At 41.0% G+C, this 71,852-nt stretch overlaps 3 protein-coding genes across 4 annotated transcripts; 1 reads left to right on the plus strand and 2 right to left on the minus strand.

Annotated features, from left to right (window-relative positions):
* Positions 1-18,854: 18,854 nt before the first annotated feature.
* Positions 18,855-29,432, minus strand: LOC127234081 (tyrosyl-DNA phosphodiesterase 2). Its single transcript, XM_051200809.1, has 7 exons — positions 29,223-29,432; positions 29,057-29,142; positions 27,538-27,708; positions 26,819-26,910; positions 23,423-23,541; positions 21,416-21,586; positions 18,855-19,906 (listed from the first exon to the last, which is right to left on the minus strand). Exons 1-7 carry the CDS (start codon positions 29,415-29,417, stop codon positions 19,631-19,633), a joined length of 1,110 nt encoding a protein of 369 aa, XP_051056766.1. The 5' UTR covers positions 29,418-29,432; the 3' UTR covers positions 18,855-19,630.
* A 243-nt stretch (positions 29,433-29,675) lies between these two features.
* Positions 29,676-40,987, plus strand: LOC127234090 (acyl-coenzyme A thioesterase 13). Its single transcript, XM_051200819.1, has 3 exons — positions 29,676-29,902; positions 38,774-38,958; positions 40,698-40,987. Exons 1-3 carry the CDS (start codon positions 29,822-29,824, stop codon positions 40,852-40,854), a joined length of 423 nt encoding a protein of 140 aa, XP_051056776.1. The 5' UTR covers positions 29,676-29,821; the 3' UTR covers positions 40,855-40,987.
* A 2,815-nt stretch (positions 40,988-43,802) lies between these two features.
* Positions 43,803-54,267, minus strand: LOC127234097 (uncharacterized protein C6orf62 homolog). 2 transcript variants are annotated; one of them, XM_051200838.1, is made up of 5 exons: positions 54,116-54,267; positions 51,335-51,511; positions 50,515-50,637; positions 46,595-46,729; positions 43,803-45,179 (listed from the first exon to the last, which is right to left on the minus strand). In XM_051200838.1, the coding sequence occupies exons 1-5, from the start codon at positions 54,155-54,157 to the stop codon at positions 45,054-45,056; spliced, it is 603 nt and encodes a 200-aa protein (XP_051056795.1). In that variant the 5' UTR covers positions 54,158-54,267; the 3' UTR covers positions 43,803-45,053. The 2 variants fall into 2 exon arrangements, with proteins under 2 accessions (XP_051056795.1, XP_051056788.1); XM_051200831.1 differs by lacking the exon at positions 54,116-54,267 and adding an exon at positions 52,790-54,098.
* Positions 54,268-71,852: the final 17,585 nt, after the last annotated feature.

Raw genomic sequence — 71,852 nt, forward strand, 5'->3', positions numbered from 1 at the left:
GTGGATAGTAGTTATGTAAGTACCCATGTAGCAGCATGGGATAAGAGCACTTCCTATTCTCCCAGAGGACCCGGGTTCTACTCCCAGCACCCACACGGTGACTCGCAACCACCAGTAACTTCAGTTCCCTCCCTCCCCTCTTCCCTTTCTTTCTTCATTTCTTCTTTCCTTCTCTCTATTCCTCTCCTCCTCCTTCTCCCAATCCCTTTTTCCTTATTATGTTATTGTTGCTGCCTGTTTATGGGTTGTCAAGTGTTTGGGTTTGCATATAATCATAGTAGACATAGAGTGAATAGTAGTTATTTTATTGAAATTTTAAATATGTTAAACCTTTTTGGCCATCCACTAGTTAATTTTTTTTTTTCTTTTTTGGTTTTTCAAGACAGAGTTTCTCTGTGGCGTTGGACCCTGTCCTGGAACTAGCTCTGTAGCCCAGGCTGGCCTCGAACTCACAAAGATCTGCCTGCCTCTGCCTCCTGAGTGCTGAGACTAAAGGCATGCACCACCAACGCCTGGCTCCACTAGTTAATTTTTTAAAGTGGCAGACACAGTCTGTATCCTGAAATCATCCATTTGATCACTACCATATGCTCCCTTACAAAATGAAATGTTAATCACAGCCCTCAAGAGACAGAAGCAGAATGATCACAAGTTCAAGACCAGCCTAGGCTACAAGAAACTGCTTCAAAAGAGACAAAGCACAAGGGCTGGAGAGATGGCTCAGGTGATCACTACAGGATCTGCTGATGGGAGATGGGAGCTGAGGGCAAATTCCAGGAGACTCAGCAAACGGAAAGAACAGAATTGCCATTCCTCAAAAGTGAAAAATAGTGCAAGAGAAATGTACCAGAGCGGCTGTGCAGGACACTGTGGGGAGCCAGATCAACCCAATACTTTTTTCAGAGACCTGGATGAAAGGACAAAGGGAAATTTAGTTCTGTGTCCCTGTCCAGAACAGGCTTGGTAAGGATGACTGAGGCTGGAGCCAGTGCCTCTGAGGTGTCAAGGTTGGAGCTGCTGGAGATCTGACTCTTCCCCTGGGCTGTGGTTATCAGTCCTAAGGCAGATGGGACCAAGGTATCCTGTGTTCTTTTTGCCCAGCATTGCCTGATTTAGCTCTCTGCTGACACTGGCCATTTTCCTCCTGCTAACAGTATATAAAAGACTGTACTTCTTAATAAACTTGCTTGGCAGAAGACATAGCCTCCCGACCCAGGTTTTATATTCTCTATCTTCTGTCCTCTCCCTCTCTCTCATCTCTCATCTCCTGGCACTTCCCCATCAGGTCACTGAAGAATGACCTGCCAGTCTGGGTCAGGGCACAGAGAGAGGCTGGAAATACAAACTATATGCATCCTCAGAGAGGTGGAATTCAAAATGGCAAGCCTGATGAACACCGTGAGGAAAGAGAGGGAAAGGTGCCTGAACAGTGAACTTAAGGAGGAGAGGGGATGTATGATCTATCTTCAAAACAGCATGACTTTGCTTGAATAGCATCTGTGACACCCCTGAATTCAATTTCCAGCCTCCCCCACCCCAACACACACACAACCTTCTCATTGGTGGCAATACTTTTGTTTCTTTGGGTTTGTTTTTTCTGTCTTTGAGACAGGGTCCTATTGTATATCTGTAGCTGGTCTGGAACTCACTTTGTAGATCAGGCTGGCATTGAACTTACAAAGCTCCACCTGCCGTTGCCTCCTGAGAGCTGGGATTAAATGGGAGCACTACCATGTCCAGCTACTGATGCTTGATCATGATAGTTAACTTACTGGGATTTGGAATCCTCTAAAAGACACTTAGGGCATATCTGTGAGTATGTTTCCAGAGGTTTCTCCAAGGAGGCAAGACTTACCCTGAATTCAGTTGCCGTCATCCCATTGGCAGGGGTCCTAGCCTGACTAAGAGCTGAGCATCAGGAACCATCTCTTTCTGGTCCCTAACCTCAAGCAAAATATGATCACACTCCCAAACAGAATGCCACTCCATCATGATGGACTATTCCTCTAGCTGTGAGACAAATCCATCTTCCCCTAAGTTGCTTTTTGTCATATTTTTGGTCATAGTGATAAGAAAGGTAACTGTGATAAAATACCACGATCAAAAGCAACTTGAGGAGGAGAATGGTTGTGCTGGCTAGTTTTATGTCAATGTGACACAAGCTAGAGTCCTTTTAGAAAAGGAGCCCTAAGTGAGAAAATGCCCTGGTTGACCTGTGGGGGAATCTAGTAGTGAATTTTTTTTTTGACTAATGATGTGGGAAGGCCCAGCCCACCGTGGGTGGTACCACTCCTGACTAGGTGGTCCTGAGTGCTGAGAGTGCAGGCTGAGCAAGCCAGTAAGCAGCAACCCTCTGTAGCTTCTGCATCAGTTGGTGTCTCCCAGTTGGTGAAGTCAGTCTGAACTGAGTTTTCATTCTCATTCTAAGGTTTGCTTCCCTGCCTGTGTGACCACCAGCAGGGTCCCTCTCATACCAGCAGCTCTGGGAAGAAAGGGTTCTTTTCAGGTTATAATTCTCAGGTTACTTCATTGCTAAGGGAAGTCAGGACAGGAGCTCAAGCAGAGCAGGATCCTGGAGACACCAACTGATGCCAGGTGCTTTATTGTCAGCATATTTCAAACAGTACAATTTAGGGAAACGTTTCCTGGTGTAATACAATCCCCAGTGCATGGGGAAGCGTAATTACATCGAAACTCAGTTTAAGGTAAATGCCATTTCTTCCAAGAAGATGTGTTGTAGATATATGCTAGCTGTACTAGCTTAAGGGCCAAGGAAGGGTCTGGCCTGGTCTCAATCATACAGAAAGCATAGAAGTCATTTGGACTATTAACCACCTCAGGTCCTGGTTGTGGGAGCTCGGGGTATCCTCTGGTCATCTAGACTATTAAGTATCTCCAGTACTGATTGTGGGAACTTGGGAAGCCCCTGGCTATTAGGGTCATTTAGATTATTAAGGGATTCCCAGTTCTATTTGTAGGAGCTGGGGATAGTCTGGCTCAACAGACAACACAGATCACTGGCCTATTGATCACTCCCAGTTCCCAGCTTTCTGGATGGAAGAACAGGTTTTTCACCCTTCCCATTGAAAAGATAATCCTTCATGCTTAACATTCCTGGTCTCTTTGGAGATCTATGGGCACAAGGAACTTTGTGCTGTGTTGATGGTGCTTTATCATAGCAATAGAAATTATAAGTAAAACAGCTTTATTTTATCTTACAGCTTGTAGTCTACCATCCAGGGATGTCAGGACAGGAAGTCATGGCACTCAGGAACCTGGAGACAGGAACTGAAGCAGAGGCCGTGGAAAAATGCTGCTTACTGGATTGCTCACTCATAAATTGCTCAGTCTGCCTCCTTATACATCTCAGGACCACCTGTGCACCACCCACGGTGAGCTGGACCCTGCAACACTGATCAGCAACTAAATAAATATCCTACTGGGGAAAGACAGCAGGCCTTACAATTGCAGCTTGAGCTATTAGAATGGTTTATATTTCATCTCACACCAGCCTCTTCGGTGTCTAACTCAAATAAACTGAAAAAAAAAAAAAAAATGTAAATGGTGTCTGTAATATCACTTGAAAAAAAAAAAAGAGTAAAAGAAAATGCCCTACAGACTTGCTTACAGGCCTGTCCTGTGGAAGTATTTTCTCAGTTAAGATTCTTTCTTCCCCCACCTCTTCCCCCATGGAGGGATAATCCCTTAGCCTAGAGACAAGGGAAGGGCCTAGGCGCTACCCCAAATGACTTGACAGATTTTGATGATCCCTCATGGAAGGTCTCACCCTCCCTGTGAAGTGGGTGGGGGATGGGAGATAGAAGGGGCCATCTGTGGGGGGCATGGGAGGATGGGAGGGAGAGGGAACTGGGATTGATATGTAAAATAAGAAAAAAATATTAAATAAAAAAATGTCTAAAAAAAAAAAAAAAAAGATTCTACGATTCTTTCTTCCCAGATGGCCCTGGCTTGTATCAAGTAGACACAAAAACTTCACGCACAGTGACTGATGCACTTGCATGGTCAGAAGGACCTGCAAGAAATTATTGATGCTTAAGGGGGAAAAAATAAAATGTGAAGTGTCTTCTGATCACAAAAGTGTCCCACTTTGCTGGCAGCAGGGGTGTACATCACAGGCAGCAAGAGCCAACCAGAGACAGCTCCGGTCTGACTGAACTCACACAAAGCTGCAGCCACAGGCTTTCCCACTGCTCTCAAGTGACATTTCCCAGAGCTGCCAGCACCATGAGCCTAAAATTCTGCTCTGCGCTTCCTTGGCCAATAACATAACGAGGAGAAGGTTGGCAATTGACTCCCAACACATGTTACCATTTGACTGAGAACAGGGAGCCCAGAATCTTGAGCCCGATATTCAGACAGGCACAACTACCTACAGCTACTTTAAAAGGCCACCTGTCACCTGGGCAGGTGGTCTCTCAGCTAGGACGACCCCTGGCCCTGTACACTGACCGACTGCAACAACACTTGTAGTTTCATTCTCTCTTCAACTGTTTCCTAAAGACAATTACCAAAACAGATTGGGAGGCGTAGCCCTAGCTTCTTAAACTAGGTCTCAACCACATGTGACAGTCACAAAATGTATAGTGATAGCCAAAGGTTCCTGAATACTTAATGACCAGACTACTAATTCAAGATCAAACACCTGATTCCAAGATGTCCCTGACAACGATATCTACATCCTATGGTGTGGATCCACTGAAGCCTTCATTTTGCATACACAACATGCAACTTGGTACTGCACCTGCCATCATACCACACAACCTCAGTGGATGCTACCTGAAACACCGTGGCTCACATTAGAGGCTACTGTGTGCTATGAATCACAGTGCTCTCACTGAACAAAATTCTCTGCTCTTATAGAAACAGATGGCTTGGTCACAGAAAACAAAAGCTTTTAGTATTTTCCTACTGTCATTCTTCTACACTAAGTATTAAATTAGTGCTTCTTGGGGCTGGGATATGATTCTGTGGTTAAAGCACTTGTTTTTTTGTTTGTTTTGTTTTGTTTTTTGGCCTTTTGAGACAGGGTTTCTCTGTGTTGGAGCCTGTCCTGGCACTTGCTCTGTAGACAAGGCTGGCCTCGAACTCAGAGATCCCCTAGCCTTTGCCTCAAGAGTTCTGTGGTTAAAGGCGTGTGCCACCACTGCCCAGTGGGTAAAGCACTTGTTGAGCAAGCTTGAGAACAAGTTTGAACCTGTGGAACCCACAGAAAATCTTGGTAAGGTGGTACAAGCCTAAAACTTCAGCACTGCGGTGGGGAGGCAGGGAGGAGCTCACCAGCCAGGTACAGTGAGATCCTGCTCAAGAAAGTAAGGTGTGCGGGAGCTGGAGAGATTTAGAGCACATGCTGCTCTATCAGAGAACTAGAACTCGAATTCTAATTGGGTGGCTCACAAATGCCTGTTAAGTCCAGCTCCAAGGGATTCAATACCACCTTCTGTTCTCCAGTGGTACTCATGCACATACACACAGAGGCATAGAAGCACACCCACTCACATTCAATTTATTAAAAGTTAAGGTGAAAAGATAGAAGACACTTAAAAATATATGGCTTCTAGAAATGCATGCACAATAACACACACACATACAACTAATACACCTTTGGATTATAGTGTGTTATAGTTCTTGACTTTAAAAATTACTTTCTGAGGGCTGAGGAGATGGCTCACAGGTTAAGATCACTGACTGCTCTTCCAAAGGTCCTGAGTTCAATTCCCTCCCCACCCCACCCCCCAACCACATGGTGGTTCACAACCATCTATAATGAGATCTGGTTTTACATAAAGGATTAAATTGTAAATCCTTTATGTAAAGGATTACAATTTCTTGTGGCTTGCAGGCACACATGCAGGCAGAACACTATATACATAATAAATTACATAATAAATAACCATTTGCAAAAATCACTGTTTGAATTGCTGACTTGCTAAAGTCAGGACATTCAAGTAATTTTGGCTGAGGATTAAGAAAAAAATTCTAACAATTTCTGAAATGATCCTAAATGTAGCTCTCCCATTTTATACTATGTATTATGTAAAATAGTGTTTTCAGCAATGACAATAATAAAAAAATCAATCAACTAGGAAAAATATTGAAAATATTCTAGGTCTAGTAAGTAGCATATCTTGAGTCAATTTAATCCTTTATGTAAAATGATCATATCCATCTCATTACTATGAAAATTTGCCTTCGTCTTTAATAAGTGGTAAAATTACATTTATACCAAAGAATTGTTGTAAATTAAACTTTTTTTTTGATTTTGTTTTGGAGACAGGGTCTCACTACATAGTCCTGGCTGGAGTGGAACTCTCAATGTAGATCAGGCTGACCTTGAAATCACAGACATCAGCCTGCTTCTGCCTCCTAAGTGCTGGGATTAAAGGTGTGTTCCACAGTGACTGGTAAATTAAATTTATAATCTACTATCAGCAAATATTTGCTTTTTCTGCCTAATAGACCTATATCTTCAGAGTCACATAACCTTTTTCAAGTGAAAAGAAATTTTATGAGTAGGAAAAATTTCAGAAGTGCTGGCCTAAACAACAGAGTTTACTGTTCTTCTTTCATTTGTTTGCTCACTTAGTATTTTTTATTCATGTGAACTTGAGGTATTGGAAGTTGTGTTGAGCTTGGTTTCTGTAGGTCATTTTGTTCTCGATTTTCCTTTTCTTAGAGCACACTTGTTATTCACTGTTTTGTATATAGTTTTGTATTAAGCCTAAATCTTTTCTTTAGACTAAAAGGGGAATTGTAGTGAGATAGTCCTTCTGTAGCACCTCCCCCCCACTTCCTTCCACAGGTCACTTCCGCCCATCGCTCCACCCCCAATGGGCGTGGTCAGTGCCACAGAAGGACTATCTCACTACAGGTTTCGGCTGTCAAAAGCTTGTTCCAGGGCCGAGAGGAAAGCCATGTAACCCTCCCAACTGTCAACTGCTCTGAGCTTTCTGGGTTCCTCCAGGGGTTCTGAATGAGCTTGGGTCTTTTTGTGCTTCACTAGTCTTCTTGCCTCATAGCTGGGGAGAAGTAAGCATCTGCCTGTCAGAAGGATGCAGCTCCTTCCATTCATTGGTGAGGCTGGTCCAATTCATGACAGCTGTCTCCTGCTCTCTCATGCGGGAAGCTGGGAGATTTGCACTTGCTATTGGGAAAGTTCAGTGACCTTTAAACCCAGATTCTCAGGCCTGCCTGCTGTTGTGTGCTAGGGCCACCATTGGGTGTTCCTCCCACTCATACTATTTGTCGATCTGGTGAGCTCCCAGGGACGGATAGTGTGATAAGCTGATGGTGGCTGTTTGCATGATGTGGCTGTTCGCGTGATGAGCTCACACGGTTTCTCTTCATGTAGTCCCCTCACAGTAGTAGTTTATGTGGCACCGACACAGTGGCTGTGCTTGTGTTCGGCTCACAGTGCTTGTTAATATGAGGGCCTTCAGAACAGAGGGTGTGGCAGTTCCCAAGACCAGATCAGAGTCTCTGAATAGCTGCTATTATGTTAAGTCTCCTTAGGGTATCTATCTGTCACCAAACAAAGTCTACTAGAGTGGCTGAGACACAGCTGTCACGATGACAACTCACCAAATTGCTAAAGAAGACATGCCTGATTGCCTTCTCCTGGCCTGTCTGTGAAATCTGAGAGCTGAAATAGGGGTTTACCGTTCTGATGAGAGGTCAGGAGCTACAGGGGCCCTTGATCCAGTTTCAGTCTCTGAAGTGGTTGTAGCTACAGACAGGTGCAGGGCAAAGATTTGATAGCTGCCAATCAAGTGGTAAAGCCGTTTACTCTGACATAGTACTAACAGCTTGGGTCACTTAAAGGGATGGCAAAATGACAAAAGAGTTCAGGGGTAAAGGTGCTTCATGTGTTAGCCTGGGGATAGTTCCCCAGGGAGTAAATGTGCCGCATGCATTAGCCTGGAGGTCCGAGTTCTATCCTGGAACCCACATAAAGGTGGAAGAAGAGAACTGATTCCACAGAGTTGTCTGCTGCCTCCGTAAGCATTCTGTGACACATGTGCTCACAAACATACACTACACATGTACACAATAAATACATTCTATTTAAAAAAAATAAAGACAAAAGCAAGATGCAACAAGATGTTCTATAGAACACTTGCTCTCTTTATTAGTCAGTGTTCACTAGAGGAACAGAAACTAGGTGTGTGTGTGTGTGTGTGTGTGTGTGTGTGTGTGTGTGTGTAAAGGGTACTTATTAGAATGGCTTACACCAACACAAGATCCAAGAATCCAGTAGTTTTTCTGTCTGTGAGGCTGGATGTCTGAGCTGGTCTTCAGCTCTAGAGCCAGTGAACAAATGGACTTGCCAGTGGGAGCAAAAGCAAGCAGACCAAGAAAGGAAGCTTCCTTCTTCCCTGTCCTTCATACAGGCTGCCAGCAGAAGGGGAGTCCCTGCCCAAAAGGTGTAGATTAAAGGTCTATCTTCTAACTCCAAAAGTTCCAGATTAAAAATGGGTCTTCCCACTTCAAAGTATTTAATTACCAATAAATAAATAAATAATCCCTCACTGCTGTACCCAGCCACTTAGATTTGAATTACAGATATAGTCAAGTTGACAATCAAGAATACTCATCACACTTTCTCCAGCCAAATCCTCTCTCTCTCTCACACACACATACATGTATGTGAAAATATATATGTATGCATATATATACACATACATGTGTATCTGTGTGTGTATTTCATCTTGAGGAAGGTCAAGTGTCCTATAATCTTTATTTCCCCACAAGAAATTTCATCTTCCTTAATCTTTTCTAACTTTTAAATTTTTATTTATTGTTACTGCCAGGGAGTAGTGATGGTTAGTTTTTTGTCAATGTGACATAAGCTAGAGTAATCTAGGAAGAAGGAACCTCAATTACTTGGCCTGTAAACAAGTATATAGGAGCATTATTATTATTATTATTGTTGTTGTTGTTGTTGATTGGTATAGGAGGGCTCAGTAGAGCAAGCCAATAGGTGGCATTCCTCCATGTTCTCTGCATCATTTCCTGCCTCCTGCTTGAGTTCTTGCTCTGGCTTCCTTCAAAAATAGGCTACCATGGAAATGTGAGATAAAATAGGCCTTTCCCACAGCTGCTTTTGGTCAGTGTTTTATCACAGAAATAGAAAACAAACTAGAATAAAGAGTGGCAAGTTCGGTCAGAATGACTTTCAAGGGGCCAATTCTTTCCTTCTTCTGTAGGATCTGAATTGAACTCAGGTCATCAGACTTTCAGGGCAAACAGCTCTACCCACTGAGCCATCTCGCCAGTTTTTATGCTCCTTAGTATAATGCAATCTGTCTTCTGTAATTTCTTCTTGTAACTAAAAGTATTTACTTTTCATACAGATGTGAACATCTCCTGATTGGTTTAATAGATTGCTAGGGTCCAAACTCTTTTCCCTGGAGACACCATTGGAATCATCATCATCATCACCACCAGCATCATCATCACCAATATTATCATCACCTTAGCATGAAACTTCTGTGTCCTGAAAGACACAAACTTTACCAAGAGATTAAAAATACAGGGTTAAAAACTTAACAGAAGTGCAGTTTCTACTTGGAGGGGAAGAGCAGAAGCCATGTTAAATGTGAGGGATCATCCTTAGTTGCAGTATAGACAATGGAGGCAGAGTTTACCCTGTGAACTGGGGCACTCCCTCTAACGTGTATATATCTCTTTGGCACTGAATTTGACCTGGCTTATAGTGTTCATATAGATGCAACAGAATGTGTTAGTTGATTTTGTTTTTATGTTGGAAACAGAATCTCTCAATGTGGTTAATAATGGTCTGGAACTTTCTATGTAGCCCAGACTGGGCTGAAAACCCACAACCATCTTGCTTTAGCCTTCCAAGTGCAGGGTTATAGACATGTGCTGCCATGTCTGACTCAGAAGGCATCGGTTATTGCATGAACATCTCCTTATTTTACCAAGAGATGATTAAGAGCTAAGTGGTTGTCAAGGATTAACTTAGCTGGGGAATTAGGGACTTTAAAAAAGGTGACAGTCCCAAGAGGATTCATCTCATCTGTGTTAAAAGGCAGCAGATCTGATTAGTGGAGTTTTAAAGAATCATTTCATGAGAGACAAAACTGGCTCATGGGCCAACCTTGCTGAGATCATTCCTAAGGCTCTGTGCATGGTGTGGGGTAGTGACCTGAATCAGAACTGCTGAGAAGATAGACTCCACCCCTTTATTACTAGAATTGCATTAAGTACTCTCCTAAAACACTGCCAAAATATTATGTTGTTTCTGGGTCCATCTCTGCATAATGGAAATGCCAAATGACATTTTAAAGTCCAATTACAAGGGACGATCAACTTAAAGGACTGAATGGGCCCATTAGGGAGCAATATGGTAACTAGTAAAAGACTGAATGGGTCCATCAGGGAACAATATGGTAACCGGTTATATTACCACTGGTTATAAACCTAATTCATATGTAAGTTTAGGTTATGGACTTAGATTTGGAATGTTAGGTCCAAGAAGTAGATCTTTAACCAGTTGTGGATTCTGGTCACACATCTACTTACTGCTGGATCAAGATGAACCTTCTAGGACAACTCTACATATATTAAGCACCAAGTTTTCAGGCCACTGGTACCAGCTTCGGAGCCAAAACAAAGATAGAATAAATCCAGGAAAATCTGGTTATTTCACAATTTAGTGGGTCTTACAGCCTATGTATGGTATATATTTGTTAAGGGAAAAAACTAATTGATTTTATCACGCACAAAAATAGACAAGTATATGGGGTGATGGACAGATTAGATAGACTGAGAAATCACAATGTATGTGTGTGTGTGAGTGTGTGTGTGTGTGTGTGTGTGTGTGTGTGTGTATATATATATATATATATATATATATATATATATTATACCACATGGTAAGTATTTTGTTTTTAACATTTTCATTTATTTATGTGTGTGGTGTGTATGTATATGTGGGTGGGTTTATGCATGCCACAGCACATGTGTTAAAGAATAGCTTATGGGAACCAGTTCTCATTCAACCCTATGGGTCCCAGGGATCAGATTCAAGTTGTCAAGTTTGGTGGGAGGTACCTTTACCTATTAAGCCATCTCTGACCCTGGTGGTAAGGTTTTGTTGCTGGGTCATTTGCTGTTTTTGGTTTTGTGGATTTCTTTTTGGAGAGGGTATCAGGCAGCCCAGATGAATTTCGAATTTACTATGTAGTCAAGGATGACCTTGAATTTCAGATACTCCTGTCTCCCTCTTCCAAATGTTAGAATTACAGATATATGTATTAATCATTCTCAGCTCAATTTTTATTAGTCAGCTATACTTCACAAAGCTGACGGAAAAAAAAAAAAATGTAATACAAGGGTCAAAAACTTCGGAGAATTGGCAAAAAATATGATTTCCCAGGCTAAGATATTCAAAGCATGTGCTAATTGTGAATTTGGATCCTTCCAAAATGCATTCGGAACTTAACTCATTTTAAGAAATGTGATAAAGGCAGTGCTCTAATGGATGTGATTTGTGTTATGTGGTTTTTGACACAGGGTCTGTGTCAAAATGGATTTACAAAAGAAATAGAACAATAACCTCCCAGTTATTTTATGCCTGTTGAATAAAATCCCCTTCCATGGAGTATTAAATGTAATTAACTCAGTATTAAATTGGCATGCATTTAGATTATCTGTTATAGTTATTGTTTTTATAAAGCTATTACAAGAAAAGATGTATGGATTTCTGATGTTTCTAATGAAAATTGACTTTATACATCAGAAAAACTTTTGGCCACACTGAAATAATTCTTTTAGTGCCACATTATTTTAAAGAGATAAATGTTTTCCTGAACACTTTTTATTTCAAAAATAACTTTTATTGGACTGGAATGGTGGTTCGCTCAGTGGCTAAGGGGACTTACTGCTCTTCCAGAGAACTCACACTAGGCAGCTCACAACCACCTGGAACTCCAACTCCAAAGGATCCAGCACTCTCTTTTGGCCTCTTTAGGTACCCAGACACATACAGTATACATACAGTCACATAAAACATTCAAGTCTTTTTAAAAATATAACTTTTATTTATTTAGCTTTGTTGTTTCTTTTGAGACAGGATCTCAAATAGACCAAATAGATCATCCCACCTCAACGCAGAGATTAAAGAGGTTGTGGTGTGGTGGCATGCTTCAGGGCTTTAACCCAGCACTCAGAGCAGGTGGATCTGAGTCTCAGGTCAGCCTGATCTACAGAACGAGTTCCAGGACAGACAGGGTTACACAGATAAAGCCTGTCTCAAAAACAAACAAACAAAACAACCAGGGGTGGGGGGGACTTAACCAAAAAGCTTTTGTGTACATATTATTTTATTAATTTTTTTTAAAGATTTATTTATTATGTATACAGGAGGGCACTTGATCTCATTATGGATGGTTGTGAGCCACCATGCAGGTTCTGGGAATTGAACTCAGCACCTCTGGGAGAGGTGCTATTAACCACTGAGCCATCTCTCTAGCCCTTTCATTAATCTTTTAAATCTTTTAAATGGACCTCTAACTTCAGATCCCAGCCCCAATGTCAGGAAGCTCACAATACCTGGGACCCTAGATCTAGAGGTTCAAGTTCTGTATGAGGCAGACACACACACACACAAAGAAAATAAAAATGTTGACTAAAAACAACAACAACAAAACCAATGTCATCCCTGTTTGTTTCCAAGCTAACCTCCAACACTTGGGTTTGAGCACTTACAGCTCAGCATGTGGGAGTTACATTTTAGTTATTTTAGTTCTTATTGAAATTCTGCTGAGTAGGTCTTACTATTTTCTATGTTTTACAGATGAAGAAACTGAGGCTTGGAGGTTATAGTTTCCCCAGTGTCAGGTTGCCACTAACAGTTGAGCCACAACTCTAAGCAGGCTACCTTTCTCACCAGGCTATCTCAGTCACTCAACTCTAGACCCCCAAACAGACATCCCTACTTCACAGACTTATTTACAAAGAATGATTCTCTGTTTGGCTGGTGGGGATCAGATAGGGTAGTGGGGTGCTGTTGGTAGTGATGTTGAGTCAAGAAAAGAAACTTAAACATATGTATTCTTTTAGAACTTACTGGTTCTCTCCTTTAGTTTTCTAAATTGTGAGGGTATTAGATGAATTATTTGTATTTTTCTGAAAGGAAATGCGTGCCCTGCTTTGACATTTTATATAGCAAAGATGTGAAGGGTGTTCCTGTTACCTGTGGTTCTAAAAATTGGTGCAACATGTTTTTGTTTTTAAATATCTTTTTCAAGTTGTAGAGAATTTAGATTTCTCCATGAATTCTAAGTTTAGAACTGAATTGATATCTCCATTTTGCCACATCTGCATTAGAAATAAGTGGAATCATGAGTTCAAAATACAAATTTACATGTGGCATAACTTCAATCGTCTCGCTGAAGAATTTTCACAGGCACTGTGAATTTCAGGAATAAAGTAATATACATATCCACTTCAAAAATTCTTGTTTTTTTTAAGGAAATATGACATAATTTTTTCCATTATTAACAAAAAAAAAATCATTCAACTTTTCTGTTCAAGCAGTAGAAAAATATCAACGTTTAACCCAGCAACAAAAATGTTCAGGAAAACCAGCAATACACATGAACACGAATATAATCAAACTGCTTTCTCCCTTCATACAACCATGAGAACAAATGGTGTTGAGAATGATAGCTAACGACTCCAGTTTCGTGCTCCTGAAATGTCTGTGCATTCCTTGGAGGGAATTCAAAGAGCAGAACACCTTTAAACACCAGTAAGCTTCAGGTGACAGTAAGGAAAGGGAGATAAATGGATGCATTTGGCAAATGGTAGCAAGGACACATCCCTAGGCAGAGGTAATGCAGAACCCCAACTAGAAAGCAGGGGACCTGGAGCCCAAATAGAAAGCCTCTGATTACTGCCCAGAGCAGATATGAAACGTATTTAGCACTGAATGAACTTTTAAAGAAACTGATTCTTGGGTTTGAGGTTTGTTAAATACCCAAGTCTCCCTGACTCCACCCTGCTGAGAATCCATCAATCAAAACAAGACCCGCGGCACGGGGAGTGCGGCTCTTACCTCCATCCCCACCAGTCTCCAGGCTCCGCAGTGCTCCCCACCACCCAGGAGCTAGTGTCCAGTCTGGACACCTGCAAGGCACACCTGCAGGTAACACCTGCCTGCCCCTGCGGCTGCACTGACGCTGGTGATTCAGCGCCTTTCCGCCTCCCGGGTTACCAGGGCGACGCATACGCACGCGCACACACGCCCCTAGGGATGGCCCATGCTGCAGTCTGCACTATTCCAAGCAGAGGGATCTCTTGTTTTCCTGCTATGGTCCCCCTCGCCCACCTCTTCCCCACCGTGGTTCCAAAATGTTGAGGAGAATGGACAAGTCTTTCAGAAAAATGCTCTGCCCGGGCAGCACGTAACTGCCTGGCTCAGAACCAAAGTCAACTCACCAGGCTATTCAAGTATTGTTTTCAGCCAATCCTTTTGCGATCCCAAACGAGCCACAATATAACTTACCTTCTTGGTTTTGAGTGCTGCTTTTCCGATCAAGGATGGAAAACCTGAGCCTATGTCTTCGACACAGATCAACTCTGTACTTTGCAAGATTAAATGGATGCCGCCGTACATTTCAACATGTGTCTTACAGTGAGAATCTGAGTCAGAGAAAATGGGTGGAACACTATTCCTTTAATTTTAAGTATTATAATGAGGACATCAAAGTATCTAGGAACTGGTATCAAAGGGCAGAAAGGGTGGGGAGAGTATTCCTTATACATCCCATCGTGGCTTAAAGACAAGAGTTGCACACTGGAAGAATAAGCCTCCACTGGCTCCTCTGTAGAGATACCTCAGACAAGTTACAAACCTACTCAATGTTTCCAGTATTACACTCTAGTAATACCAGAACTCATGAGGCTGAGGCAGGAGAATGGCTACACACTGAGACACTCTTTCAAACAATAAATTAAGAAGCCAGACATGGTGAGGCAGTCAGGATCATCACCTGTGAAGCTGTATTACTTTGCCTGTCTAAAACACCTGATTGGTCTAATAAAAAGCTGAATGGCTAGTAGCCAGGAAAGAGAGATAGGCAGGGCTGGTAGAGAAAATAAATAGAGGAGAAATCTGGGAAGAAAAAGGATCTAGAAGTGAGAAGACTCAAGGGGCCTGTTGCCCAGGTACACAGCAAGCCCAGAGGCAAAAGATAGAGGGGATAGACAGCTTCACTGTCCTGGTACATCCAGTAAGTTCTAGGCCAGTCCAGGCTACTGTTTTGGTTTTTCCAGACAGGGTTTCCAGTAACAGCCCTGGTTGTCCTGGAACTCACTCTGTAGACAGGGAGGGGAGATGGCTCTGTGAGTAAAGTCACTTATTTTACCAAGCTTGATGACCTAAGTTAGATCCCTGCACAAATGGAAATGACTGCACAAGCTACCCTCAGGCCTCCATATGTACAGACATCATACATTTAAAAGCACTACACAATATAAAAGTAGGAGCTAGTGGAGAAAATAAGCTGTTTAGGAGGTGGGGGAAGTGCGTCAAAACTATGAAATGGTTCGTGCCTTTAATCTCAGATCTCAAGTTGTTGAAAGCCAACGTGGTCTACAGAGGGAGTGCTGGACAGACAGCTACACAAAGAAACCTGTCTTGGGAAACCAGTAAGTAAATTAAGACTGAGAAGGAATAAAATCACCGACTAATAAATAGGAAAAGTTAATTCAGTCACTAAATGGACTTGAAGGGCAACAGCAAACCTACTGAAGACATTTCCTCCTCCTGTCATAATATATCTTTAATATGATAGCCAGAGAAATGAAAGATGCAGACCGTGAAGAAATCCAGGCAGCAGTGTCTGACAAAGATGGAAATGGCTACATGACTGTACAACTCCCCTGACCCCAATACCCCACATGACAAATAAACTTAGGAGCCAAACAGTAAGATGAAGTTAATCAGCAGATACTGATGGAGATAATCAACTATACATCCTTACAGATGACTGCTACAAAATGAGGACCTATTTTCAACTCTTTCCCCCCCTCCAAAACAACCAAATGGGAGTATCATTCAAAAACAAACAACACACACACACAGCTTAACAACAAAAACAACACACACACACACAACCAGCTTCCTTTTTATTTACACACACATCATGAAGGCACTGAAGGAAATGTGTGGCAGTCTCCTTCAGACTGATGTGAAACTACTTTCGCATCTCTGGTCTGGTATTCCATTAACTGCCAGAAAGGTTCAAAGAGAAAATGATTCAAGCTTTTGTAGGTTTTTTTCCTGATTATTCACAAATAAGTTAGCTATGACATTCTTCACAATAAAAGCATGGAACTGTCTTATTTTGGAGAAAGGACAAACTCAAGTTCAACAAGGTTAAAATACATTGTACACTGCACATGGATGGCAAAAACTGTGCTTAGCAAAGGTGGGGGGCGGGGAGGCACAGCTAAAATCATTGGCCTCATGATGTAGCTCAATGACAGAGTACTTGTCTGCCACCGATTGCGAGTTGGAATTTCACTAAAGGTAAGAGATTGTTTCCTGTCCAAATAAAAACTCAAGATACAACTTACTACGTTCTCCAATGTTTATTTGAAAACTGTTCATCACCTGTTGCACTGACTACACCCAAATGGGTGCGGACGTGATGGAAGGGGTGGTAAAGGCTAGGTCTGGGGTCCCAGACCCCAGCTTGCTCTCTTAGTTCCACTCAGACAGTAGCCTGGTATTGACCCTTGGAGTGGGAACTTGTTTATGTGACTTCTCCCCGAATAAATTTAACCTATGCTTAACCACATCCCGTGTGTCTTAGTCTGTGCATCTACATCTGGTACCAGAAGTCGGGTATGAACCCACACAGATTTTTAGTTGAGGGTTGGGTATGAAAGGTGATGTTCAGAAGATGGTGGTATCTCTTTTGGATAAGTTTAGGGTATGAACAGGAAAGGTATGGTTAGGATAGGATATAGGTAGATTTACATAATTTTTCTAGTGAACTTTAGCAATTTAGCTATAGACAAGTTGTTAGATTTTTGTATGTTGACTGTTTAGGGTCTTCTGTTTTTGTTTTGCGCATAAATATAAAACTATTTTGATGTATATATTTTGCATGATACAACTTAGGATATTTTATCATATTGCATTTTACAGTTCTACCTGTACTCGAGACATTTCAGTTGTATCTGTTAGTGAGAAATATATATGTATATAGTTAAATTTTTAAAAAGTTTTTGTCCTTGCTAAATTATTTTGGGAAACTTCAGCCTTTGTACAGCTAGGTTCCCAAGAACTACAGATATTCTCACCCATATTTCTTATATCTATGAGATTAGTAAGATATAGATTTTGATTTTCAAACACTTCATAGACCTGCAGAATATGGCATTTAAATGTTTTAATATTAGTACTCCGTTGACACGAGACACTATTATTGCTCCTGACAGCACCCAAGGTATGTTGGGCACTGATTTCACTTCTTCTGGAGTCCATTCTCTCCTCAGCTAATGGCCTTTGGGCAAAGAACTGCCCCCACCAGAAATGGCTGACTTTGGACACGCTGTCCTACTGTGCTTGCAGGAGACTGCTAAACCTTGTCAAGTCAGGGTAAGCCAGCCTTTCTACCTCCCTGTTTCTGTGTTGGTCTGTCAGATACTCTAAGCCTTAGCCAAAGCTGGATGCCCCTCCTACTATAAGACTTTGGGCAACTGTCCAGGTGGCCTGTTTCTGTCTATCTTTTGGAAATTGCTCACCTGCACTTCCTGCCTACCTTAGAATTGTTATCTTCCTTCTCAGGTCTTTGATGAGGTTGAATATTAGACTGTCAAGATTATTGTTCTCTCTTCCTAGATAGAAATTTTAGATATAAGACTTAAACTTTCCAGCTTAGGACAACTCTATAGCAATCTCTGTGATGCTTTTACCCTAGGACTGTATATGTAGTTCTTGCCATTTGCTCTTGTTGCTTCACTGGCAATAGGTCTTAAGAGTCTATGTTCTTACATTTCCTTCTCTTAGACCATACTTGATACTTGCTGTCTTTGTATATGGGTTTGTATCAAGCCTAAATCATTTTAGACTAAAAGGGGTAATTGTACTGAGATTATCTACCCCATCTGCAGCTGTTGCACTGACCACACCCATTTGAGCATGGTCGGAGGCGCAGATGTGATGAGGGAAAGCTAGGTCTGGAGTACTGAACCCCAGCTTGCTTTCTTGTTTCCAGTCGGGTCACAGAGAGTTAGTTGCCTGGTGTGGATCCTTGGAGTGGGTTTCTAATGTAAGTAATTCCTCCTTGAATAAATTTAACTTATATTTAACCACGTCCCATGTATCTTAATCTGTATGTCTATACTCCTTACTTATATTTTGTCAGAAGTGATAAACAAGAAAAGCATTCCATGTACGTACATAACAGAAATTACACTGAAAGTTTTTATACAAACTAATGGTCTAATAGTATAATAAAACATCACACATTTCATATTGTGATCTTCTAAATTCTATCAAATTCTACCAAATGAGCAAGCACCATCTTCCTCCACAACTACACTGCTAAAATAGGTGCATCACACTGCCGTTTCAAATTTAAACTTTTGTTTTTGTCTGGGTCTTACTCTGTAGCCCAGGGTAGCCTTAAATTAATAACAATCCTCCTGAGATAACTTTCATAGCGCTAGGGATTTAATATAATAAAACACAGAGATTTCTTGGTGATATCCACTGAAAAGCAAAATTCGAGGCTGTTTTTCCAATGGCAGTAGAACAACAAATCCCATCATGGACAGAGAAATTATACTCAGCCTACAAACAAGGAAAATACTTTATTTACAGCACATTTTTTTTCTTTACAGAACATTTTAAAAAATGTATCTTTTGCTCACTTCCTGGAAAGTATTTCCACCTTACCAGTAACAAAACCAAAAGGTTACTTTACTTCATCAATTTTTCTGTAAGAAAAAAATTCCCATATAGCTTAAGCTGGGTGTAATCATTAGCAAGCTTAACTTATCAGGAAAAAAACAAACAAACAAACAAACAAAAAAACCCTAACATTATCATCAGAACAGAACTCAAAGCACAAATTTGACTCATGTCACAACCGTCTAATATACATCTGTCATCTACTTTACTGCAAATGGTCAGGGCTTTGTCATTTAAGTTTTCTGAACTTACAAAACATACGACACAATGCAGTCTTAAGAATTCAGTAGCTTACTTTTTCTCTTAATAAAATGGTCTAATATTATTTTGGAGCGAAGCAATAGTGTTATGAATGTTAGCCCTGAGACAATGTGGCCACTACGTGGTGAAGTCCGGATGACAGCAATGCGCACTGTTTCAAGCTGAGTGGCTGTGTCCTTTTAGATAGACACATTCTGAACAAAAGCGTGCTTTGATAACAAACATCAATTCTTAATTCTTAAAACACAAGCTACAAAGTAAACTATAACTGTTTTTGCTGTACTAATGATCCAGTTTATTAATTCTTCTGTGTTAAACCTAGCTTTCCTGAAAGGCTGAGATCTGTACAGATCCAGAACTACTGTAAACATGTGAAGCTCACATTTGGAAAGCTTTTCACAGTACTACATTTAAGTTGCACAGGAGACCCCAGTGATCACTAGGAAATCTACCACAGTCCAGTTTTTCCAACCCAACAAGGTCTAAACTTTGAGGAATAAGGTGGCCCTCTTCTGCTCTGAAAAATACTCGATCAAAGCGATGCTTACAAGCAGCAGGAATCCCGAGATTAGTATTTACTCTTGTATCCCATGTATACTGGCAATGTTTAGGTTTGCCCAAAAATTCCCAGGCATCAAAAACATTGTTAGGTAAACCGCCACATTTGATAACCTGGAAAAGAGAAAGAATACCATGTAAAGTTTATATATTTACAACTCCACCCACCAATTTAAAAGGTGTTTGATACTATAACCTAAAATGTAACTTTTTACGTTATTTTTAAATATTTTTTTGTTTTGTTTTGTTTCTCAAGAATCCACTATATAGAATAGGCTGGCACTGAACTCAGAGATCTACCTGACTCTATTTCCCAAGTGCTGGGATTAAAGGCATATACTACTACTAGGCCTGGAAATCACATTGGGGGGGGGAATCAACATACAAAAAACAAACCAAACCCTAATAATATTGTTTTTCTTTCCCTTTCATATTACACAACTTCATATTTTGTGAGCTGTTAGGATACCAGTCAAGTACAGGGTTAGTGTTGGTAACACACCAGGTTCGATCTCCAGCATGAAAAATAAAGTTTTTCATGTATGGCAGAGCACACAAACCTAACCACTTTAATCATTTGTGTGCAAGATTTCAGGGCCTTCAATAGACTGACAGTAATGTATCATCAGCACTGCCTGGCTCCTGAGCGCCAAGATTAAAGGTGTACACTGCCAACCTAGGTACATAAAGTATTTCTAACTAACCAGTAACAGTTAATTGAATGTTTGGATCTTGTACACAACAATGCTATGAACTCAAGTGTACAAACATCTTTTCCAGTCCCTGACTTTACTATGGTCTATTACTGAAAATAGGAATGGCAGATCACATGGTAATCATGTATTTGATTTTCTGAGGTTCTGAAAACTCCCAATGTATCTAAACTAAACTATGAGAGATTTTGCTTCAGAATTGATCACAGCAATGTCAGGAGTATGGGGTAAAAGGGTGATGAGTCATGACACAGCAACATTTTTGTTCAGATACTGCACTACTACATTCTGTCAACCATTAGTATGACTGTATTTCTTTTGTCATTATTAAAATCTCAAAAGTTTGGGGCCAATGATAAGGCTCAACTGGTCTAAGCTCCTACTGCCAAACCTTAACACCTTAGTTCCATCCCAGGGAAAACATGTGCTGACTACCACGTACACACACACAAAATTAAATTCTAATAATTTTTTATCTGAAAAATCTAAATATGCAGAATAAAACTTAGAATAAAAATGAATAATCACAGAAGTATAGGACAGTAGTGTTGGCAGTAGTGTTGCCTACCATGTAGGAGGCCCTAGGTTCTACTATCAAAAAGTTTTTTAAAAAGTTGGCTTCAACTCAGAAGAGGACTGAGGGATGCTACAAATATCCTCAATCTTTTTAAACCTCTTCTAATTATTAATTTATTCTAATACTTATTTATCCAACTTATATATTGTTTTGTATTGTTTGTGCCACATGTAGTAGAATTTCCCTTAATAGTGTAAAGGCCACTTTTTATACAAATACTACACAGTATTTTCTACTGTGTATTTCAAAGTCCTTACCTTTGGTAGAAGGAACCCAAATTAGGTTTCACAGCAATAATCTCCCCACAAACAGTGAACCAACTCTGTTACTTACTTCTTGATCTCTTAAATTTGTATCTCCTGCAAATATAACAGTAGATGAATCTGGAGACTCTTGCATTTTCTGAAAAACCGTTTTTAATTGACTTATTCTTTCTGCAGAATGTTCTCTGGTGCTCTCCAAATGGGATGTCATAAGGCAAAATTCATTTCCACCCACACTCGCCTACAACAGGATAATTAAAATTTAACAGGCCACTGACTACTAGTGGTAGTAACAGAATCAACAGCAGACTAGTCAATCAACTAGGATTTATTTACTCAACTGAAACCATATAGACAGCACTAGCCTAGATGAAAAGAAGCACAAGGTACCAACCCCACTCAGGACAACTATTTAGCAAGAACTATTCATATAATACCTGCCCCTTCCCCAGTATCCAAGCCATTGAAGGCTCAAGGTAAAAAGACCAATATAAAAGATCCCAAACTGGCCGAGCAGTGGTGGTACACACCTTTAATTCCAGCACTGGGGATGCAGAGGAAGTGGACCTGTGAGTTTGAGGCCAGCTTGGTCCACAGAGCAAGTGCTAGGACAGGCTCCAAAGCTACACAGAGAAACCCTGTCTCAAAAAACCAAAATCCAAACAACAAAAAAGCCCCAAAATGAAGGAAAAGGACAGCTACTCCCCCTTTCCATGAAGCCAAAAGTTATTTGCAATCAGAGACAATTCTTATTATTGCTCCATTAATGGCCTGGCACAAATACTAAAAATCACTTGCAATTAAGATACTAGTAAATTGTGTTACAAAGCCTGCAGAATCATCCAATTCAGTCAAACTTACAATCTAGATCCTGCCTACTTCTCAACCTCCTGTCATACTCTATAGCCTTCCCACACCCAGGATGGTTAATACTGACTGCAAGTTTTATAGGATCTAGAATGACCTAGAAAGAAAATTTCTGGGAATGTCTGAGAAATATTTCAGATTAGTTAAGGTGGAAAGGCCCACCCTAAATGTAAAAGGCACCGGTGTGAGATGGGTCTTAAACTGAATGAAAAGGGGAAAGGGAAGTGAACACTAGCAGTCATTGCTCTGCTTTCTTGCTCTGTGGACACAATGTGACTAGCTGATCCTGCCTTAGTCACTCATCATGACATCAGTATCCTCAAACTATGAGCCAAAATAAACCCTTAAGACAGCTTTTGTCACACTGTCACACTATCGAGAAAAGTTAAGTATCTATCACACTAACATGAACATAAAGCTCAGTCACACCCACAGGTTAAACCTTGTTGTAACTTGCAAAGGTCTGTGATGGTTGTTTCCACTTCCACAGGGTGCATGCATGAATTGAAGAAAGCAAGCCTACCACATTCATTTAACTCCTAACTCCAAACCTACAGACTAGCTACTTCATACTCCCACTACCAGGCCTCCCTTCAACCATTAACCAAAGTGCTAGTGTTCCTTAGAGCTATGCACAGTGTTAATTTTTCTCATTGCTCTTCTGTTAACAAATTACTTGACAAATGTTCTCTTCAGCCAAATGTTGCTATTTTCATAAAAAAAAAAATAAAATTTAACTGGTTTAAGAATATAACTTGGATTAGTTTGTATCTAAAATTATGTGGAAATCTAAGTATTCTAAGACTATTTAAAACATGCATGTAAAGGGTCAATGAGCTGGCTCAGTGGGTAAATCACTTGCTTCAACAAACTAATGACCTGAGATCAACAAACAGAACCAGTGGAAAGAGAAAAATGACTCCCCAAAAGTTGTTCTCTGACTTCCACACTTATAGACAGATGCACACAGATAGGACTTAAGAATTGTCCCAGTGATGTGGCTCAGCAGTAAGAGCCCCTGCACAAAAGCCTGACAATCTGAGCTGACTCCTGGAACCTGTGGGAAAAGGAGAGAACCGAGTCCAAAAGTCTCGACTGACACACATACACTAATACCAAAAAAGAGTATCTATGTAAGGGACAAATTAATTTGTAATTCCTGCAAAAACAAAACAAAACAAAACAAAAAACACCTTAAACTTAAACTTACATTCACACACAGAAGGTTTCTCATCATTTTAGTATTTGGAAAAGGAACAATCTCTTGACTTTTAAATTTTGCTCTTCCTTTCTTCAACAGTATAGCTGTGAAATATCCTTCTTCATTACCTTCAAACATTTATGGAAAAGAATAAAGAATTTAGGGGGAGGTCAGCACTATCTTCACTTTACCACAAGCTCCTCTACTGTTACAAGCAGCAACATTATTTAAATGGGATCGAATCTTTGAGATTCCATTCTAAAGTCAATCAAGTGTATGTCTCTCTGTCCCTTATCACAGTTTAACAAGAGACACAAATGCTATTTAAATAGGAGCAAATAGGGATAGGAGATGTCTCCAGTAGCATGATGTTTGTTTATTATGTGTGTGGCCCTGGGATATGTACCCAGAAGGAACAGGGAAGGGTGGAGAAAGAGGAAGGAATGGGAGGGTAGGAAGAAAGAGGCATAGAAACTAAAAGTAACTGTCTCCTGTGAAAAATTGAGAATACTGAAAAGCTAGAAGCCCACAAAAAAGAGTAGGAACAAAAGGTCAGTGAATCAATGCTTCCAAGTTTTTCTTAAAGAAAGCAGGTGGGTAAGTAGTAAGACAGTTTATGAGAACAAAGAGAAACCATTTGAGTGCATTAGCAGAAAACCACAAAAAGCTAGCTGGTGCATGTGTTCAACCTAAGTCTGGTAATACTGGAACATAAAATCACTATGAAGGCATGAGCCTGAGAGCTTAGTATAGAAGGGCCTGTTCAGGTCTGGCCACAGAATAAACATGGCCCGCATGTCTCCCCCAGTTCCTCACAGCCAAGTAATTACCTTTTTCTTAAATTAAGTTTTAGAGGTGCTACAAATTGTATCAAACCTGCAGGACATTTGAGTCCCAGGATAGCCATGCAGTCCAACACATTTGTAGATAACATATTTCATTGTCAAAATACTGAATATCTGCTGCTCAGCTGTTTGTCAGAGAAAAGGGAATGAGTTGCCCCATACCCAATTTAGGAAATCGTTTTTAGGAAAAAGAATGGCCTCAGATTAAAGGCCATTTGGCTACACAAATAATATACTTTCTATTAGTATAGTGCAGTACTTTGCCTTTCTCAGGGATAATAAACTAACAAGTTTTAACAGGGGTTGGGAATTTAAATATGAACCAAGAGTGAAAAATCCCTATACATAAGGAGCAGGTTTATGGTGACATGAAAATATCAACATAACACAACTAAAAAGAACAAAAAGGAGAAAATGAAGCTGGATGTTGCAGTTGGAGGAAGGAGGCAGGAGGTTTTCCAAGTTCAAGAACATAGAGAGCTTCTCAAAAGCAAGAAAGGCCATCACAAAAACAGGATGGGCTGGCTTCTAATAGATTTCAAAAACAAAATACCAGCATCTTCTCTTCAGGAGCTCACTCTCAACTCCTCTCCTTTAATCAAAGAAATACAGTAAGGGCTGGAGAGACAGCTCAAAGGAGTGAGGGCAGCTTTTCTAGAAGACCCTGAAGAGCAGAGCAGTTCTCAAACATCTGTAATTCCAGTTCCAGGGAATCCAACATCCTCTTCTGCCTTCCGTGGACACCAGGCATATAAGCGTACATGTATGCATACATACATACAGGTAGAACACCTATACATATAATAAAGGAGCGTGGCTCACCAAATCAAAAACATTAAAACCTAAAACAGAAAAACAGAGCAATGCATTCAGAGAAGATACTGCATCCAAAAAGTATACATGCCATAACTGTGAACAAGTGGTCTAAGAAATTAAATACGAAAATTGATGAAAACTATGGAAAATAAAGGATTTATGGAGTTTTATAACATAAAGCTTTCAAAAAAAGAGAAAGGGAAAAAATAAAAGAGGGAGGAAGAAGCATGGGGAAGATATGAAAAGAATGAAAAAAGGAAAAGTAGATGAAGAGGGAAGGGGAAATGGGAAACCTTCCAAGCCTCCAACCAAACCCGCCTACAATCACTGGGTACAATAAATGAAGCAAAGGTAGAAAAAACACCAGGGTTTCAAACTGAGGTCCTCAAACTTCCAGAGAACGGACAAGGGAAAGGCCAGAATCACAATGGCAGCAGACTGACCATTCTCAGAAACCAAAGTCACTGAATCAATGCTTCCAAACTCAGAAAACATTTACTACCTAGAAACGTATGTCCACTCAACTAACTACAAAACTCCTATACAGATATTTTCAAATATGGTAGGATTACATATACAAAACCAAACAAAAACCCCACTCCACTACCCATGTACTAACCAAGGAGAAAATGACTCTAGCTGGGTGTGGTGACACACACCTTTAATCCCAGCACAGGCAGAAGATGAAGCTCTGCCATTTCAAGGCCAGCTTGGTCTACATAGTGAGGAAAGGAAAGCCAGAGGTACATAGTGAGACACTGTTTAAAAGAAAACAAATAAACAAACAAACAAGGCTGTGATGAAGAAAAAAAAAAAGAGAAAACAAAACAAAACGAGGGGAGAAGCATAGGATGCAGAACACAAAATCCAAAATAAGAGACAGAAAGAATCCCCAAAGTCATTCGTGATAGAAATCCAACAAAGAGAGGGGCACAAATAAAGAGCTTTCTTTTTAGCACCTAGGAATCCAGTGCAAATCATGTAAAACTGAAAGTCAAAAGTACTTAGTTACCAATTATGAGATGTGGTCTGCTATTTCAAACATATTAGCAAAACCAAAATGAGAAAAAAAAATTACAAATTACAAACTAAAATTATACTAGAAAAGGGACAAAAAAATTAAAAGAAATTAACGACTTTTTTTGAGAACATAACCAGCACATGGTTATCACTTAAAATTCTTAACAACTGAGATAGGTATGTTTATGTAGCAAGGCAGCAGAGAATATATTTACCATGCATAAAACCCTGGGAAAAACATACAAAAGGAATTTTTAGAAATTCAATTTTATCAAATATACAAGTCTGAAATTTTAGAATTGTTTTTCTAAAAAGAAATACTCATATAAATCTTAAAAAAAAAAAAAAAAAAAAACAGTGTGTGTGAAAGATGTCTAAGTAGTTAAGAGCACTGGCTGCTCTTTCAGAGGCCGAGTTCAATTCCCAGCAAACACATGGTAACTCACAACCATCTATAATGAGATCTGGTGCCCTCTTCTGGCATAAATAAAAGCAGAACTGCATACATAATAAATCTTAAAAAAAGAAAAATCATTTCAATCACTTTTTCATTTATTAACATTAAACTGTAAAATAAATCTTTTAAGTATCACATCTCCATGTCTTGCTTATTTTCCTCAAACTATTTGTGCCTTTTCTTGATCTAACAGCCCACCTTTGATTTTTTTTCCTTCATTGACCTATTTTTCAAAAACGCAATTCAGAGAGAAAAGAGAAGCATTACCTGTAATAATTTTGTAACTGCTTGCTCTCTTCTTTAGGTAGGCACAATATGAAGGAGTAACTTCCTGGAGAAATACCACATCTGGACTATATCTAATTAAAACGATCAATAAAAAAAAACATTAGTGTATCATTTTCTGCTAAAGAAAATTCCAAAACATATAGGAAAACTGTTACCCTCCAAACCCCTAGTATTTGTTACTTATGCTGACCTTTATCTGTATTATTTACTACACAATACCATAGTGACCAATTAAAAATGGGCTGGAAGACAGAATACTTGCCTAACTAGGCTTAATTCAGGCAACTCCACTACACATCACCCCAGTGGAATTAAAACAAAACATTACATATACTACACTGAGAGTTTTCAGTGGTTATACATACACTGTTACTTCTTCAGATTCTCTTAAAAAGCTGTTTAGTGCCAACAGCTCCAGAGAACTTCAGTGCTTTACCTAGTCACAAAGCTCAAGGCCAGAAATTTTCATTTCATAGCAGTAATTATAGATAAAACTTACCATGTAAAACTTAATTGTAGAACACATTAGTATAAATAGGTGTTCCAAGGCCCTCTGTAGACCCAAACACCCCAACTCTGATATTTATTCTTGAGCTGACCTTAAAGCCAAAATTTCAAGCACACAAATTTGAACTGTTGCTTTGCAGAACCATTAAAACACTTATCACAGTCACTACCACATAAATGACAATGCTTACAAAGCTAAGCAGGAACACACCCCTCGAGCCCTCTCTGGCAGATTGCTTCCATCTAGTCCATCAATATTCCAGGTAATGAAAGAGATAATGCTGCTATCTTCTAGAGGAGGTCCAGAAGGACTGGTTTCTAAAATGGTGGTATCATTTGCATCCTCGTTGGTTAGATCAACACTGGCAAGATCAAAATAAAGATTTTTTTAATCTACAAATTATGAGTTATATTTGGGGACTATGGCAGAAATTCAGTTGGAGCCCCACTCATATTAAATACTGGAAGTTGTGGCATGCTTACAATCTCAACACCGGGAGGGTGAGACCAGTAGATACCCGAGAGGCCTGTTTTATCTTAAATGATGAGTTCAAGGTCCCAGTGGGAGACTGTCTCAAGAAGGAGCAACAAACACTACTACTCCTGAAGAATCCAAATCTTACCTCTGGCTTCTAAACAGATTGTACAGACTATGCCTTCAACATGAATTTTGCTTTATATGTTGCCTTAAATTTGAAGACACATAATGATCATTCCTAATCAGAAAATCCATATCCTAAATTGAATTGCCTCAGCTCAAACAGCTTTTCAGCCCGAGCATTTCGGATAATGGATACTTATCCTATAAATAATTCTTTGACAAATCCTGAGAGTCTACAGAAAAGCCAAAATTGGGCTGGAGATAGAGAGAGCTCGGTGGGTAAATGTGCTTGTTGCCAAGCCAGGTGGACTGAGTTCTACCTCCAGAATCCACATGATGGAGCTGAAAGTTGTCCTCTGCCTCCACATGCTGGCATGTGTCTGTCTTTAGAGTGAACACTTTTCTCTGGGAGAGAGTTGTTTCAAAAGCTTGACTCTGGCTTCTTGCTGCATAATGTGTCCCTCCTATATGTACACTAGCCATCTACCTAGCCACATGTAATGGTTTTCCTCTAAGTAGTCAGCTTCAGGCACTTTGTTAACTTCCGATTCTTACAACAATTACCTACTTTCAAAACTGAAAACAGTAAACAGAATCTGTAACCAACTATGAGCCTAAATTCTCCAAATGCTAACATTTTCTTAATAACAATTATTTACCTTAGTCTCATTCCAAACCACTTACTTCCATCCTTTCCTGAAGACTTGCTTACATACACCCTACAACCTACACTAAGAACAACATTACCACAAATATAGCATCTCTTTTAATATCCTTTTAACTGGAACATTTCTTTACTCTTCTGAACACCATTTTTTAAGAATGCAGAACTAAGGAGGCAGAAGCAGGTAGATCTGAGTTTGAGGCCAGCCTGGTCCACAGATCAAGTTCCAGGGCAGCCAGGACTACACCGGGTGACCCGGTCTCAAAACAAACACACCAAAAAAAAAAAGCTAGTCTCGTTGGAAGTGACCGTGGTCCTTCGGAGAAAAGCGTTCCCTCGGATTCCCAGCCCCGGGGCGCCGGCAGGCAGCCCTTTCCAGGTCGAGTCTTTTAGCGCCCATGGCGGCCCCCGTCCCAGCAAGCTGCCCGCGACCCCCGGCGCTTACTAGGCCTCGGATCTGAAGGACACGGGAGGCTGGCGTGGCCACGCGGGGTCGTTCTCTGGCGGTTCGAAGTAGGCGCTCAGCGCTCTCTGTAAAGCAAAGGCACAAGGATGGAGGGCACGCTCCGCCCACCTGGGAAGAAGGGAGGAGGCGGGACACGCAAACCTACATCCATCTGCCAGTCGTTCTCGGACAGGAAGTTGTGAGCCATCGTGGTGTCGCACTTCGCCACCAACGCAAACCCCATGCACTGAAGCCGCCGCCTCTTCACCCGGTGGTCGGTCTCCTCCTCTGTCTCCGCTGCTGCGGGCGCCGCCGCCGGCCCTGCCGGTTGCGCCGCACCTGAACCGCTCCCAGACTCCATCAACGCCGCGTCTCTTCCAGCGCGACCGGCGGTAAACGCCGGGCCCTGCGCAGGCGCGTTGCGTGCGGGTGCGCGTGCTTCCGCATCAACCTTCCGGCGGGAAGACCGCCCTCCCTAGGTCTTAGGCGAGTCTGCGCAGCGAGCGAGGCGCCGACACCGTGGAGAGGGTAGGGCAGGGCAGGGCAGGAGGCTGCGCGTGCGCGGCGGAGCCCTGGCGAGTACAAACCCGTGGAGCTCGAGCTCCCAGCACTTGTGCAGCGGGAGCGCGCGACCCTTCACCCGCCGCGCGCCGCGAAGCGGGCTGGGCTTGCAGATTTGACCTTCCATGTTCTTGTACTTGGCAAGCGTCTGTCTCTTCCCAGAGTTTATTCCCGCAGAGCCCAGAATCTTGAGTTGCGTTCACGATGAGCAGCATGACACAGAATGTACGGGAGATGATAAAGGTCTTGTTCAGAGTTCCCGGTTTTGATAGAGTTTTGGAAAAGGTATTGTAAGGCGAAGCCTCTGGTCAAGGGACGAACCTAATAAAACACCCGAGTTAGAGATTTCTGTTTGGTGGAGTGCTCTGGTAAGCGCACCTTAGTGGCCTCTCAAACGCCGCAGGGAGCGTGGATTCTCATCTAAACGTAAATAAGCATGACTGTCACAGGTTTGGTCTTTTCACCAGCAGATTGTTGGAGTGAGCCAAGAAAAAAGTCAGTGTACCATTTAAGGGACGCTGGAGACGGCAGGACTAGTATATAGGAATTGTTTGTTTTAAGGTATGAAAGCAAAGTATGTTTGAGGCACCGAAGTCAATCACGGACAGCTTGTTCCTATGTTGTGTTTCTTGGTTTTGAGACTGGTTCTTACTCTATAACGTAGGTTGATAAATGTTGTATTGCATGAATGTCTGTTTTTCCAATTAAGGAAAAAAATGCTTGGAAATTTGGAAAGTATTTGGACATGAAATAATATTGGTCAACTACAGGCATTTGAAATCTTCCTCCTTTATGTGCACAAAGTGTCAGGGCTTTTGTCTAAAATAGGAGATAACACTTTGGTAAACGTATTTAATATTTTCAAATAAATATTTAAAATCCAAAGACATTATTTGACAGTGACTTTTTGAAAGGTAATATTATCCAAAAAGAATGTATTGCTCTAAGAGGAAATTTGAATTGTTATTTTTTAAAATCTGTTGTGAGAATTGGGATGTAGTTGACAGCATGCTTGCAGGTTGGAGGCCCTCCATTGCTGGGGATCAATAGCCATTTCCTCCTTAAGTTTTCATTGTCACCCTTGTGGGTATTATACTATTTTGTAATTTGTTTTGTTTTGTTTTGTTTTTCTTTTTCTATTTAAACAGTGTCTCTTTATATAGCCCTAGTTGTTCTTGAACTTGATGTGTAGACTCTGCCTTTGAGTGCTTGGATTAACAGTATGTGCCGCCACATCTGACTATATTGTGTGAAATAATTTTGCCATTGATTTGATTGCCTTTGAGTAATTAGTTAAAATTCTCATACCTTAGTTCAGCATAAGGGCGGTTGATGCAGGGGTGTTTGTAAGCTAGTTATGTAACCAAATCCCACTCCACCCCCCAAAAAAAAACAATTAACCTTTCTTTGAAAAAAAATAATATATTTTTTTAGATACTTAATCTTTAGAAATCAGCATAGATTTCACATTTACAGTATGGCTGGCCACACCATAAGAGCTTAGTATTTATAGACAGCAGCAAGTGGCTGTTCAGCCACACAGGTTAATAACAGTCATTGTGTGATTGGTAACTTGATTTACACCATATAAGTGGTTATGTTTTATCTAGGCAGAGAAGCTAAGACTAAAGTATATATTTATGTATAGTGGTTTGTATATGTATATAATGTGGTTTCTACGGTTTCCTTTGTTTTGTTTTTGAGACAGCATCCCGGCTGGTCTGGACCTTGAATTGACGTCCTTGCCTCTGTCTCTTGAGTGCTGGTATTACTTTTGTGGTTTAAACAGCCACAACCAATATATTTCTGATTAGTGATTCATAAAAGATTACACACCTGTAATCCCAGCCACACTCAGGAAGGAGGTAGACACAGAAGTTCATCCTCAACTTCATACCTACTTCAAAGCCAACCTGAACTACAAAAACATGAACACTTTATGTTCATGTGGTACATGTTTTCCTATCATGTGCCTTTCCCTGGAGAGAAATGAACAGACATCCGGCCAGGGTACCACCCTGCTAACATAGGGAACCAGTGAGAGTATTAGAGTACAGATGTTGAAAAGATAACCACATCACTGAAAAGCCCACCCCAGAGTGAGTGGGAACTCAGTATTGCTGCATCTCTGAAGCTCTATACTTGCAAACAGCCCAGCTAACAAAAAGTGTCCTCCCTCCAGCCTTGCAAGTTTTGATTGCTTCCTAAAGGAAATCTTTCAATTTTGTTTTCATTATAAATTCTCAAATTGTTAGGCAGCTTTGGAAATCCAGTTACAAGGGCACACAGGCTGCATTCCACGTTAGTAGAGCTCAGGCACAGGACCACATCTTGGTGAGTGAACCTGAGCTTCACAATGCATTCATACTAGAGAGCCTGCAAAAGAGCTTCTGGCCAGCTGCAGAACAGAATTCCTAGGCTCTTCTTTTAAGCTTATCCCATCCTGTAGAAATAGTATACTTTATTTAAATATCCTCTTTATAGGGACATTTGAAAAATGAAGAGTACTACGATACATGACCTTTTTTTTCAATAAATGACAGTTAAGTGCTTACAGCTCTCAAGGCTCTACAAGGAAGGTGGGAACCCTCTAAAGGGCCCGAAGTGCCTCTCCTAGGTTGCTGCCTGAGGCTTGGGTATTTTCACCAGCCTCCTCTGGCTGTCTCCTTTGGTTGCCAGACCTATCCAAGGACACAATTATAATAATTCATAGATTTTAGGTGGCCTTTTCAATTCTAGAATTGGGCACTATTTTGTCCTACAAAGCAGTATGTTTTCTGAGAACTTTTTTTTTTTTTTGTATATTGAATTATTCTTTGAGAACTTCATAAATACAATGTATTTTTATCTTATTCATTCCCTAGTTCTTCCCCTAAGTCCTCCCAGATCTACTAGCTGCTGTCTCCCAACTTGATGCCCCCCCACCTTTGTTTTTGGCTTTGAAACAAGGTATCTCTAGTCGTGGCTGTTCTGGAGCAGGCTGGCATTGAACTCATCAAAGACCCTCCTGCCTCTGTCTTCTGAGTGCTGTGATTGAAAGTGTGCAGCACCACACCCAGTTTTTTCTTTTTTAAATAATCCATTGAATCAGTTTTTGCTCTCCATATACTACAGTTGTGGGACCATGTCCTGGAGTGTAGCTGACCTACCAGGTGCCATCCTTAAAGAAAGCCAGCTCTTCCTCACCCCCCAAGCAGTCAACTACCCATAACTCTTCAGCTGGTATAGGGACTCATGAGCCACTTTTCTCCATGCTGGAATGCTAACCAACTTGATTCTATAAAGGTCTTATTTTGGTAACCACAGCTACTGAGTTAATGAGTATATGGACTCTGTCATGTGTGGAAGACACTTTTACTTTAGAGACATTTTTACCATAGAATAGAAGGCAGATGTTCTGGCATCTAAGGGTAGAGACTAGGGGTTCTAATCAATAACCTACAGTACACAACTGGTGGGGGGATGTCCTGTGTGCTCTATACTTTGTACCATGACAAAGAATTACCCGGTCCACATGGCAACTGGACTAAGGTTGAGGAATCTTGACTATGCTGCTAATTAAATACTTTGTCTTGTATCCGCATTAGTTAAATCACTACCTTGTCCTTTCTAAATTTATACTGTGTCCTTGCCCTGAACTTGGAATTGCTTGTTCACCTTGAGACATGTCATATGTTGTTGTATAAGAGAATGCAGCTTTTCTCTAAATCTCTGGTTAACAATTATTATCTAAGGACTGGAGGTGTAACACAGGGGTAAAGTGCACACATAAGTAACAACAAATAAATAATCCTTATATCAAATTATTTGTTAAATGGTATGTGACTCCGGACCATCTTAGTATTTTATGCAAAAAGTTTACCTCTCTGGTTATCTGATGTGATACTAGAGACTGCTTTGTTTACCAGACAGAGTTTCTCTGTGTAGTCCTGGCTGTCCTGGAACTCACTCTGTAGACCAGGCTGCCTCTGCCTCCCAAATGCTGGGATTAAAGGCATGCGCCACCACAACCCAGCTAACACTGGAGACTTTTTAAGGCAGGCAATGCTTTATTTAGGTTTTAAAAGCATTTTATTTTGTCATTATGTGGATTAGCGTGTCAGTGTATGAGTATGTACTTGTATGTGCAGATGCCCATGCAGGGCAGAAGAGGGCATTGGATCCCCTGGAGCTGGAGTTACAGGCAGTTGTGAGCCACTTGATGTGGGTACTGGGAACTGAACTCTTGTTTTCTGGAAGAACAATATACATTCTTAACAGCTGAGCCATCTTTCCAGCCTTTACTTGAATTTTTGTGAGACAGGGTCTCATAGAGCCTGGCCTCCTGGCCTTGAACTTGCTGTGTAGCTGAGGATGACCTTGCACTCTTGATCCTCCTGCCTCACCTCCAAATGCCAGGGTTATAGGTGAGTTACCACACCCCAAATATTTAGTGATTTTTTTTTTTTTTAAGTCAGTGAATCAAGCATTGATGTTATTAGGCAGTTCACTGGGAAAGTAAATGGGGAAAAATGGCTGTACTTGTGACTCAGAACATGGCTAGATAACATTTGCAGTTAGATGGGGGAGGGGTCAGAAATGATGTGACAGTGTGAGTCCCATGTACATAATCCATGAGAATGTAGAAGATGCTGGCAAGAGACAAACGTTGAAGGCCACAGAGAAAGGAACAGAGGACTGCATATGCCTGTGCAAATGTATAAGACAGTTTATTTTTCTTTTGTGAGACTGAGTTCTTACTGTGTAGCTTAGGCTGGCTATGAACTCCCAGGTCTACCTACCTCTGCCTCCTGAGATTAACGGTGTTTACAACCAAGCCCAGCTAAAGCAGTGTTTCTGATAAACCAAGGAGTCCAATGTGTCAGAGGTGGCTGAGTTCATGCCAACCTACTGCAGTCATTTTGACTTGGGAATGGGATAGACTTGGGCTACAAGCTGAGGCAGGAGGATTGGACTACATAGTAAAATCCTGTCTCTAAATAAATAAACAAAAGCCAACCCCTGCCTTAAAATAAGCAAAGCTAAGTTCTCTAGTAGAAAACCTTAACCAAAGTTCCAGAATCAAAGGGAACTTTTAAGGACTAAACTTCTGAGCTGAAAGGTGGCTCAGCAACACTTGTAGTGGAAAGACAGCCCAACCTGCAAGTTGTCCTCAATGTCCACAGGCACTCTGGTACATGCATACACACAAATGGGTAAATGCAGTTTTGAAAACAGTGGACCTCTGAGAACTACTGAGAACTACTGGCTCTCTAGCTTTCCTGCCTGACCTTTATAAGAACTTTAGGTATCATTTTACTTTAAGCCTTTCCTAATCCCTCAATATGAAAACATGGCTTTGAAAGTGAGATATAGAAAAATAAGTACATAATGGCTTACATTACTTTAAAAGTATCTATTTTAAGAAATCTGTGTCAGTCTAGTCATGGTGGCAGCTACCTGTGTTCTCATGCTCAGGAGGCTGAAGGAGGTGATCTTGAGTTTGAAGGCAACCTGAGCCACATAGTAATAAGGGAGGCAAGCCTACTTTCTCTGTCTCCAGTAATCCCTCCACTGCTAGTTTCCATACCCTGACTTCAGACAGAGATCTCTCAAAGCAGGCTTTGTTTAAATCTCACTCGTGTGTAACATGAACAATAAAAGACCTAGAGATTGATAATGGGTTTTAAGCTTCAAGCTGAAGATCAGAAAAGCAAAGCAGCTGGGCACTAGCTCTTCCTCTGCCTCAGACTGAAATGGCTGATCCACGAGCTCTCCCAAACCTAAGACTGAAGCCTGTCCGCAATGTGGCTGGAGAATCCTGAGACTTCAAAGTTTTTCTCTCCTCAGTGTGGCTGGAGAATGAATGTCTAATACTGATTACCAGAAGACCTTGCTCCTATCTTTATGCCCCTCTAGTGCTGGGATTAAAGGCATGTGATCCCAGGTGCTGAGATCTTTGTGTGAACTGTTTCTCTTTTAGGCTGATTCACTCTTATGTAGATTTGGGTGGCCTTGAACTCACAGAGATCTATCTACCTCTTAATCCTGAGTCCTGGGATTAAAGGTGTGTACCACCATCTCCTAGCTTCTGGCTGCTGAGATTAAAGGTGTGTATCACCAGTGCCTGATCTCTACAGCTTGAGGCTGACTTTGCTTTCTGAATCTTCAGGCAGCTTTAATAAATCATAAATAATATATCAGCACATTAGTGTGGTTGGGGGTGGTGGCACATTGGTGGTAGACAAGAGGATCAGGAGTTTAAGGTTACCCTCAGCTCTGACTACTAGATTGAGACATACTCTTCAAACAAAAAGAGCTCATTCCTTTTGCCCTGCCAATCCTCCATTTAAAGACTCATGCTGAGTGTGGTTCAGTGATAGAATACTTGCTTAGCACACAAAATAAGGCTGGGTTACAGTCTGGGCCTCTCTACTATATTCTATTGGTTTGTGAGGACATCTTGTGGCTGAACCATTTATAACTATAAACAGGCAACTGGCATTTATTTTGTTTTTGTTCTTCTGATTTACTTGATGTTTAAAACACAGCATTGTTGGAGGTGGCTTATATTATTTCTGTTTGTCCCCCTTTGTGGCCTTCTGTAGAATAAAAACTTGTAAAAGCTGTAATTGTGACTCAGGAAGAAGTCTAAAGACCTCTACATCCCGATTTTATGGGAAGATCAGAAAGAAGTTAGAGGTCACTGCAAGATTTTTATGGAAAACCAAAAGTCTCAGTAGTGAAAGATTTTAATGTGAGGAGTGTTCACAGTGTATGACCTGCTTGCAGAAATTCTGTGATATGAGGAAAGAAGAGGAGGGGGCTATTTTTGATGTTTTTACTTTTTTGTCTTTTTCGGGGGCCCACCACCCAGCTCCCAAATAAATCATGCGCAGAGTATTATTACTTATGAATGCCCAGCCTTAGCTTGTCTTGTTTCTGGCCAGCTTTTCTTATAAATTATCCTGTCTACCTTTTGCCTCTGCGCTTTTCTCTTCTGTAAATCTTCATGGATTGATGTGTAGCTGGATGGCTGACCCCTGACATCCTCCTCTCCTTGTTCTCTTGCTCTCCTCCCTCCTCATTTCTTCTTCTTTTTATCCTCTCTGCCTGCCAGCCCCATCTATCCTTGCTCATGTCTCGTTATTGGCCTTTCAGCTCTTTATTAGACCATCAGTTGTTTTAAACAGGCCAAGAATCACAGCTACACAGTTAACACTGTGAACATAACATAAGTCACTCACCTTAAAATAATATTCTACCACAGGGGATAAAGTCTAGTGGTGGTGATGATGGAGACAAACCATGCCACCACCATGGAAAGGCCTCAAAAGGAACACTTGCCACTTGCTTCCCTTTTTTTTTTTTTTTTTGGTTTGGTTTTTCAAGACAGGGTTTCTCTGTGTAACAGCTCTGGCTGTCCTGGAATTCTATAGACAAAGATGGCTTTGAACGCACAGAGATATGCCTGCCTCTGCTTCCTGAGTGCTGGGATTAAAGGCATGCGCCACAACCACCAGGCTCCAATCCTCTTTTTTTAAGCTGCTTTGCACTATTCATTAATTCGTGTAGGAAACTACTTACATAAAAACTAGAAAACGCCCAATTTAAACCTTTATATTGGTGATTAGAATATGAGATTGTGGGGATTGGTTGGTTGGTTGGTTCGTTCATTAAAAAGGTCCAAAGAGAAACCTGTTAATGCAGATCTGTGATCCTATTATTTAGGAGGCAAGAGTAGACAGTGAGTTCAAAGCCAACCAGGGCTACATAATAAAGACTTGTCTCAAAACAAATATTCAAGAAGATGCTAGGGGGGCTGGAGGGATGGCTTAGATTGTTGTTCTTGGAGAGGACAGGGTTCAGTTCCCAGCCCCACATGATGATCCACAGCCATCCATGACCCGATTGCAGGGGATCCAGCCTTCTCTTACTTGAGTGGGCACCAGGCACACTCATGATGCACAAGATGCTTGGTCACAAAAATAAAGTAAATTTAAATATTAAAAAAATATAAGGAGATTCTTGTACACACAGCACTCTGAATTCTTTAAGATTTATATTTTATTTTATATGTGGTTTCCCTGCAGCTGCCTGTAGAGGCCAAAAGAATCTTCTTGAACTGGAGTTGCAGGTGGTTATGAGCTGCTGCATGGGTGCTAGGAATGAAACTGGGGTCCTCTGCGAGAGCATCAAGTACTCTTAACTGCTGAGCCATCTCAAAGCCCAATGATCCGTGAACTCTGCAAGATAAGGAGTAGCAAACAAACATTTTTTTCCCCTGAACATTCTCTCTCTCTCTCTCTCTCTCTCTCTCTCTCCTCTCTCTCTCTCTCTCTCTCTCTCTCTCTCTCTCTCTCTCTCTCTCTCTCTCTCTCGCTCCCTGTTCCCTCCCCCTTCTTTCTCATTTGCAGCCCTGGCATGCTGATCCCAACTGAGTGCTAGGCGACTTTGTTAAGACCAGGAACCCATCCATGTTCAAAGCTCCAGTGCAGCAGGCAGGAATCTGGGGATGCACTCCTGTCAGGCTTTACTCTGGGAATCGAGTTTCTAGGTTAAGCTAGAAAATAAATTGTACAAAGGTTAATTTCTACCATTAACTGGCAAGTTAACTGGATTTCTGAGGACACCATTTTAGGCAGATTCTGTTTCTTCAAATGACTTTTTAAAAACAAGATTTTGGAGCTAGACATACATGCAGGCAAAAGACACACACACATTTTTAATTAAGGACAAAAATCTCACTGTGGGGGATAGAGAGATGGCGCTGTGGTTAAAACCACATACTAATCTTGCAGAGGACCTGGGTTTGGTTCTTAGCACTAAGGTTAGCTTACAACTGTCTGTTGCTCCATCTCCAGAACACCTTACATCCTATTATGGGCTCAGAATTTGCATGCCATGTGCGTATACTTACACATATATATGCATAATTTAAAATAAAATACGTATCTTTTAAGGTCTCATTAATATAACCCTGGCAGGTACTTAATGCAAGTCCTCCTCCCTTTGTGCCTGACAGAGGGCATTAATGCTGGAATTACAGGTGTGTGGCTCTTTGCTTCCAGCTTCAAGGTAGTTTTTGCTGTGCTGATGTATTTGAACTATTCAAATACCATGAAATTAATGTTTTTTTTTTTTTTTTTTTTTTGTATATATTTGCTTACTATTTAGGTGACACTTGTCTCTGCTGCTCCTGAAAAAGTGGTTTGTGAAATGAAAGTGGAAGAACAGCATACTAACAAGCTCGGTACGCTCCATGGAGGCTTGACAGCAACCTTAATAGATAGCATATCAACCGTGGCTCTGATGTGCACAGAAAGAGGGGCACCTGGAGTCAGTGTTGACATGAACATAACGTACGTATGTACATACCATCCCAGTGATTTTTTTAAAAACTGACAATCGTCTCAAATAACTTACACTATATTGTTTAGGGGATAATGACAAAAATCTATACAGCTGGCAGACATAAGTGCCTTTTTTCAAATATCTTCAATCCATAATTGGTAACTTTCATACAGTCCTTAAAAGTATCACTTGTAAACTGGGCATGGTGTTGCATTCCTTTGATCCCAGCAAAGGCAGGAAGATCTCTTGAGTTCAAGGCCAGCCCTGCCTACAAAGTGAGTTCCAGGATAGCCAAGGCTACACAGAAATCTTAAGAAACAAAAAAAAGGTATCACTTTTGCCAGGTGTAGTGGGACACACCTTTAATCCCAGAATTTGGAGAGCCAAGAAACCTCTGTGAGTCCTAAACAGTCTGGTTGGTCTATTTAGTGAGTTCCAAGCCAGCCTGGACTATTTAGTGAAACCGTTTTAACAAACAACCCCAAAACCCAAAACATTAAAGTGTAATCCCAACACTTGATAAAGACTGGAGGATCAGAAGAGTTCAGAGCCAGTCTCAGCTATATGAAACCCTGTGTTCCCCGTTTCCACCTCCCCCCAAAGAAAAGTGTGAATGACATTTGGAGGAAAGTCGTTGACCATTCCCTAAATATTACCAAAATCTTGCAACAAGGTGAACACGTACCAGGAAGGGATTCCGAATCTCTCCTATGACTTCTGCTGAAATGACAGGACCAGGGAGCAGTGTGTGGCCTAGACCTCAACCATTGTGGAAATGTCTGTAGAAGCCACTTTTCCAATGGCCACTTTCCAGTGGAAAACTTGAGTTCTAAAGCTAGGCAGGTTGGCTCATGTCTTTAATCCTAACACTTGGGAGGTTGAGGCAAGAGGATTTTCAGTTCAAGGTCAGCCTAGGCTACAAAGCAAGACCCAGCTTCAAAACACTGAAGGTTCTATAAAGCCTGAGAACAAATTAAGAGTTCAGTAATCAAATCACAGGACAAAATGTAGAAGATGGACAGAAAAGAGACTTTATGCTAATGACCCATAATGATTAAACCAGATTGATGACTAATTTTCCATGAGGACTCTGTGTTAAATGGAAAAAAGAAGTGGAGAGGTGACTCAGTGGTTAAGAGCATTAACAGTCTTGTAGAGGACCTGAGTTTGGTTCCCAGCATCCACAACATCAAAGCAGACTGCCTGTAACTCCAGCTCAGAGAGACCTGACACTTGTCACCTCCATGGACACTCATATCCACAATCCACATAGAGGTATACACATAATTAAAGATGGCATCTGGACAGCATCAAATACAACTAATGGGGCCAGCCAGATGGTAAGAGTACTTCCTACCAAACCTGATGGTTTCCAGTTGGTTCCTGGAACTCACATAGTAGAATGAGAAGACTGACACCAAGTTTTCTGCTGACCTTCACTCAAACACCATCATGTGTGCAAGCACACACAAAATGAATGCAAACGTAATAATTTTTAAAAACTATAATTGCTTGTGAAGTGGATCTTGACTTGTATGTTTTCTTTATGTAAGGGACCTGAGCATTTATGGGTTTGGTGTGGACAGGTCTTTCTACAATAATCCTCATGGATACAGATGGACAACTATATACGTTGTCAGTTCAACATTCAGACCAGCTGGTTGAAACTGATACCAAAAGCTTGGTAATAGTAGTATCTTTCATCAGTTACTTAATGACTAACTATAATTTAATGTTTTCTTTCAAGGTACATGTCACCTGCTAAAATAGGAGAAGAAATAGTGATCACAGCACATATTCTGAAGCAAGGAAAAACACTTGCATTTGCCTCAGTGGATCTGACCAACAAGGCCACAGGAAAATTAATAGCACAAGGCAGACACACAAAACACCTGGGGAACTGAGGGAACAACAGGGTGACCGGAAGAAGCCCAACAACAATTAAGAGTATAATTTGTAAACAACTTTCTGAAATATTAAAACCAGAAGTAACTAAGGAAGTATTTTCTTCTGGGAAAATAAAGAACCCAAAATGTATGAAGGTTGTGGCTGCCTTTTTTTTTTTTTTTTTTTTTTTTTTTTCTCTTTCCCAGGGCTATCCTGGAACTGTGTAGACCAGGCTGCCCTTATTCTTAGAGATCCACCTTTCCTTACCTCCCTGGTGCTATGATTAAGTGTGTGCCACCAAGTCCAGTGGGGATGTCTTTCTTTTGAAGTATCTTGTTTTAAGTCAGGTGCAGGATAATTGATGAAGGAGTTCTTGGCTCAATGTTTTGGTGTATGAGAGTCTGGTTTTTTGGCACCTAGAATACTCTTAAATCTTCTGCCTCAGCCTCCTGAATGCTGGGATTATAGGTATGTTCCACCTTGCCTGGCTAGTTTTAGTTCACTGTTTTTGTAAGAAGAAAAGCAAAGAAGCTAGACTTTAAGATTACTCTAAAACTGAAGACTAGTATTAAAAGAGAAAGATGAGTTGATATCAGTCAGTACTACAGGCTGGATAGCATATAAACCTTAGAAATGACTTGCAAGTCAGTTTACACCATACATTTCCATTTCCTTTATGAGACATAATAAACTTCAAAATGGAAAGCCACATCATACTGGGAAACTAAAGAACCTGATACACAGCCTAAAAATTTGAAGAGGGAAAAACTAAATACCTATCCCTGCTGACTTTGCATCTTTAGTACAGTAGGGACATAGGAGTCCCTCTGAATCTCCCAGCCTATTGTATTCAAAAGTTAGCAAATTAGTGATGTAGGTCTTAAGTTTGTATGTTCTTAATTTTCCTTTTCTTAGAGCACACTTGATACTTTGTATATAGTTTTGTATCAAGCATAAATCTTTCCTTTAGACTAAAAGGGAATTGTAGTGAGATATTCACTCTGCCTGCACCTGTTGCACTGACCTCACCCGTTGGGGTGATGGGGACAGGTGCCAATGTGACCTGGGAGAACAAGTCTGGGGAGGCTCTCTCCTGCTTCCTGCTTGGAGACAGCATCTGGAGGCATCCTTGGGATGGGAACCTGCTGGCAGTCATCTGTCTCTGTTGTTATTTCTCCCTGAATAAACATCAGCCTGTTTTCCCCAACCCTTATTTTTCCATAATATAGTGGATTTCTGAAAGGTTTCAAAAATTAGAGGATTAAGGTCAGGCACGGTGGTGCACACCTTTAATCCCAGCACTCGGCAGGCAGATCTCTGTGAGTTTGAGGCCAGCCTGGTCAACAACGCGAGTTCCAAGACAGCCAGAGCTGATACCGAGAAACCCTGTCATGAAAACAAATAAAAAGGACTCTTGATTTCATTATAGAGTGGAAAGACAGGGAAAGTGGCTGTCAGTAGACTTGAAATATTTGAGGTCAAAAGTTGTCAATATTAGATACCAAACCTCTGGACTCCTCAGCCATGGACAAATAAGAAACCTAGATCTTGGTTTCTATCCCTTCCGACTAAAAGGACAGGTAAAGAAATGGTTCCAGAGCTAGAGGCTGGGACTCAGCTTGATTTATCTATAAAAGGGCCCAAAACCTGAGTCTTGCATATTGTGGAAGGCGGGCAGGGCTAATACTGAAACATGTTGAGAGTAATTTGAAAAATGTTTTGCAACCATGATTGGTTGGGGCTGGAGATAGCACAATTGTACTGGCTGCTCTTCCAGAGGACCTGAGTTTGATTCCCAACACTGACCTCCACAGGCTTTGCATGTACATGACAGACATGCATGCAGGGCAAAACCTCTATACACAAAGGTTGAAAAACTTTCTGAAGATTGGCTTGGTTGGGCACTAAGATTCATTGTAACTCAAGGGAGGAAAAGAGGACATTTTCATATTGTTTGCCATCAGTCACTAGCAGTAAAGTACATAGTACAGAAACCAAAGTTAGCTTTAAGGAGCAGATGGCATGTGCTTCGGGATATTAACCTGAAGGGTACAAAGTCAAGCTAACCATAGACAAACTGAATTTTTTGAGACAGTTAACTAGAACATGGATGGTACACTGTCATGTTCAAGGCTTGGTAATGATACCATATTTTAGCCGGGAACACCCTTCCACCACCACCAAATCCTGTACTTGTACCAGGGCCATAAGTACCAGTGCAAAAATGAACTGGTTGGATAAATATGGCTTCTGAACTCCCTAATCATGTTGAACACAATGTAACAGTAGTTTTTAAAAAGCCACTGGCCTCTGGTGACTTATATCTTCTACTTATGAGCTTGGGCAAATTTCTCAACCTGTATGTCTACTTCCACTGTTAAAGATAGCTGTAGAACAATGCCTGGCCTCACAGAACCTTCAAAACCCAGCAGTGGCGCTCAAGATGCACACAGGTGGATATCTGTTGTGCTAGTAGTAGACTGGGAGCAAGCTTAACTCTCTTGGTGGTAGTACTGATAGCAGCATCCTGCTCCTACCTTTAAATTGTTGAGTGTTGCCCCCAAATAAGTATTTGATAATTCTTTCATTCAGGATTTGTGGACTCCCTTACTCAGCCCACAGATCTCTGTGAGTTAGAGACCAGCCAGATCTACAGATGGAGTTCCAAGACAGGCTCCAAAGCTACGGAAAAGCACTGTCAGGAAAAACAACAAAAAGAAACTTTCAAAATGTTCTATCAAACTGATTCTACCTTTTAACTAATCAGAGATTATAAATGCCCTTTTACATTAAGAATGTTTTTTTCCCCCTTTTCTGTGAAACAAAGCAAAGGGCAGGGGATTATTGAAGTTGACTATGTGTCTGTCTTAAGTTCTTGTTCAAGTCACAACTGCCAGTTCTTTTTTTCTGAATAAACAAACCTTAAGTGACCAAAGATGTGGGATAAAAAAGTTATCACTGCAAATTTTGTATATTCACCTGAATAGTCAGGAAGCTTTCACCTATTTTATTTAGGTTTCATTTTTTTTTCCAAATTCCAACCAGAAGCTAAATACAAATGGAAACCAGTAAGCACTAGTTTTTACTCCAATGGAGTAGGATCATTCCCATTTACTCCAATAAAAGTATGCAACCCTTAAGCAAAGCTTTTCTTCATTTAAAAGAAAAAAAAAAACCAAAAAACAAAAAAGTAAAAATAAAAAAGCTATACAGTAGTCTTTCTGTATGTTCATTGCACAATTGAGTTCTGCTTTCAGAACTCTTGACACTCTGGTTAATTTTACAATGTAAGATCCCCACTTTTAATATTTTTTTTTCTATTCCAAACACTCAACTTCTTCAGGATGGTGTAGAAACCAGTATTTCTGCAAAATTCACTGGATTTTTTTATTTGTAATTAAATTTTCTAACACCAAAAACAAAACAAAACCAAAAAAAGTCCTCTACTTATGATGGTTTTGCAGCTATGAATGTTCCTGTTTTATAGCTGCATTTAGCCACGCCAGACTCCAGATCTGCTTTAATGTGTATAAATGCATCTGCACACAGCAGAGTACTCTATAACAGCAACTCGGGGAAAGAGATCTGGGAAAAAATACATGTACTAATGAGTACCAAGAAAATAAACATGGCCCAGTGCACATGAGGCAGAAATACCTCAATGAGATGCTTTTTTCATTAAGATTTCTTTCCCATGGTTGTAATTTTTTTTTTAAACAACCATTCTGGCCATTAGAATGAATCTGACAGTGCTCTGGAACAACGGTGATTATAGCAAAGCTATTAACTTTTTGTGTTATTTATACCTGTTACATTCACTCTCACCCTCAATACTGATGACAGATGTCAGAGGCAAAAACCAGCACAAACATGAAGACCACAACACTGAGCATCACCTGTGCTTTCAGATACATTAAGCATTTCAGTGTACAATAGTCCTTCCTTCACATTTTAGTAAGATGCTGATGCAGTGCAGCAACCTGCAAAGCATCTTCCTTCACACAGTCCGTGCAGAAGACATCTAATTTTTTTTTTTTAAAGTTCTGTGATACAAATGATTAAAATAAATCCAGGATGAACAAGTTTCAAAATGCATAGTGTTCTGTGCATGAGTCCATTTTCTTTAAACTCTGAAAGGAAAGTGGTAAGAAAATAAGAAAAGAAAATCGCTGCTGCATTCTCTGGTCTTCTCCATTTTGCTGGTCAATGCTCTTATTTACTCTGGCATATAAGGACGGAGGTGATCCTCTATGGTGCCAACTGCCCAGTGGGTGAGCTGTTCCTGTGGCAGGTAAAGGCAGATGCTGCATAACTTGAAGATGGTGGCTTTGTTTTTTGGAGTCTAGAAGAAAGTGAATTTTTAATAATTTTAATAGTTTTAAAAATTGTCAGCCCCTCACAATTTAAGGCCTATGGCACACTAATAAAGCATCCAAAGCAAGAGATATGTGGTTTCCTATCCAGGCAGGATATGAGAGGAAATAAGAGATGTTTGAAATAAATGCAGAGAATTTATGCATATTTAAGATAAAAATACTAGGGAAGTCACTAGAACTGTCCTGTGCCCTGACCTCCAGCCCTGGAACCAGTTCCAACAAAGAATACACAACAGGGAATCAAGATCTAGGTTTCCTGTCTGCTCTCAAATTGGAAGTGTGCAGATCTGTTTCTAAATAACCAACTTGGTGTTTTTTAACTTGATTTATTCCCAAATTTACTTAAAGCTGCTTTATTCCCCCCCCAACTCTATTCTTGATGATAGCACTGAAACTCCGTTTTGAAATCAAGATTTCAAACCCTTTAAGACTTTGAGAATGCATTAACTTGTTAATGCAATCTTTTCTATACAGTAGATACTGAGAGGTTGAACAGGATTCGAAATATGTTTTCAGTACCATTATCTGAATCACAGGACTTAAACATGCTAGACTGAGTTTCATTTAAAACATAACAAAACATGAGGCTGGTATGGTGGGGCCTAACACTCAGGAGTCAAGAGTCAGGCAGATCTCTGAGTTACTTGAAGGCTTATGTACAGAGACCATGTCTCAAAAACAGTAAAGATTTAAAATGTCACAAAACCCAAGTCACAATAACTTTATGCGAATGCTTTGTGCAATTTAACACCAGGCAGAAACACATTCTCTGAAGCCAAGATCTACTCAGGACATCTACTCACCCTAGGGGAGACCTGTGCCCAAGATTTGTGGCACATAGCCTCTTTAGATGTCTGAGTTCTCTATCTTAGGTATTTCTTGCTTGTTGACAAGTAACAGCCCTAGATAGCCCTCCCATTTTTCAGCCTGAATTTGTACTGCGGAATGCCTATTGAAACTTTTTTTTATGAATACCTGGATGGCTGCTCAAGTGAGAAATAGTTCTTATATATTTTTTTTAAGATTCACATTTAAAAGGTCTGCTAGCCCCTCAGAAGATAGGTTAGTCAGTGAAGTGCAGAAGGATCTGAGTGGTATGCATAGTTCTCATGAGGCAGATCCAGAAGAACCACCAGGGCTTGGACACTGACTGAGGAGCCACACCCACATGTAGACATACATACCTGCACACTTGTACCTCTCTCCTCCCACATGCAAGTACTTTTATTTAAAATACATATTTTGATCAGCTAGAAGTGAACAAGAACTTGGAAAGCTTGCTCTGCAGTAAGTGCTCATAAGGCACAAAGTCTGGGAACTTCTCTGGAGGGTCTTAAGACAGATTTCTTAATTTCAAATTTGTTCCCCCAAAATTCCTTACCTGCAAATGCTGTCTGTCAATGAAGAGAAACACTGACTGGTTAGGATTGTTGACAACAATTCCTGTCTTGTCCTTGCGGCTCAGTACATGCAGAAACTGTTTCTCATAGTCACCGTGATGAAATTCAAATTTGGCCTAATTACAAAATACAAACATTTTATGTAGTTACATCGCACTACCCTGATCCCACATGAATGTTTGTGCTGACCAATATGGAAACAAGAGACACACATGGGTATTTAATTTAAATTATGTACAACATAAAACTCAGTTTATTTAAAGAAAATCAAACTAAAATAAATGTCCTTGCCAGACATATTAAGTAGCACCATGCCCATAATCCTAGCAGTCATGAGACTGAGGCAGAAGAGAATTAATCTGTCTCAAAACAACACACACACCCTTCTCTCTCACTTCAGTTAACATCAGTCCCATTTCAAATGCCCAAATCGCATCCAGCTTGATCTCTTGAAAGACAGGACATGTCCTTCATTATAAAAATTTCTACTAATAACACTCCAACATAATTTTGTGATTTTTTTTTTTTTAAATGCTTTTTGAAACTTCAGCTCCCTTGACATATGTTAAGGCTCTAACCCACTGCACGGGACAGTTAATGAGGAAATGCAAACTTAATGCACCTAATGAAATGCAAAGCCCTCAATGTGCAACATAGGACCACTTCTACAAATGGGCTTTCTGAAAAAACAAATTGTTATAGAAGACAAAAACAAAGTTACTATTACAGAAGTCAACTTTATCCTTCCACATGTCTATGGGAGCAAATATAGGGCAAAAAGACCAGGCTTAAAACAGAATTCAAGAAACCTTTAACATCTTTTAGATAATTCAGAATTATAAATTGTTATAGTTCATTGTCTTTGAGCAATTTCTGCTACTAAGAACTATAGGCAATATTAGCCTGTAAAATCATGAGTGGCTGCTATTTAGGTTTTACTATCAATTGTATTAACATCTCCACCCCTGCACTAGGGTACTGAGTAAAGAATCCAGTGCCTCGTAAAGGCAGGGCTCTTTGAATCATACTATTATTCATCTCTCCCTTTCTCTAGGTGACACTAGAGATGAGCCTAGGCTTAGAGTACATGGTGAGTACTCTGTCCATTAAGCCATGACTGCAACTCTCAAGAGCTTTTGGTGTAAATCTAGCAATCAGGGCCAGTGTGGTAGAACACCTTTAACCCCATCACCAATTCAGGAGGCAAAAGCATGCAGATTTCTGAGTTCCAGGTGAGTCACGTTTACATAGTAAGACCCTGTTCTCAACCAAAAAAAAACAAAAACCCAAGCAAACAAAAAAATCCAATACAAACAGACAGTAATAGAAACAAAAAGCAGTCTGAGATTCACCATATAGTTCCATAGCCTTTTAATGATATCCTACTGAATTTCTTCTTGGGGAAGGAATGTTCCACAACAAACAAAACTGGCATAAAGAAGATATAAAGTAATTCTCTTAAGTAATAAAAATACTCTAGTTCCTCCAAGCACCTCACCGTACTAAGCATGATAAAGACACATTAATAGCCATTACTTCTTACTAAATACCACTATATATGTACTCAGATATAGAAGCTTCAAATTTTTGGGTTTTAGTCTGAGTTAAAAATTTTTCTTTTGCATTTATATTTAAGCGTTCTCAATTCCTACATTTTTAAAAATAACTTTTATTTTCCATGCATTGGTGTATTAAATATGTCTGTGTGAAGGTGTCAGATCCACTGGAATGAGTTACAGCCAGCTGTGAACTGCCATGTAGGTGCTGGGAATTGAACCTGGGTCCCCTAGAAGAACACCCAGTGCTCTTAAGGGCTGAGCCATTTCTCTAGTCCCCCTACTTTTTTTTAATGAGAGAAGTAGAGTTAGTTTACTAAGACTATTTCCAAGGAAGGAGTGGGCCACAGCTGGTAAAGTCAGCAGCTCCATGGCCTCATTCATTCAGGATACAGAACAAACCAACTATTTATCTTCAATATCCCAGACTGAAAATATGTGAGAAAAATAAAACCCTGTTAGTACTGGACTCCCCACCCCTCATTATTTCCAAAACAGTATGTGTAACACTATTTATGTGGCTCTTCATCAAGTGTTATAAGCAAGCTAGAGATGATCCACAGTATACAGAAATTTATATGCAAATACTATGCTGCCTCACATACAGTGAACATAGGCAGAAGTTTTGGAGCCAATCCCCACAAGATATGTAACATACAGATGCCTGTTTTAAATTACTTAAGGGAATAAAATTAGTCACATTACTAGCTTATTTTACTGCAGGTGAGCTTATAAAATTAGCAAAGTTATTACATGTATATCATAATTAATCATGAATGTTCAAGGAACCTATAATTAGTTCAAGGAACTTTTCATAGTAGGCAGTGAGTCATGAGTATAAGCTTTGTTTACTTTGACCTTACTTTCACTTTGTCTTTTGTATATGGCTGTTTTGCCTACATGTATGTCCATGTACCATGTATATGCCTGGTTCCCTTGGAGGCCAGAAGAAATCATTGGATTCCCTGGCATTCCTCTCTTTTAACTGTCTCATTTCTTTTTCTGCAAAGGAGGTTCACACATACCTAGTTATCAATAGTATTTAGGTTAAATGTGTATATAAAATATTTAGGAAAAGAAAGACTGATACACTGGCTTTTAATAACCTTTAGACATGATTTCAAATAATAGTACTTGAACCAAGTACCATTTTCTAGCACAGTGGCTCTCAACTTTGCTAATAATTCAACCCCTTTAATACAGTTCCTCATGTTGTGGTGACCCAACTGTGATTTTGCTACTATAATGAATTGTAATGTAAATATCTGACATGCAGGATATCTTATATGTGACCTGTGGGTGTCATAACCCACAGGCTGAGAATTGCTGCACTAGCATATCCATGTCTGTTAGGTATTAGCTATTAAAAATAATTATTATTTTACCAATACTTAATCTATGGATTTTTTTTAAGAACTTACTCTAACATCCATCTAGAAAAATAGTAATTTATTTAAGCTACTTAAATTTTATTACCACTGGGCAGGGTACTCAATAGCCTGTATCACATACAAAAGCAACAGAAAGACAAAATCCTAATGGGTAAGAAAATTTTTGTTATGGCAATTTTCATATCATAGCTATCCAAACTTTAGTTCTCATGATTAATTAAAATAGGGTCAGATACATCATTATTTTTCTAATTTAAAAAAATGGGGATATGGATATAGAAAGCTAAATGTATATGAAACACTGATATTTATCTATATCCATTAGATCTACAACTAATCTTAACTGGCGTTTTAGTGGATTTCGTTCTTCTTTCTTGTGTTTAAAATGCACTATGAACAAAACTAGGAACAATGCATAGATAAATGGCCTCCCCCTTTGGTTTTTTGAGACAGGGTTTTTCTGTGTTTCCTGGAACTTTATCTGTAGACCAGGCTGGCTTTGAACTCACAGAGATCTACCACCACTGCCCAAAATGGCAGTTATAAATCAGCCAAGAAGATTGGAGTTGTAGCTCTGTAGACTGGGTACCTCAGATACATGGATGCATGAAGCCTGGGTTCTATATCCAGCTACATAAACAAAGCATGGAACCAGGGGGATCAGGATGTTCAAGGTCATCCTGGGTACACAGGCAATTTGAGGTCAGTCTAGGCAACATGAGACTTTGTCAGAGGGAGAAAAAAATTCTGCAAGATGTTAGTTAATACAAGTCAATTAAAAACCAAAGGTATTAAGAGATTCTATAAATTCTGTCCTTCTCAAAGGATATATTTAAAAAGGCAGGAAAGATTTATGAAATAACTATTGGAAGCATATTCCCAACAATTTTCAAGTTAAACCCTACTACAGATGTTGTCTCTAAAGTGCTCACTACTTTATTTAGAATAAAATACCTGAACAGGCCTAAAAGGTTCATCAGATTCCTTCCACCTAGAAAACAGGAGACAAACAATTTTCTCAATATCATTCCGAGGCCAAAGAATGAAATCCATCTCCTGAGTACAGCCAATCACATCCTAGGAAAAAAAAAAAACCATAACAAAGGATTTTTTTTTTAAGTTTTAAAGGAGCAAAGTGGTATGACAGAAGGTACAAGTACAGGGTTTGACTATAGAATCATTGTCTCAGTGTAAAAGGCCGCTACAAAGCCAATGTTATTAATGCCCAAGCCTTTATTTCCACCTTTCAAAACCAACCAATGTATTTGGCAAAAATGTCCCCAAATTTCTAGGAACCACTCTAATTACATAAAATAGTTTAATGTGCTATTATTAGACAGCTACTTTTCTGCATTCTTGTTCCCAGCATCATATTCAACATATTTGTTTCCCAAGGCCAAAGTACTTCTTCCAGACCAGGCTTCCTCTGCTTTAACTAATTTTAGGTTACACACCAGATTAACATCAATGTAATGCAGTTTTGATGGTTGGAAGTAATATATTTTAACAAATTTCTCATTACAAGGGAGCATGATGTTAGTTCTCCCCTCAAAAAGAGAAATCCAACAAATAGTATATTATTCACAGCAATCACAAACATCATTATTCCATCTAAGCAAAGTGGCCCATGCTTTTACTGGAAGCAAATTAAAAAATTACATTCACTACACAGCTGATGTCTCTAAGCACAAAGATGGCTACCCACTTTCAGGGGGAAACTGGAAACTTTAATTCACACAAACTTATTTCCAAAGTCAAGACTTCCAGATCTTACCCTTCTCATAGACTGGTATCGAGGAGCATGGAGCTGTACCACATCCTTCTGTAGAAGCTCTATAGAACTTTCCAAGGAATAGCTGGAATCTCGCACACCTTTCAGAATATTTTCTTCATAATTATTTGTCATGACTGGTATAACCTCAGACACTTCAAAAAGTGCTGACTTTTTCTTCTAAAAGAAAAAAAATTCAGTGATATATACAGTGCTGATATAAATTCACTTAACTGGTTTTACAGGCAACTAAATGAAAACACTAGTTTAAAACACAAAGTATTCAAACAAATTAACTATTTTATCCCTGAAAATGGTATCAAGTTTAATTGCCTTTTTTGAATATTATCTGACTACAATTATCAATGTTTAAAAGGGGGAAATGTACAGTAAATTGTGTTTCCAAATTAGTTAAAATCAAGTGCTCATTACCAATCTAACTTATAAAACTGCATACACAAAGCATATGTAATAACACTATATGGTGGCCTTTGGGGCATCCTATGAATTATGTACAAAGATCTACCTAGTCTCTCGACATTTAAGAGCTTGTATTCAGAGCACCTACACAGCAATACCTTCAACTAATCTTATCAAATTTGGCATCAACATGTTAAAAAACAAGCACACACACACACACACAAAAAAAAAAAAAAACAGAAAAATGTGAAAATGATTCATCCTCAGAATACTTTAACACAAAATACTCTGGAATCACTCTGCAACTCTTAACAGCTTAAGTTTCTTAAATACAAAAATACTTAAGATTGGGGTAATAACCGTGGAAACTCCAAAATACTAAACAGGTATCACACTAAGATTTCTGACTACAAGCAGACCACAGTCAAAGTTGCACTTCCTTTATTCATAACCCAATCTTATGTCAAAAGCTGTTGATGATGAATGCCCATTTTGAATTGCAAAAAAAAAAAAAGAAAAAAAAAATTGGCTTTCAGACATTCTCATCTGATAGTTAACTGTGAAACTGGATCTGTCTCTCTCACACACAAAGTCCTCTTAGGTCATTTTTAATTTAAAAAAAGTAGCAATTCTAGACAAAAATTTTCCATTTAAATGGATTGTTTCATTAACTATATCATAAATGAAACCATTAAAAACTGAACAAGCTAAATTTACCATATAACATTTGATCCTGATAGAACACTTATGACATCCCACTTCTAACTTTACAAAGTTCCCTCTTTTGTTCCACATTAAAGTTTTACAGTTATTCAGTCCCATATCAACTAAAGCTGAATTCTGAACTAAATATTTCAAAGTCAATTAATATAGAAAAGCCCTCCATTTTCTGCAAGGATTCAATTCACAGAATCACCCCTAAGGGCAAAAAAGCAAAGTCCAAAGTAGTCTTTCTCCATATACTCTTAAACCTAATATTCACAAAACAAATATGCACTTACAAAAATCACTGTGCTAATTGTTAAAAACTTAAATTACCTTCTCCTTGAACACAAAGGCAATATACATCTTGAAGTCAAACTGGTCAGCTAGAGATTCTTTTTTCTTTCTAAGCTGAGCACGTAGTCTGTTCAGAGCTTGTTTCTTCCGGGAGTTTGGGTCCCCCATTTTGAAATACAGGTGGTACTAAAGCCTTTGGAAATTGTCACTAAACTATGGGCACTTTTCTTTAAGACTCAAGTACAACAGAAACAAGTCATTTTTTTTTCCTGCTAATATGATTGAATAGCTAAAATCACAACTGTAACCCCCCAAACTGCACCTTCTGGCAATATTAGCAGACTGTCATACCACAGGGTCAAGAAACAAAAGTTGCTGTCCAGTCATGTTTGGACAATAATGTTTGGGGGGAAGAGATGGGGAAGGGGAAGGCGAGGAAGGAAAGAAAGAGGAGAAAAAACTTCGAACTAACTTTCTGAAAAACACATTTGGCTAAACTGCCAAAATAAAATGCTTTGAGGGGAAAATGAAAAACCTATCATCAGGATTTAGGTGTGCAATAAAACACAGCTGACACCAGTCCAATCCATCCGGATTTCCCCCTTTTTAAAGGGATTAAGGAAAAAGGGAAAATTGTGATGTTGCTTCCCAAATATAGGGAAAAAAAAAAAAACAAAAACAAAAAAGAAAAAACTGAAAACCACCAAAACAGGGTAGGTGAATGAAACTGAAATCCCCAGTTGGATTTTACCCAGCCAAATCCATGGCTGTAGTACCTGATTAATTCTTAGTTATTTCAGATTTCACTACTGCTATGTACTGTCAGTGCTTTGCTATTGATTACACTTGGTGGTGAGCAAAGAGAAAAGTGCAAAATCAGCAGAGAAAGGGGAGAGGTACAGGGTTTCCCTGCAATCAACTACAGTGTATACCGGGGGCGGACAGCTGTTGCCCAAAGGAGCCATGAGAAAAAACAGCGGAGTCATTACCAACTTCCCCATCACCCACGTTTTCACCCTCAGGCGGCTGCGAACGCTGCTGCCAAGGAGAACCATGATGGCAAAGGGAAAGGGGGGATCTATTAAACGATATTAATAGTTACTCCGGCTCTGTGATTAGCCCTGATTAATGCCCGGAATCTAAGCACCCTCAGCCCTGAGGTGGGTTCTACATGCCCCGGGGAGCCCTCTGTATAAATTTGACCCCGTTCAGGTTCGGGATGGTGGGGGGTTCGATTATCTTCGTGTGAGCATGGCTGAGGCAAAGGTGGCGGGTTCTCCCACGTCCCAGGCCGGGCCCGGGGATCACCTGCCTTCGACCCCCAGTTCCCACCCCCACCCCTCGCCTTCAGCGGCAGCGACTCACTCGCACCACGGGAGACACTGGATCACTCGGGTTCTCACTCATTTCACCGTGGAAACAATTCCCGCCCGGGTAGAGAAGGCGGAAAGAGAGTTAAGTGGGAAGGGATCAGTTGGGAGGGAAAAGAAGAAAATAATCGTGTTAATAAGAATTACTTCTTAAAAAGGAAGCCCACCCTCCCAACCCGAAAAAAAAAAATTAAGAAAAAAGAAAAAAAAAAAAAGGAATGAAGTTCCCGGGGTTGTGGATTCGCTTTTCCCGTTCAACAGCCCATGTTTCCCGAATGGGGGCGGCTGGGTGGCTTCCCAAGGGGGCAGAGGCCGGGATCGAGGTGGCAGGGGCGGGGTCCCCGCGGAGAGGAGAGCGGGACTCGTAGGCCGACCGTCGGAGGGCCGTCTAGCCGCAGCCTGCGGGCGGAGCGGCGGCTGCGGAGGAGGAGGCGGCGGCGGCGGCGGGGGCGCTGCTCGTGGCACGGGCGGGAGCCATGTCAAGAGAACACGACGGGCCGACGGAGCCCCTCCATGCCCGCTGCGCTGCGCTCTGTGGCCGGGCCGCGCGCACTGCTGCCGCCGCTCAGCCCCCACCTGGGCCCCATAGTCGGGCTCGGCGCCCCGGGCGAGGACAGAGGGAAGGACGCGGCGGCGCGGGGGGGGGACGGCGAGGAAGGAGGAGAGCGAGCGTGCGGGAGGGAGGGCCGGGGGAGGGAGGGGAGCCCTGCGCTACGGCCTGTCCGCGGAGAGAGCACGGCAAAGTTGTCTCAGGTCAAGCGTCGGCTCCCGAGGCCTACTTCGCCCAACAGTCCGGGTCAGGAAAATAGTCCGAGAGAGCCCCGAGGAGTGGGGGTCAAAAAAGCCGACGCGGAGGAGGGCGAGCGTCCGCGGGGCCACAGACTCGTTTCCCCCCGCACCGGAGTGGCTGCAGAAGCGGCGCCTGCCTCGGGAACCTCCCGGGTCCGGGGCTGAGTCGCGTTTGAGGGAAAGAAACAAGAACAAACAACTTAAAATGGCAGCACGGCCGCTGCGTCACCCGCCCCTCAGCGGCACCGCCCCGAGCGCTCTGCGCCTGCGCGTAGTCGGGGCGCTACCACGTGCACCAATGAAGGGGGACACAGGGGAGGAAGTGTGAAGGTTTTCACAATCATGAAGATAGAGAGCCGACGGTCAGTAAGATATGGCATGTATAACTGCTTTTCAATCGTGCGTGGCTTTGAAAAGAAGGCTCCCGTGTAATAGCTCTTTCCTTAAGGAGATTTGAGAACGCGTACTCCCCTCTTCCTCAAGATGGAGAATCCTAAGGCGTGGAAAGGGGCTCCCGCTACTCCCTCCGCCCCTCGGTCAGGCTGTCCCAGTCTCCGGCGTTGGCCTCTGCCCCGCCTCCTTTGCGTCATAAAAGCACGCCCCTACGCCCTTCATGACGAAGCACTCGGGTCGTGTCGCTGGCTCCTCCTTCGCGCTCTGTTGGTCAGCGTTGGTTGGACTTGGAGCCTGAGTTCCTCCAGAGTTGTGACTCTTAACTTGCCTGGTGTGGTCCGGGCTCCTCAGGGGCCCGAAGTACCTGTTCACAGGGGCCTTAGGCCGTCGGAAAGCACAGATACTTACATTAGGATTCCTAACAGCAAAATTACAGTTATGAAATAGCAACGGAAATGATTTTACGGTTGGGGGCCACCAAACATAAGGAATCTAATTAGCATTAGGAAAGTTGAGAACCAGTGCTCTAGAGGATCCCAAGAGCCAAAGCCTAGGAAGTGGGTGGGAAAATGGGCTTTGAAAGGGGCAGGGTGAGGAAAAAACCCGGTAGCGCTTTGGAAGATTACGGGATGCTGTTAGGTTCACTGTATTTTTCTTGGGAGTTGCAACAACGGACAATCCATTTCGAGTGCCTGGAATGGAACTTGCTTACAGCCCAGCGAGTCTCGAGTTAAGGTAGCGCAGACTTTAAATGAGGTCAGAGACGTCCTGTATGGGCTGCTGCTGGGATCGGAGACACAGCTGAACTTGACATGCGATTCTCCATCCTGGTGAGAACAGGGATCCCCGAGGACCCCAGACAGACCTACACCCCATTCTTCTGGCTTTCTGTCCTCAACAGTAAAGAGAACACCGGAAGGTTTACCGCTGAATCACGCCGTCCTTGACCCCAAAGAGTGCTGACTCGGTTTCTGGGAGCTATTGTGTGATAAAACTTACGTAATTAACCAGCGAGGAGTCGATACTCCACGTGGAGCAAAGCCTGTGTCCTCCATTTCTGGCTTACTCGGATGAAGATTTAGAGGTCTAGTGTACTAAATAGCTGCTTTTCACTTCGTGAAATCAGGATGTACTAGTTATAATTACCCTTTATCCATAAGCCCAAGAAATTACTAGGGCCCATTCTTCAGTTGTTCAAACCAAGGATGAGATTCCTGGTCTTCCCAGATTATTCCTGACCTTAAAAAATTAAATTTGAGTCGGCCATAGTGGCTGTAATGCCAGCACTCAGGAGGATTGCTGCAAACTCAAGGTCTTTCTCCTTCAAAAATTCAAGGCCAGCCTAGAGAACCATATAAAAACTGTCTCCACCACCTCCACCACAACCAAACCAAATCAGTGTGGTGGCACAGGTTCCAGAGCTGCGGAAGCTGACACAAGGGGATTGTTACAAGGTCAAGGTCAGCCTAGTTTATATAACATGTTCTAGGACTATATAGTTCTAGGACTATATAGTAGGATCCAATTTTTAAGAAATGACTGGGGAATGGCTCCGTGGGTAAAGACACATGCTGCGAAACCCTGCTTGAGTTAGATCCCAGGTCCCACACAGAGGTCTTATGACCTCCGCATACCAACCATGAGTATACACATTACACACAATAAATAATTTTCAATTAAAAAATATACATGTGATAAAGCTTAAAATAATCCTTTGCTGATTTATCCTCACATCCACATAACTGAAAAGCTCACATGAGTAAAATTATTTCAGAGTTAATGATATTAGCAAGAATATATACACATCATTTTCATGGGAGAATTTAAAGACCTTTATAGAAATGAACACATGCTATCCTTAATCTCTTTAATACATATATTCTAATGGCATTTAGTATTTTTGCAGAGTAGAGTAACTGTCATAGTCTCACTGAAAGAAGACCTGGTACCCATTTGTTAGTTGCCTTTAATCCCAGCACTAGGAAGACAGGGACAGGTGGATCTCTGTGAGTTTGAGGCCAACCTGGTCTACGGTCTACAGAGTTCCAGGACAGGCTCCAAGGCAATATGGAGAAACCCTGTCTCAGAAAAAAAAAAAAAAAAAAAAAAAAAAGTCTATTCAGAGATTTGACTATTTAAAATTTCTTATTGAAGTATAGGAATACATTGTAATTTTTTTTCTTTTGGTGATATCCTTAATGGTAAAAAAGTCAAATTTATTATTTTTTCTTGTGTTTGTACTTTGGTGTCATATCTAAAAACAATGAAGAGTTTTTATGGTGCTATAATAATTATGGGCAGCGAGAGCCAGCTGGGTGCTGTGATAGGTACCTGAGACAGAAGGATCACATAGAGCCCAGAGTTTGAGGCAAGTGAGGTCAATATAGAGTCCCTGTATCAAAACCAAGATGAAGAGATGTTAACGAAAATGTCAGTTTTTAGTTTCAGTAGTGAAGGTAACTATCTACAAGCTGAACAAATCCTACATTTTGTGCTGTGCAACTTGGCCAGCTCTTAGTGAAATGAGCCACAAAATAGAAGTAATGAGCCCCAAAGGGGGAAAGCTGTTCCAGTTCAATTTTCTCTGAAACTTGGAAAGGCAGTTAAATAGAAAGAGTGATCAAGGGAAATGAAAAGATATTAAATCTCTGACCATAATGCTCTCCAGGAAAATTAAAAGGCTGAGAACTCAAAATTTTCTGGGGAAGCTGGAAAGATGGCTTAGCAAGTAGAGTACTTGCTGTACAAGGACTTGAGTTCAAATCCCCATCATGTGAGCATGGCTGAGTGTGCCCATAACCCTAGCACTGTGATGGTCTCAAACAGTATTGCTGGGGCTTGCTGTACTCCAGCCAAGCTCCAGATAAATACTGTCTCAAGGAAATATGGCAGAGATTGACAGAGCAGGACATCCAGTGGCCTCCCTGAAGCACCTGACACATTTGCAACCTTACATATACCCCCAACACACACGTAAGTACGTAAGATTTGGTAGGGATGGTGCAAGCCTGTATTTTCATCACTGGAGAAGTAAAGACAGGAGGCTGAGGAGTTCAGGGTCATCTTCAGCTTCATCATGAATTTGATGAGAGAGACAAATGAAATAAAACTAAAAAAAAAAAAAAAAAAAAAAAAAAAAACCAAAGACTTAGATTCTCCAACTATGGAAAAAAGTACACTTTATCATGTTAGAAATCACATATGTTTAGTTAGGATGTTTTAACCAACAGGATTGGCAAAGCCAAAATGGTGGCATCTTGATTAAAAATAACTGTTTAACCAGGTAGTGGTGGTGCATGCCTTTAAACCTAGCACTCAGGAGGTAGAAGCAGGTGGATCTCTATGAGTTCAAGACCAGCCTGGTCTACAGAGTGAGTTCCAAAATAGGTACGAATGTCAGAGAAACCGTGTCTTGAAAAAACAAAGGAAACAAAGAAGAAAACATCTGTTTAATTTTTTGTAGATAAGATGGCACACTATTTCTCTATACAAAGGTGGTAAAACTGACATGACAAGCAAAAAAATATGCTGATTTTTTTTTTTGTTTTGTTTTTGAAACAGTCTTGGGGCTAGAGAGATGCCTTATCTGGCCTGTCCCTGCACAGTGGCTCACAATAATCTTTAACTCCAGTTAAAGAGGATTCAACACCTTTTCTAGTGTCTGGTCATATACATGCATTAGGCAATCATTCACATACTTTTGTGTACACATAAAGGTATGTTTGGTCACATCCTCAGAGCTTTCATTTATAACAGCAATTACACTGTGAAATTTCCTTGGTGGAAATGCAGTCACCAGGGTGAAGGGTATTCACACACACACTGGAATGTATATGTCAAGCTGTTCTGTCTAACATCCATGAAGTCCCAGCCAAATGTCAGGCATTTGTGAGCAGGAGTCCAGCCTCCACCGTCACATACCCCAACCCTACCTTGGATGCTGTGGGGATTAGAGCTGAGCTGTCTCCTCCACAGTTTGCCCAATTCACAGCTTTGTTTTTTGATTTTTTGTTTTTTAATATAAATGGTTGGAGCCAGGAACAGTAGTTCCTACTCCTGTAACACCAGAGTTTGGGAGGCTAAGGTAGGAAGACTGCCACAAGTTCAAGGCAACCCTGATGTGCTTGGTGAGTGCTAGGTCATCTTGATCGATAAGAGCCTGTGGCAGAGAAGGAAGAAGAAGAGGAAGAGGAGGAGAGAAAATGAAAAATAAGTGCTAGGTATGGTGATATATGCATATAATCAGCATTCTGGAGGTGGACATAGGTGTCAAGGTCATCTCTATCTTCCCGTTGAGTTAGAAGCTAGCCTGGGTTATGTGAGACCTATCTGAATACTACGACTAATTATTATTACTAAAAGAGAATGAGAAGCTGGAAAAGATGAGTTGATTCAGGTAAACAGGAGTCACTATTGAGTGTTTAGAGAACAGTTTTAGGGTAGCTGTGGGAATGGAAACTTGAAGTTAAATATGCAGCAGGTATGAGCATTGACAGAAGGGATGGCACCCCAGAACACACAGGCCATTCATTTGAAGTGATACTAGCCCCTCAGAGAGTGTGTGTAGTGCAGATTAGGGATGACTTCCCTTCAAGGTCCTATTGCACAGTTCAAAATAAATGGAGAATGAATCAATAGAGTAGGGGAAGCCTTACAGATGTGAAATCCCCCAGGGAGTGCAGGGAGTGGGGGCTGGAGGTGGAGCTGAGGTTGCAACTATATAGTAGAGCCTGAGTCCTAGGCTGATGCCCAGCACTACTGGAAAGAAATAAAGGGGGACCAGAAGGGGAGGCAGAATGGAAGCTAAGGCCGCCAGGCAACCTGGACAGAAGGTAAGAAGATAGTTTTGAAGACCCAGGGATGGAGAAATTAGAATATTGGAGTCAGTGACACAGTGAGAAAATCAATGAAGACAAGGACCAAGAAGTAGAGAGAGGCTTGAGGAGAGAGAAAAGAAAAAGTTTCCTAGAAGTCCATAGGGAAGCAGTAAAAGATGTCAGGGAATGGTATTAGTGGGTCACAAACAGAAGCTGGAGCATGTACAGGAACAAAGAACCAAGGACCGTTGGCAGCAGTTGATTGGATGAAGTACCCGTGACTTGTGAATCTCAGGACCGCATCACCATTTCCAGGAGTGGAATTCTGTGCCACAAACCCAACAGTGGGATGGATCATTTATATGATGAGAAGGAAGCCTGTACAGTTCTCTGTTTGTAAGGTATTTTAGCACAAAATCAAGTACCCTCTTTGCCCTAGGTGAAATATCTAATCTACACTATTTACAGAGACGGTGAGTGGCTTTGCAGAGGAATGCTGTGCCAAAGCAGATTAATCATGACTTCTCTGCAGAGCAGACTGCAGGAAGAAATGAAAGTAGGAAGTGGGAAAGTGAGTCACACTGCAACTTGCTAACTGGCGTCCTTCCTCCCTCCTGCTCTGTCAGTTCTTATCCCTGGTGATTCATGGCTTTGAAATAGTTGCAATGGTTGGAATATTTCAGTGTAAGGGCAGAAAACAGGAGTTCTTGGGGGTTGTTCTTCTCAGGGAACTGTGCTTTCACAGTACACACTGTCTGAAAGCTTACTGGCCGTGTGCCCGGCTTCTCTTAGATCTGAGAGGTGTCTGTAAGTGAACACAGACTAGCTATGCTGTAGTTAGCTCACAGTGACTTCTGGGGGCTAAGTACACTCCTCAACCAAAGAAGTACCGCTGGTGGCTGGGGAGATGGCACAGCTGCTAGCACGTACCGCTCTTAATTTGCAGAGGACATAAGTTTTCTAGCACCCATTTCAGGTGGCTCACTACCCCCTATAGCTCCAGCTCCACACAGACCCCTCTGGCCTACATAGCACTGGCCACTCATGTGTGCATACCTACACACAGACACTCAGGAGACATAATAAATCTTACAAAACAAAACAAAAGAAAAAACAAAAACAAAACCCCAGAAAGCACCACCAACAAGAACCATTAAATCAGGCACAAGCCTTTAGTCCCAGCATTCACGAGGCAGAGGCAGGAGAATCTCTTATCCCCCCCACCCCACCTCACTCCTGCCACAGTAAATAAGTAAGTTAATTAAAAACAAAAAAACATTTTTTTTTTTTAAAGTGGAAGGCTCCTGAGAAATGACACTCAAGACTGGCCTCTGGCCTGTGTGCATGCATGTGCATTAAACACAAGCACATTGAAAACTAAAAAGAGCTAGCCGGGTATTGGTGGTGCACACCTTTAATCCCAGCACTTGGGAGGCAGAGGCAGGTGCATCTCTGTGAGTTCCACTCCAGCCTGGTCACAGAGCTAGTTCCAGGACAGGTTCCAAAGCAATATAGAGAAACCCTGTCTTGAAAAACCAAAATAAATAAATAAATAAATAAATAAATAAATAAATAAATAAATAAAGCTTCAAATATGTTTGTTTCATTTGGGATACACATAGAAACCAATGCATCTCTCAACCCCTAGAAGAGCTCCTATTTTCAATAGCTGGTAATTAGCACAGACCTACAACTGGTTAAAGAGCAAAGAGGAAGAAACTACAGAATGCTCAAACCTAAAGGGAACAAATATATCAAATGCACCCCTCTTCAAGGCTCAAGGATCATTTCAGAAGAGGAAAGAGCACAAAGAAACATCTGGACTCATGTGATCACACAGTCATAGCAACACACACACACACACACACACACACACACACACACAGAACTGTGCAAGACCAAGCTAGACCAAACCCAGCATGGGATTTAAACCCAGTCTCCCTCGTCTGAACTAAAAATAAATTCATAGCATGGCTGCATGTAAAAAACATTTGGGTACCAAGAAAATAAATCATAGTATTAATACATCCATGTTGTGATATATTATTTACGATTTAATAAAGCTTGCCTGAGGGTTCAGAATGCAAAGCTATCCACAAGCCATAGAGGTCAGGCAGTGGTGATACACACCTTTAATCCCAGCAGCCATAGAGCTAGGCAGTGGTGGCACATAACTTTAATTCCCGGACTCAGAAGACAGGCAGATGGATCTCTGTTAGTTCAAGGCCACACTGAACTACATGAAATTGACCCAGTCCTAAAGAGAAACAGCTGACACAAAGGTGATCTCAGCACTTGGTATCACATGCCTTTAACCCCAGGATTTGAGAGGTATAAAAGGAAGAAGCAAAGGGTGTCTCCCATGAGAGAACTAGTCTCCAGCCACATTGAGGAGAGCATAGCATTCTGGGATTGCAGTCTGAGGCTTGGTGAAGAGCAGTGTAGTCTGGGTTGCACTCTGAGGATTCGTGGAGACAGGATCACACATTTCAGCCTGAGGTAGAGGTAAGAGCTAGTGGCCAGCTGCTTTGCTTTTCTGATCATCAGTTTGAGCCCCCATATTTGCTCTGGGTTTTTATTATTCATGCTACACATTTGTACAAGAGAGTTCCATATAGCTTTAAACTGCATGGAAGGAATGTCTACCATTTGAAAAGGTCTCCAAGATACACAGGACTTGAAAGGGGGAACAATAGCACAGAACGCAGGGCCTCCTGTGTGCTCATTTGTACAAAGATGAAGGGTGCTTTTTGGTTTTTTGTTTTGTTTTTGTTTTCTGGAGACAGGGCTTCTGTGTGTAGCCCTAGTTGTCCTGGAACTCCCTTTGTAGACCAGGCTGGCCTCAGACTCAGGTGTGAGCCACCCCTCCAGGAAAAAAAAGTATATTTTCTTTTTCTCTCAGCAGCAGGGTTGATAAGGACATGATTTAGCTTATGTCTGTTAAGAATATTGTGATAAGCTGAAGGATTGGTGGGGAGGGGCAGTATTTCCCAAACCAGATCTGATATTTTTTTCATAACAATAATTTACTAAAAGGGTGTGATAGCACACACCTGTAATCCCCGAACATGGTTGGCACAGGAGGAGCAGGAGTTCAAGGCCAGTCTATACTTCTTCAGACTTATCTCTAACAAAAAAGAAAGGAAGGAAGGGAGGGAGGGAGGGAGGAAAGAAAAGCAGAAACACAAGAGACACGTACTAGTTCCTCTCGTGCTGTAGGTTGTGTCAATCATAAACGACAGAATCTACGATCACCTGGGAGATAGGCCCCTGGGCTTGTCTGTGCAGTATTATCTTGGTTTCATTAATTGATGTGTGATGATTTATCTTAATTAGAGGTAGCAGTATTCCTTGGGCAGGGGATCTTGAATGTAAGTAGAGTGAAGGATGTGAGCAACAGCCTACATTTATTGATGTTTCTGACTATGGAAGCCCTGTTACCAGCTGTCCAGGCTTCTGCTGCCTGAACTTCCATGATGGCCAGTATCTTGAATTGTGAGCCACAAATAAACTGTTCTCCTTTAAGTCACTTTTGTCAGAGCATTTTATCACAGCAATAGGAAACGAAACAGATAATTGCTTCAAAGATGTGTTCTGTCTACTGGCAGCTGCTTAAATTCCTGCGCAGCATCTGCTGTCTTTTGGGGCTTCAGCTTCATACACGGTTGCTGAGATTTTGCAGATTAGTAAATAGATGGATTGACAAGAGAGGATGAAGAACACTAATGGGTTATTACTGTGTTTTGTTCTTTTAGCATTTATGGCAATGTTATCAAAGCTGCAGAATATTGCTTGTCTGGTTTCTTTTAAACTCAAATAGAGTTTTATTTGGTTGCTCTGTTATGTTTCGCTTTAATGTGTACAGACGTTTTTGCCTGCATGTAAGTCTATGCACCACTTTCATGTGCATTGTCTGCAGAGGCCAGCCTGTACTTCTTTCACAGGAACTAAAGCCACAGACTATTGTTAGCTGGTGGCAACTTTCTTAGAGGGGTTAAGTGGATAGCTTTATGGGAAAGGTGATGCCTTTGCAGGATCCCTGCTTGATGTGATGGCACAAGCCGGTAATTCCAATACTCAGGAGGCAGGAGGATTGTGAATCTGTGCCAGTCTGACCTACACAGCAAGAATCTATCTTGAAATAAAAGAACACTCCTTCATAGATAGGTCTTAGATTTCCTGGTTTAGTTGACCTCCTTTGTGCCCAACAGTTTCTGGTTCAAGGTCAAGAGGATGCATCTTGGCTTTTTTCTTGCTGGCAACATCACATTGTGGCATAGCAGGACAGCACCTGGTGAGGGCCAGGAAGCACCCAAAACCAGAATGCTTTTTTTTTTTTTTTCTTTCTGCGTTTCTTTCTTTCTGCCTAGAATTTTATTCCCTGCTTCATTTCACACTTATTTCTGAAAATAATTTTGTCATATGGTGTGTGTGCATGTGTGCTAAAAATATCCATCCTGGGTGTGTGCATGTGATACATGCCCAGGAATACCTCTTCTAGATCTCTGTTTTCAGTCCATGCTTTCTTCATAGGTTATTTGTCTTTCCCTGGCCACCCCAATCATTTCCAATCGGTCCCTTTCTAACAGCATCAAAACATACTCAAACATTTTCCCTTCTTGATTTGCCAATGGTGTGTGTGTGTGTGTGTGTGTGTGTGTGTGTGTGTGTGTGTGTGTGTGTGGTATTGGCATTGGACTCACAGGGTTTCTGATTGCACATATTCACATGCTACTCTATTCCTGATCCACTTCAGTGACACTCCTGAACCTATCAGACCATAAGTCTTCCTTAATCAAGTCCAGCAGCAAGTTCTTATTGATAAAGGAATGGATGTATTTATTTTTATATTTGTTTGTTTTTCTTTTGCAGAGGATTGAAAGCAGGGCCTGGTGTATGCTAGGTAAATATATTCCCACTAAGTTATATAGTTATATTCCCAGCCCTCTTTTTAGTTTTTGAGGTAAGGTCTCGCTCATTTGCCCAGGTTGTCCTTGAACTCATTCTGAAGCCCAGGTACACCTTCAACTTGCAGTCCTCTTGCCTACAGTCCCAGGTAGCTAGAATTAAAAGCTTAGAACTAACGGGCCAGGCCATATTGCTTAATTTTTGACCATTAATCACAGCTTAGGTCTTTTTTGTTTGTTTGTAGACTAGGCTGGTCTCTTTATAATTATGTTCATTGGTGTTTTGTTTGCATGTATATCTGTGTGAGGGTGTTGGAAGCCCTGGAACTGGAGTTTTAGAGAGATACAAGCTGCCATTTGGGTGCTGGGAATTGAAACCCTGTTCTCTGGAAGAGCAACCAGTGCCCCTAACTGCTGAGCCATCTTTCTAGGCCCCACAACTTAGTTTTTATTATGGTTGCTTTCAAGATACCATGCTACCCTGGCTTGACTGCTTCACAGCCTCTTTTGCAAACCCTTCTTAAGTGTCAATAGTCTTTACAGGTTGGTCCTGGGTCTTCTGTCAGATCTCCCCAAATTATTTATCTTCATAGTAAGGACAAGACTCCAAAAGTAGAGTGATTTGTACAAGGTTACGTTTGTTACTATTGGAGTAGTCCAAATCAGTTTTATTAGAAATATCTAATCACTCTGATACATGCTGGATGTTGTGCAGGACAATGACAGTGCCCATGAGATGTTGTCTTTCCTCCTCTGCCTCCTGTAATCTCTTAGCCCTTCCCACCCCTCCCTGTTCATCTGGCCCTTGCTGGTCCAGCTCTCTCGAATGTCAGTGATCAGTTTATGTGTCACTGCATCTAGAAAGGTTCTCCTATAGTAAGTGGCTAGACTCCTCCCTCTCTGGAATTCTCCATTGTTCCCTGTGACAGTTCGTTTTCATGGACAACTGCACTGGATTTGGAATCATCTGAGTGACACATCTCTGGGTGCACCAGTGAAGGTGTTTCCAGGGAAGTTTACTGACAAGAGACAACTCACCTTGAACGTGGGTGGCACCATGCTTTGGCTGGAATCCCAGACGGATTGGGAAGGACAAAGGATCAAGTGAAGTGGGCACCAGCATTCATCTCGGTGGTTTCCTGATCATGGACAAAATGTAGCCAGTTTCCTCACATGCCTGTTGCCACATATAGAGGCGCTCTTGCCCCTGTGCCTTCCCACTTTGGTGGACTGTATCATCAAACCATGAGGAAAACCATCCGTGAGAAAAGTAACTCACAAGGTCGACTCTCTAGTTAGCTGACAAGAGCAGAACAACCATTGTCCTCATTGCATTTCTGTTGTGTGATAAACCCCCCTGACGAAAATCTGCTTAGGGGAGGAAGGGCTTACTTTAGTTCCCAATTCCAAGGTACATTTCATCATAGCAGAGATGTCAAGACAGGAACTTGAGGCAGCTCGTCACATCACATCCACAGTCAAGAGTAGAGAGAAATAAACACACACACATGCTTCACGCTCATCGGTCTCTATTCTCATACAGCCCTGATCCCCAAAGGAGGGAATGGTGCCACCCACTCTCAGGCTGAGGCTTACAATAGTTGAAACAAGACATTTCCCCATAGACATTCCCATAGGTCATGCTGATCTAGGCTATGCCTCTTTAACACTTTCTCCCTATGTGATTCTACGTTGTGTCAAGTGGATAGTTAAAACTAGCCATCACAGCTATGTCAACAGGGACCACAGCAAATCTTGCCTTCCTCAGAAGGTGACAGCCAGGTGACCCTCAGTGTATCCATGTAGGCCCACAGAATTGTCTCCCTACTCACAACTCCAATGCCTGGCACATGGTTGTTACTCAGAATTTGTTGGCTTTATGAACAATATAAAAACTGAAACACTTGATTTCATGTTAACTATTGGAATAAACACCTGAGAAATGTCATGTTTCTCAAACAAAGAAAATAATAATAATAATAACAACAACAATAATAATAATACCGAAACCTTATTTTGTTTGGAGTTAGACAAGGAGCCTAGATGGCCTCTGCCCATCCCTTCCAATCCAGTCATCCTGTTTGCTTTAAAAAGCCCATGTGTAGGGAGCTAGGACACATTCATCTTGGTTATTAAGCTTCTAAAGAACAAGCTGATGGTGCATGTCTGAAATCCTAGGACGTGGGAGCCAGAAGGAGGAAGTTATCGAGGTGAAAGTCAAAATGGGCTGCCTAGGGAATTCCAAGCCAGTCTGGACTATATAATGAGATGCCGTATGTAAAAAAAAATTTTAAAGAGCATTTCATAACTATGAACAAAAGTTGAGTTTGGTCAACAGATGAGAAAAACTCAATATAGACTATTAGATGGATGAGACTTTCAAATTCAAGACCTACTTTTAGTTAAGATGGCATTGTCACCTAGTGGGCAGGAGAGACTTTTGTGATTAATGTTATTAAATCATTGTGAATAAATTTATAAACACTTTTAAAACATTTTCCTTTTTTATTCTTTACAGGCATGGTATTGCAGTCCTTTAATCCTAGTGTTCAGGAGGCAGAGATAGGTAGTTATGTTAATTTCAGAACAGGCTGTTTTACATTGCAAGTTCTAAGTCCTAGGCCACGTGCCACAGAGTGAGGCCTGTCCAAAGGAAAAAAAAAAAGAGGTTAAAAAATTATGTATATATGTGTTCATGTCTGTTCATGTGTGAGTGCAGGTATACATTGAATCCAGAAGAAGGCTTCAGATTTCCTGGAGTAAAGTTACAGGTGGTTGTGAGCCACCTGATGTGGTTACTGAGAACTGAGACTCTCAGAAAGAATAGTGTGAACTCTTAACTGCTGAGTGTTCTTTCTCTCTCTCCCTTGATGATGGACATTCTGGAACCAAACCCAAAGAATTCCATACGTTTGCTCTTTACTAGCTTGCAGTTTGAGAAAACAGTTTAGGAAGTAAGTGGGAATTTCTCTTCTCCTTTCTTTTTTTGGAAAAATATTATTATTTTCTTCCTAAATACATTACAATCTAAAACTGGCATTGCATTTTTACTGATTTATTTTGTATGTAAGGGATGGGGCAGGAATTCATGTGCCACAGCACATGTGTATACTTTAGGGGTCCATGCTTTCCTTCCACCACGTGGATCCCAGGGACTGAACTCAGGTTGTCAGATGTGGCAGCAAGTGTCTTTACCAGCAGAACCATCTTGCTGGCCCTATTGTTTATTAAGTTAACAATGTTTTCTGAATTCTCAGTTCCGTTTTTACCCAGGCCTCTGTACCATCTACTCCCAACCCCCAAAGTTACCATTTCCTAGTTCTATTACTTTCTAACCCGGCTTCTTAAGAAGGTTTCATTTAGAAAAACCAAAATTAAAAATGTTTTATTTATTATTAGGAGGGAGCAAGTGTGCATAAGGAGGTCAGAGGACAACTTTGTGAAGTAAGTTCTCTCTTTTCACCTTTCTATGGCTTCCAGGTTTGAATTCCAGCTTTACCCACAGAGCCATTTCATAGTCTTCACTTTCTCCTTTTGATGATGTTTGTACTTACCTGGCAGGGAAGATGATCACCAAGATGGTTTTCCCAGCGTAAGGTTTATCCATTGCACTACAGATATGCTGACCCTAAGATTTCACCCAGTCCAAGAAACTGGACTATATAATTTGTGCTTATGGGGAACTGCATTTAGCCCCCTCCCCCACAAAAGCAAATGCATACAAATATTCATATACCTCACTTCTTCATATTATTATTATTATTATTATTAGTAGTAGTAGTAGTATTAGGTTTCTTGAGGCAGGGTTTCTCTATGTAGCCCTGACTGTCCTGGAACTTACTCTGTAGACCAGGCTGGCCTTGAGCTCACAGATCCACTTGCTTCTGCCTTCCAAGTGCTGGGATTAAAGGCATGGGACACCACCCCTGGCTCATATGTCTTTCTTATAAAAGAATTAAAAAATCATATGGGGACACTTTTTTAGGAGGAGGGATTTTATAACTTGAATTTTTTTCTCTTTTTTTTCTTCTATTTAAAACTACATTAAAGCATTAAAGCTGGGTGTAGTAGCACAGGTCTTTAATCCTAGCACCAGAGGCCGAGAGGTGTGAGGCAGAGAATCCACATTCATCCAAGCATGGTGAGGGACAGAGGCAGGCAGATCTTTGAGTTTCTAACCTACACAGTAAATTACAGGACAGTCAGAGCTATATAGTGAGACCCTGTCTCAAAAGAAAAAACAAGCTGGGTGGTGGTGATGCACACCTTTAGTCCCAGCACTCAGGAGGCCTGCCAATTCCAAGATTCCATTGTTTTCACCCCTGCTGAGTAGTACTCCATTGTGTAAATGTACCACATTTTCTTCATCCATTCTTCAGTTGAGGGGCATTTAGGTTGCTTCCAGGTTCTGACTATTACAAATAATTCTGCTATGAACATAGTTGAACAGGTATCTTTGTTGCAGGGTGTGCATCTTTTGGATATATGCCTAAGAGTGGAATTAGTGGATTGTGAGGTAGACTGACTCCCATTTTGCTGAGGAACAGCCACACTGATTTCCAAAGTAGCTGTGTGAGTTTGCACTCCCACCTGCAGTGAAGGAGTGTAGGCCTTTCTCCACATCCTCTCCAACAGAAACTGTCTTTGGTGCTTTTGATTTTAGACATTTTGACAGGAATAAGATGATATCTCAGAGCTGTTTTGCTTTCCAGTACCATTTGTTGAATATACTTTCTTTTTTCCATTGTATAATTTTAGCTGCTTTGTCAAAAATTATGTGTTCATAAGTGTGGGTTAATATTAGGGTTTTCGATTGGATTCCATTGGACTACCTGTCTATTTTTGTGCCAATACCAAGCTGTTTTCAGGACCATAGCTCTATAGTAGAGCTTGAAGTCAGGGAAGGTGATGCCTCCGGAAGTTCCTTAATTGTACAGTGTTGTTTTTGGCTATCCTGGGTCTTTTGTTTTTCCCTGTCATGTTGAATATTGTCCTTTCAAGGTCTGTGGGATTTTAATGGGGATTGCACTGAATCTGTAGATTGCTCTTGTTAAGATTGCCATTTTTACTATGTTGATCCTATCTCTCCTAGAGCATGGGAGATCTTTCCACTTTCTGGTATATTCTTTAATTTCTTTCTTGAAAGACTCAAAGTTTTTGCTATACAGGTCGTTTACTTGTTTGGTTAGCATTACCCCCATTGTTTGTGGCTACTGTAAAGGGTGATGTTTCTCTGATTTCTTCCTCAGCCCATTTGTCATCTGTATATAGTAGGACTACTGATTTTTTTTTTTTTTTTTTGAGTTAATCTTGTATCCTGCCACTTCGCTGAAGGTGTTTATCAGCTGTAGAAGTTCCCTGGTAGAATTTTTCGGGTCACTCATGTAAATTACCATATAATCTGAAAATAGTAAAAGTTTGACCTCTTCCTTTCCAATTTGTATCCCCTCAATCTCCTTTTGTTGTCTTATTGCTCTAACTAGAACTTTAACTGCAGTATTGAAGAGACATGGAGAAAGTGGACAACCTTGTTTTGTTCCTGATTTTAGAGGAATTGCACTGAGTTTCTCTCAATTTAGTTTGATGTTGGCTGTTGGTTTGCTGTATTTGCTTTCATTATGTATAGGTATGTTCCTCTTATCCCTGATCTTTCCAAGACCTTTATCATGAAGGGGTGTTGGATTTCATCAAAGGCTTTTTCAGCATCTAGTGAGATGATCACATGGTTTTTTTTTTTATGGTCTATTATTATGGTGGGACATGGTGGCACACAGGCAGACATGGTGCTGGAGGGGCTGAGAATTCTACATCATTGATCTGGAGGCAACAGGAAGTAAACTGAGATACTGGGCATGGCTTGGGCATATATAAGTCCTCAAAGTCCACCTGCACAGTGACACATTTCATCCAACAAGGTCACACCTACTCCAACAAAGCCACACCTCCTAATAGTGCTACTCCCTATGAGCTCATGGGAGCCAATTATATTCAAACCACCACAGATACTATTTCCTATGTTTAAAGACATTTACACTTTTATTTTAATTTTTTGAAATTTGTTTTCATTTTATGTGTTCGGGCGATTTGCCTTCATATATGTTTTTGTATGAAGTATGTACAGTGTCTACAGAAGCTAGAAAAAGGTGTCATTTCCCCTGGAACTGGAGTGACAGACAATTGTGAGCTACTATGTGAGTGCTAGGACTAGAACTCAAGTCCTCTGGAAGTATTCTTAACCCTAAGTCATCTCTCAGTCAACATCTGCATCTTTAAAAATTATATTGGTACTTTGTGCATTTTCATTTTGGAGAGAAAATAAAAATGAAGTGATTAACAAACTTGTGCAAGAAAATACGAGTAATTAATCCAAAGCTGGCCAGATGTGCAGTTGAGGGGCAACGGTTCCAGCACTCAGGTGGCCGGGACTGGCAGATCAAGAGTTGGAGGTCAACCTGGGACTATATAGCAAGGCTCTATCTAGCTCTCAAATCCAAAATTGAAAAAGAAAGGGGGAAAAATGAGCCTAGGGAACAATCAAATTTCTGCTACACAGCCTTTCTGCGGAGAAGCCCTTATTTTGGCCTGGTTTTTAAAAAATGGTTTGGGTGGAACTCACTGCCAAATCTCACCACCTGAGTTTGATCCTGAGGTCACAAGGCAGAAGGAAAACAGACTCTTGTGGGTTGTCAGCTTCTCCTCCAGAAGATTAGATAGATAGATAGATAGACAAACTGACAGACAGAGAGGAGATAGATAGAGCTAATAAGTTTAAAACAACAACAACAAAAATAAATAAATAAATAAATAAAGAAAGAAAGAAAGAAAG

This window comes from Phodopus roborovskii, unplaced genomic scaffold (assembly GCF_943737965.1).
Source record: "Phodopus roborovskii unplaced genomic scaffold, PHOROB, whole genome shotgun sequence".
In the NCBI taxonomy this organism is placed as follows: domain Eukaryota; kingdom Metazoa; phylum Chordata; class Mammalia; order Rodentia; family Cricetidae; genus Phodopus; species Phodopus roborovskii.

Coding starts and splice junctions, on each gene's coding strand:
- LOC127234081 (XM_051200809.1), bottom strand. CDS start 29,417: ATGGAGTCTGGGAGCGGTTCAGGTGCGGCGCAACCGGCAGGGCCGGCG. Junction 26,911..27,537: donor GTGTGTTCCTGCTTAGCTTT/GTAAGCATTGTC, acceptor CGTTTTAATTAG/ATATAGTCCAGATGTGGTAT. Junction 19,907..21,415: donor CAAATTTAAGAGATCAAGAA/GTAAGTAACAGA, acceptor TCTCTTTTCCAG/GTTATCAAATGTGGCGGTTT.
- LOC127234090 (XM_051200819.1), top strand. CDS start 29,822: ATGAGCAGCATGACACAGAATGTACGGGAGATGATAAAGGTCTTGTTC. Junction 29,903..38,773: donor TTGATAGAGTTTTGGAAAAG/GTATTGTAAGGC, acceptor CTTACTATTTAG/GTGACACTTGTCTCTGCTGC. Junction 38,959..40,697: donor AGTGTTGACATGAACATAAC/GTACGTATGTAC, acceptor TTTTCTTTCAAG/GTACATGTCACCTGCTAAAA.
- LOC127234097 (XM_051200831.1), bottom strand. CDS start 52,918: ATGGGGGACCCAAACTCCCGGAAGAAACAAGCTCTGAACAGACTACGT. Junction 50,638..51,334: donor GATACCAGTCTATGAGAAGG/GTAAGATCTGGA, acceptor TTTTTTTCCTAG/GATGTGATTGGCTGTACTCA. Junction 46,730..50,514: donor AACCTTTTAGGCCTGTTCAG/GTATTTTATTCT, acceptor TTTTGTAATTAG/GCCAAATTTGAATTTCATCA.